This window comes from Cibotium barometz, chromosome 53 (assembly GCF_041138505.1).
Source record: "Cibotium barometz isolate CiBa-2024 chromosome 53, ASM4113850v1, whole genome shotgun sequence".
In the NCBI taxonomy this organism is placed as follows: Eukaryota; Viridiplantae; Streptophyta; class Polypodiopsida; order Cyatheales; family Cibotiaceae; genus Cibotium; species Cibotium barometz.
This window is the reverse complement of record NC_141098.1, coordinates 8,740,318-8,812,406: the sequence shown is the minus strand read 5'-3', so window position 1 is coordinate 8,812,406 and position 72,089 is coordinate 8,740,318. Positions and strand designations below refer to the sequence as shown.

Genomic DNA, 72,089 nt, shown 5'->3' with positions numbered 1-72,089 from the left:
ATGTCTCACCATGGGGTGCACCCATTCTCTTTCAAAAGAAGAAAGATGGAATGTTAAGACTCTGTATTGACTACACAGGATTGAATCAATTAACAATAAAAAAATAAGTATCCTATCCCTAGGATCAATGAACTTCTAGATCGGTTAAGTGGGACCCAAATGTTCACAAAGATAGATCTCAAATCTGGGTACTACCATATCAGAATCAAGAATCAGGACATCCCGAAGAAGACAGCATTCAATACTCGCTATGGGCATTACGAGTTCACAGAGTAATGCCCCGATGACATTTAATCGTGTTATGCAGGATATTCTCAGAGAATACTTGGATGATTTTGTTCTTGTCTTCTTTGACGATATATTGGTATACTCAAAGAATATTGCAGATCATGAAGATCATGTGCGCAAGGTCCTGGAAATCCTAAGGAAACACCAACTCTTTGCAAAAAAGAGCAAGTGTTCTTTCTCTGTTGACCAAGTGGAATACTTGGGATTCATAGTGTCAAAGGATGGGATTTCTCCTGACCCCGCAAAGATCCAAGCAGTCGTAGAATGGCCGGAACCCAAGACAATAAAGGAAGTCAGAGGATTCCTAGGATTGACCGGATGGTATAGGATCTTTATACCTAGGTATGCTCAGATAGCATTTCCTTTAACTAACCTTCTCAAAAAGAGTACACTTTTTCAGTGGACTACAATGTGTCAGAGTGCCTTTGACAAGCTGAAGACAACCTTAGTAACCAACCTTGTCCTTAAATTGCCAGATTTTACCAAAACCTTTGAGGTAGTTAACTGATGCCAGTGGGTTTGCCTTAGGCGGTGCTCTTATGCAAGAAGGTCATACAGTGGCCTATGAATCCAGAAAACTCAGAACACATGAGAGAAATTATGCCATCCATGACTTGGAGTTACTCTTAGTAGTGTGTGCTCTAAAGTTGTGGAGACATTAACTTTTGGGACAAAAGTTCACCTTGATGAGGACAGATCATCAAAATCTGAAGTGGATCTTCACCCAAAGGGATCTCAACATGCGTCAAAGGAGATGGATGCAGACCCTGTAGGAATTTGATTTTGAAATTAAGTATCGACCAGGGAAAGAAAATGTGGTGGCAGATGCGCTCAGCAGAAAAGCCTCCTTGCTTGCAATTACAGTGGTGTCAAATCCATTGATCAGTGAAGCAAAGGAGAAAATCATGCAGGACAAATTCTTTGCCCCTATTGCAGGAAAGCAAGACTACTCAGGAAATGAGTCGAGTTCTTGGGTACAAATTGGATGAAGGATGCATGTATTATAATAATCGGTTATGTATCCCCAATGATGAGGGAATAAAGGGAAGAATTCTGAGAGAAGCCCATGATAGCCTGATAGCTAGACATCTAGGGTTTATAAAAACTATATGTCTGTGAAGAAAAGCTTCTTCTCGTCCAGGATTCAAAAAGGATGTACTTGATTATATGTGGAAATGCTTAATGTGTAAGAGAGTCAAGGCAAAGAGAGTCAAGATGCCATGGAAGCTGCAGTCTCTAGACATTCCACAGATGAAGTGGGAATCTATCAGTGTGGACTTTGTCACTGGATTACCTTTAGTGCAATCAGGTTACAACTCCATTTTTCGTGGTAGTTGACTGCCCATCTCATTCTAGTGAAAGAAACATACACTGCAGTGGATGTTGCCAGAGTTTTCCTTAAAGAGATCTTCATATTGCATGGCTTACCCAAGAGGATAGTAAGTGACACAGATCCCAAATTCACATCGAAATGTTGGACTGCATTCTTCGAAGCAGTAGGAACTTTCTTGGATCTCAGCACAACCTATCACCCCGAAACAAATGGCCAGACTGAAAGAGTGAACCAGGTAATAAAAGATATCCTTCAATCATGCTGCGGTAGGGAACCCAAGAAGTGGTTAAGCCATTTGCATCTAGTTGAATTTGCTTGCAATGCTTCATTGAAGCATTGGGATGAGTCCTTTCAAAGCTTTGTATGGACAAGATTGCCTTACACCGTTGACTTGATCCGACCCATTGATCAAAGTCGAGATGTCCAGACAAATGCTTGATGACATGGACCAGCAAATGCAATCAATCCGTAAAGATATAAAGGCAGTGCAAGATAGGTAAAAGCAGTATGCAAGATAGGTAAAAGCAATATGCAGATAAAAAGAGATCAGAGAGAGTTTGAAGAATCAGATATATGGTCTTCATTCCAGTACGACCAAAAAGAAGTTCTTTATTCTTAGGGAAGTACAAGAAGCTCTCTCCCAGATACTGTGGGCCTTATGCTGTTATAAAGAAAGTGGGCAATCTAGCTTACAAACTTCTTTTGCCTCCCCATCTCAAGGTACATAATGTATTCCACGTTAATTTACTTAAGAAATATGTACCCAGCCCGAGTCACATGGTTGATGAACAATTGATCTCTCCGAATCAAGGCCAGATGGTACTCCAACCTGAAGAAATCCTTGATATTCGGGAGAAGAATCTCAGGAGCAAAGTCCTCAGAGAATTTTTAGTAAAGTAGAAGCTCTTCCCTCTAGAAGACGCCACCTCAGAGAAAGAAGAAGAGTTGGCGAAAGATTACCCCTACTTTGCGAGATAAGGACATCTCGCGTTTTTCAAGTGGGAGAGGATGTAAGATTCATCCTCAGCAGCCTGAATAATGAATAAGCCTTTACTTCAATCCCATGTAATCATTCCCTGTTTCTGAATACAAGAAAATATTATTTTCCTTGTTTTTGTCTAGAGAGTGGTAATTTAATATTAAGATATTTTTGGATATATAAATTCTACAAATATCAAAAATATATTTCCCTGAAACAAAAAATCAAAATTATTATCCTGTGAGGTGGTGTGGAAAGTTAATTGAGTCTTGGTGAGGTTAATTAAATTAAGAGGGCTTTGCCTAGCTACCCAACTTAAGTGGGCCCAAATCCTATCTCTGCCCATATACAAGGTTTATGGATGTGGTAGGCTTCAATATAATAGTTTCCCATGGCCTAAACATAATGTGAATACAACTAAGGCTAGAGGCAAGGATTTCAAGTGTATAGAAAGAGTTAACCATCCACCCCCTTGCCTAGATCTACTACCATCCTCAAAAGTTGAGAAAGCAAGTGCATCGAATGTGAGGATCTCTACTTCATTTTCACGAACGATCGCATTTGGTGAAAGTGTTGTGCTAATTTTAGTCGTGAAGAGATTTACCATTTTTGTGGGTGAACACAAAGTTGTAGCCTAAAAGTATGAATTTGGAAGAAAATATCTCCTCAAAAACTCACATTCAAAGTGACCTCTAGCGAAAAGCCCATAGATTTGGCGTAGTGTAGGCCCAAGATTAAGGTCGAAGGCAAGGCCCTACACATGAGACTCGTCGTGTTTGTGCCACTGCATGACTCCTTTCTCTTTCTTGAAATCTTGCAAGAAAATCTTGATTGTATCAAGGAACTTTATTTGAAGGTTGGATGGCCACATCCAAGCCAAGGCATCCTAATAAAAGGAGCTATGAATTTGATGATCAACCCACACATACATTCCTATGTTGGAAGCATTCCAAAAGGCAATGACTCAAACAACCTATGTGCTACAATAGGTTCGTACATAAATGAAACAACCTAAGAGTTGCAAGAGAATACAGGGAATACGTTTGTATGCAAACTGTAAATGAAACAACCTAAGAGCTGCTAGAGAGTATGGGGAATAGGTTTGTATGCAAACTGCAAATGAAACAACCTATGTGCTACAACGCTATGGGTATCATGAAATTGAAAAGGTTCCCATTTACATTGACCATAATGGGATGCTCTTGTTAGAGAAATGGTCACAAATCTTGGACATCAACCACAAATCTTAGATAATCCAAAAATTATTGTTGCTTTGTGTGATGGACGTGAGTTTTATGTAGATTCTAAGGGAAATATGTATATCCCCATGTGAGAATCCTCTAACATCCAATTTTTTGTGCGAACAAGGGCACAAGGACCTCATAGACTCTTGAAGAATTCAAGAGCTCGCACCACAGAACCAATAACCACTCAACCTCCAAATATGATTGATAGATTCTTTCTAAGGAGGGTTAGAGTCAATTAAGGTGACACAAGCCTATATGAGGATGCCCAAGGCAACCTTTTTACAGTGTCATGAACACACAAAGGAATACAAAGGGAAACCATAGTTTTCCTTGACACCCATCTTGATGGAATCAAATGACATATGTGGACGAGGATAGTAACACATATGGACGAGGATAGTAACACATAAATCCCAGAGTGGCCGAGGAAGTAAGTAGGATACAAAGGTTTGGGTACGGGGGAGTATTCCCATCCAACATAGACCTAGAATATAGAACATCGAGGTCGACGAGTGAAATAAGGACCTCTCCTGAAGAGATCACTTCATGTAAGGTTCCTCCCTTTAAAAATGGGAGAAACACTTAAGATAGTCCGCTAAGTCTTATCTTGGAAAAAATTTCCTATTCATCGACACCTTGACCCTGTAGAGATTCAAGGATACGATTCATAGGTATGACCTAGCTCTATCCCGCAGGGGGAGCGTGATTTTCTAAACATCAAATCACCCATAGGGCAATTGATCAAAAATTGGGCAACTACTAGACTTGATTTCTAGAGACAAAGCTTTTTTCCTCATCTTATGCAAGGCACAGCCGCCGCTGGCCTAGTCTTCTAGAATAGAGTTGCCCAAGAACCTAACTATCTAACGTAGGGCTTTCACTTAATCTGTTGGAAAGCTATCCGACTAATCGGGTCCACCCGCCGTCCGTAGGATGGTGCCGTCAGGGCATTCCATCCTCCCACTTTCCACCCTACTCACGCATCAATTTGTTTTCTAATTAATACTACCACACTGTTTGACATAAATAAACATATTCCTTAATTAGGGCCCTTCTTCACAAGGTTCGTTAAAACAGCCTTCTTACACAATACAATCATACCAAAGACAAGATGTAATTATATAAAAAGTTTATACATGATTCCATTTCCATACAAGCCAAACCGGCTCTCTTATTCTTATTCTACCGATGATCTAGAATTCGGCCTTGCAGCCTCTACATGCTGGGCAAAACCCTACGGGACCATACACCTCATCGTCGGCTGCTGGCGAGGACTCAAGCCGGCCTGTCGCCCTCTCAAGCTCCATCGCTCGATCCTCCCACCCCTCAGAGGGATGTCTGCACACTAGGGTAGGCTTATTTACCGCACTAGCCTGGGCCCTCAGAACTAGGCAGCCTCATAATCTCTCGCCTCAATCGGCGATCCTTATTCTCCCAAAGGTATGAGGGATACCTTGGGCCATTCCTGGGCTTTGCTAACGACGTCGCCCGGCTACACAAGCACGGAACGGAGTTAGCATTGAAGCCAAAAAAAATCTTGAATTCTAAAGATAACAACTTCAATGCAATTATCTAAATATAGCATTCACAATTCATGAAGATAACACTTTCAACGCAATTTATCGAATACAACATCACATACGTCGTAACTTCATATAATTTTTATGTCGTCATTTTAAAAAGAAAAGACACCATTCATCAATACTAATTTAAGAAAAAATCTCTTCTTTTGAAAATTAACCAAGCTAACCTGGCCACCGTTTCCTTGAGGGGCTTGAAAAGGGAGGACTGGAGCCGCATTGGGCGCATCTCCCCCCATCTCGTTGTTACGTGCTCCTCTTGAGGCAATATTTTGCTGTCTCCGAGATGAGGCCATCTTAGGCGTCGCCTTGTAGAGCTCGCTGCTGCGATCGAAACGCTTCAGTCGGATCTGAATTCCGAGCTCGTTTGATCACCGTATGAGCAAAAGAATACGGCGCACGAACCCTCGCTTGAGTCAAAAAACCCTTACTAAAGTCTACGCAAATGGGGGGGGGGATTGTGAGATGTCCTTAAGGGCAAAGGCAAAAACGTGGAGAGGACTGGGAGGGGTGGCTGCAAGCCTCTCTGTAAGTCTATTCACACGGGGGGGAGGGGAGAAGAGTTAAGGACACTGGCCTCTAGTAAGAGGGGGATGGAGGAAAATTGGCTTATTTGAAAAGAGCCAAATGAGGAGGGGGGGGTGTGAGAGGGGTGGCTGCAAGGGCGGCTGTACTTGCAGCAAGTACGCTACACGGGGACGGACGGCGGTACGGACGACGGCACAACATGGCATACGCTACACAGAAATGCGTGCCGTCTGTGGAGCACCCCGGGGGTTTATATAACTGAGGGGTGAGGGTACGGGCGCTGCGCAAAGCAAGGACGAAAGGACGGTGTACCTTCAAAGGCTATGGATCAGTGGCCTGCATGGTCTAAGGAAAAGGTACGGTGTCGGTTGTCCGGGAAAGGAGTGGTACGCATGTACCTTATCTGGTCTGGGGCAGCATGGGTGTCCACGACGTAAGGGTACGCGTGGACCATACAGTGGGCGGCCGTCCTTTGGTTCTTGGGTGGCCATTGTATGGGCACCCTAGTAAGTGCGTACGGACCAAATTTTGGGGCGGGGTATCCAAATTTGGGGTGGCCGCCTCGATTTGCGTGCCGGACCGGCCCGAGGGGCGAAATTTTTTTTTTTGTCCGGGAGGTTCTCCTGGTCGTAGGGGTTCGTCAATCGGACGTGAGGTCGTGCATTTATTAAGGTTTAAAGGTCGCCGTTTTTTAACTAAAATGATTGAAATTAGCGTATAGGCTTGATCCGGTGTCCGTTTTGGATGCTGTAAAATCCTATGTTAGGGTAAAATCGCGCGCAGATTCCAAATTTGGGCTCAGAATTTGAAGATTCCAAGTAGAAATGACTCAAATAATAAAATCATTGATATTTATACCATAAAAACGCATAATTACATGGACATTTCTTTATTAGTGAAGATGGGTACGTTACACTTCAAGACCAGGAAGCGTAGACGAGAGGAAAATTTTTGTTTTACTCCAAAAGGGATACAAACTGTAGACCTAAAGCCAAGGTGAGGCTTCCCTCTACATTAGACCAATATGAGAGGAGCATTCAACTTCTTCCCACCACAGTTGAGGAGAACTATGAGGAGAGAGCCTTTTGAAAGAACCAGGCTAATAATGCTAACTGAACCAATAGCACCAATACACTTGGGACAGGGAATCATGATAGTTGAGAGCCGAGAAAATTGGGCCTTAAGCATAGAACTGGGTCCGGAAGCACTTGTACATGGATAACTTCTAGCACAATTAGGCTTTGTACCCCCTAAAATAACCAAGAGCAGCATCGTTTAGGGTGCTAGCCTATGGATGCATGGGACCATCCTATGCGCATAGATCTCCTAGAATGGAACCAAGATAGACCACCATGATGGCTCCTGAACTTGCTATGGAAGCAAGGGAAACTAAGTTCAAAACTTGTGTAATGCCAAAAATAAGATGAAACATTGATGCCATTCTGGCATTGATGATACCGACCAGGGGACTAAGAGAGGAAATGGAATATAGTCATCCCAAGATAGGACCTATGTCCATAGATAAATATATAAGCTGAGAGCACGAATAAGGTCTTATGGTGGGAAGTGCTCTTAAAAATAGTTAAAGAGCATCCATGACAAACTGGGAACAAAAGATTCCATCAACATTATGGGCATATCAAACCACCTACAAAATGTTGACATGGACTACACCTTATAACTTAGTCTTCGAACTAGTCTCTATGCAATTTTCCTTGTAGAATTCATGATCCCCAATGTGAGAGTGGAAAAATAGATGGAACGACTGGCCCCCATGAGTTGCTTGAATGACTCACAGAACTTGAAAAACTAGATGAGGCTAGTTTGCACTCATTAGTATACATTTATGCCACAAAGAAAGGACAAAAAAGATGGTTCAACTTGAGCATAATTACCATAAGAGGTTCAAGGTGGGAGATTTGGTCCTACTCTATAACCTCAAGAAAAAAAAAACTCAAGATTAGAGGGATGGGTTCTTTGAGGATCTATGAGTTGACTTCAAGAGGAGTGGTCAACCTAGAAATGTTAGATGGAGTCCAAATGAAAGGGTTCTTGAATGAGAGTTAACTTAGGAAGTTCTACAAACCTCTCTTCTATGAATAGCTTGAAGCTATCCACCTAGCTAAGGAGATAAAAAAGAACAAAATAGAAAGAAAGAAACATGCTCGATGAGAAGCCAAAGCTCATGAGGAGAAAGCTAAATTAAGGAGAGGCATTCTACTTGTCTACATGGCTAAGGTAAGCACCAATAATGCAGAAGAAGATGTGAAACCCTTAGGGCTTTGTTTGGACTTTCCCACCACTATAAAGAGTATAGCCAAGCTCACTCTATTATATATTAGAGTTTGGATTTTCCCACCACTATAAAGAGTATAGCCAAGCTCACTCTATTATATACTGGAGTGGGAAGAAACCTCATGTCCTATGAGATGTGGATCTCATCAAGTAAACTAGTCCTTGATCCCACAAAAGCCCTTAGTGCTCTCTCAGGCTGTACAATGAGTGTGAAGGTGTTATAAAACTTCAATTGTACATGAACTCTTATCCCATGGAAGGTAGTTTCTTTGTCATGATTATAGGAACTATGCAAAAATAAATCATCCTTGGAAGAGGGTGGATCACTAAACATGACTGCAACATTAATTCGAGGACAAGGACTACAACTATCAAGTTTGAAGGAGAACCAAGAAAAATATCTTTGGAGATCTAGACGTTTCCCTTATTATTACAAGTAGGTCCAATCGAGCTGTTAATCTAGAAACTCGAAGCCTTACTGAAACAACCCCAACCATTCCCAACTCTACCACAAACAGGGGCCACCAAGCCAAGAGACAAACCTAAGGCATAGAAGCCCAATCCTACCACACGAGGAACTAAAAAATGGACAAAGGACCACTAATCCTTTGCTACCTCCACTTCACCACCACCAGTGCTCAATGATAAGCTTTGACAGGTATGGGTACCCAAAGTCCCAATAACCTTAGTTGTTGTACCCCATGCCTTTTAAAAAAGATAGAGTAAACCAACCAAAATAATTATGAATCCTAAAAACTAGCATACCTAACTTGTAAAGAATAGCATACGAGAAGCTAGTACGGATCCCAAAGCAAGAGGGAGAAACACAGGGTGAAGAATTGATCTAACCACCCAAGGATGGATAGCCGCAAAATGCTCCCTTGAGACACAAGGCTATTAGCAAGATAAGGGTTGATCTAGTTTACCAAAGGATTAAGTCCACAAAGGGAGGCCACCAACAGAGCACACAAGAGCCAAATAATGTTAAAAATCATCATCGTGCTCAAAGACAACCCACAAGTTGAGCTAAAGCAGGTAGTATGAGTACCCAAAAGGACCAATTAAGTAGGCATGAGTACCCAAAAGGACCAATAAGGGCAAGGCTAACATAGAGGAACAATCGACCATGGAGTGGGAAAAACTTCAAAGACAAATTTAGGACCTCCCCTTAACCTCAAACATGAAGAAAGTTCCTCTAAGTAAAAAACAATTGTCAGAAATAAGAAAACCTCACCACACGAAAAGGCCCAAAGACCATAAAGTCTTGACAGCAACATTGTTTATAAAGAGGATGTTGTCACTCTCATGATGAATCACAAATTTAGCTAAGTTATTGCTTAGTCAATAGAAACATCAACCAAAACAAAGTAAAAAGAAAAGACCCAGGGGCTACTCATAAAATTATGAAGTCACGGGCGGAGGCCAAAATGTGCCAAGAATATAAGCATCAAGAGTTGGGTTACTAAAGGCCAAAATGTGCCCAATGTAAATCCTACAGCTGTGAGTTCTTTTTAATTTTTTCCACTCTTTGGAATCCAGTTAGATCACCACATTAAGATTGCCGATCGATGAAATACTCCAATTCGTTGGGCTGTAAGATTGTGCTGATACAGATCATTTCCTGTTCATATCATCCTCCTAATTTCCATATCATCTAGATTGAATGATCATGGGCACGAGAATCATCATGATTAGAAATGTGTATAATCAGAATGGGCTCGATCTTAATCTAGCATGATCTTAGAGTCTAACAATCAGAGTATTTCACCGATCCTAAAGTTGGGTCGGCCATCTTAAACTGGTGATTTGGATCAAACGATTAGACATGGGAATCATCACGATTATAGACAATTTAAACACAACCGATTTGGATCTTTACTCACCTTTATTCCCCCTCTTATAAGAGAATATATATCAAGTGCTTTGCCATCCCCTATAACTTATGCACAAGCATGTGGCAATGAAGGCTGTTCACCATAGACTACCTTAAACTAATTATTTTCAAGCTATGATCAGCCATCTGGATGCTTATGTGATGATTTGGATCTTGGTCAACGATCTCGAAATTCCAAAGAATAGAATATAGATTTTTGTTTTTTAAGGGTTTTGTTAGTGTTTTTGGGATTTTTTGACATGATAGGGTTGCTTAGCAACACTCTAACATCATGATTATCAACTCAATTTAATAAAAAAATAATATGTATTAAGATTAATACTTTGATTAAGCTAATCCAAGCAAAACATGTAAAAAATGCTAATGTACACTAATGTCCTAGTTAATCTAAGGCTAATGCTCATAGTTATGATAAAATCCACCATGTGGAGAGATATCTTACCTCAATCACACCCAGGAAAGCTTGCTCTTCATTCCACCACTCCCATGAGAATTGAACAAAATAAGCACCAATAAAACACCAAAGAGGCTAAAGTTGGAAGTTAAAAACTATTCTAATCACATATCTATTAAAATCACATAGATCTACTTCCCAATCACTCCCCAGTCCCACAAACAATCACACAATGCAATTCCAATCCTACACTAGACACATTTCCTTAAGATTCAACCAAGAGAAATATAGAGTGGGAAAAATTAGAAGATTATTAAATAGAAAAATAGCTCTACTCCCTTACCTCATCCCAATACTAGTGCTACTCCCTTACCTCATCCTCAATCCTCACATGGCAACAACACCATTTGTTCATGTCACAAACCTTCTTGCTCTCTAGCAAGGAATTATAGTACTAGTGGTTAAATCACTTGTCTTGGGGATCATGGAAGTCCCCTTGGAGAGGATAAAGCATCTAAGAAGTGTGCCAATCCCTCTTGTTTAAGCCTTCTCTCTACTCACACTAATCAATTAAACAATCCTTCCTAAAGGAAATCATTAAGCTACAAAGCTTGAACCACCCTCTTCTATAATCATACTCAATCACTCTCTCACTCAAGAAAGAAAGCATGCACACTCCATACATACCATCAACACATATAAGCATGCACACTATAATTAAACAAGCAAGACGGCAAGAGCGCAAGAGAAGAAGAAAGCTTTGCACTTATGAAATGATAAAACTGCCCTATTCACATTATCAAAAGTTGTATAAATATAAGAGGGCTTTGCCAGGTTGCCCAATTTAAGTGGGTGCCTAATTCCTTTCTCTACCCATATATACAAGGTTTGTGCCTAGGCCAGGCTTTAATACAATAGTGGCCCACGACTTAAACATAATGTGAATCTAATTGAGGCTAGAGATGAGGATTTTAGGTGTATAGAAAAGAGTTAAAAGATTCTATGCTTGATTTGTGTGTGTGCATGTGAATTGTCATTTTTATCATGTAGTAATTTTATGTATATTATATTCGATGCAATATGCAATGTGCTAGATTTGAAGTTATCAATGTGAAATCACTTGTAATGTTTGATGCCATGCGGGATCTTTTCCTTGGCCAATATTTTAATTTTCAATCAAGAACAAACGTAATCCAAGCACAATATTTTAAGTTTTCGATGGAACAATAAAACCACAATGCAAGCTTATAGATAAATAGCATAGTGAACATTATAGATTGGGAGCTAAGCAAATACCTTGTGGATTTAGAACTCCCCGACTTAACTAAAGATGAGGTTAAGAGGTTATCAAGAGGCGAGTGGGTGGCAAGAGAGCAGCAGGAGAGGGAGAGAGTACCAGAGGATGCATGACATTGAGTTTGACATGAAAAACCTCGTCTTAGTACAAGTGAGCTCAATTTTCCTATCTCTAATCTTAGTGTGTGGTCTCACATTTTATATTTACTAAAATAAGAAGATGGGCCTTACAGTTTTGAGAAAACAATAAAGTAAACTTTCAACACTACTCGTCTCGAGAGGCAGTGATGTGATGACCGATCCAACACAAGTAGCTAATCTAGTGGGGGATAGGTGTGGCACAAGTTTATGCACAAGCCATCACGAAAAGAAAGCAACAATGAGTGAATATGCGATTAAAGTGATTTGCAAGAAAAAAAAAACAACTGTATTAACCAACCTAAATAATGATGATGATCTATCCAACACAAGTAGCTAATCCAGTGGGGATAGGTGTGTGGCACAAGTTTATGCACAAGCCATCAAGGAAAGAAAGCAACAATGAGTTAATATGTTATTAAATTGATCTACATTGCACAAGAAAAAAAAGAAATTATATTAACCAACTTAAATAAGATAATCCATGTCCTTGACTAGGTTCGAACCACCCAATTGGCAAGAGGTCTACTCTTAAGCTGTTGTTTGGGGGAGGTCCCAACCACCCCGATTAGCAGGGACCAGAGGGCTACTCTTAAGGTGTTGTGTGTTATATTTGATTAGTTTAAATCACTTGTACTAGATTTAAAATTATCAATGGAAATCACTTATAGTGTTTGATTTTATGTGTGATCTTTACTTTAAAGCAGTATGTCATCATATATACAAGCAAATAGTATGCCATGCTGGAAGCACAATCTTTTGAGTGCATGAAATGTGATCCAAGTAGTCTTTTATATTTTTGATCAAACATGAAACATGACACAAGCTCGATCTTTTAATTTTTTAATCACGAACCAAGCATAATCTTTTAAATTTTCGATCGAACACGAAACATGAAGCAAGCTTGAGTATTTTTATTTTAGATTGAGCATGAAATGTAGCACAAACATGATTTTTAGTGTTCGGAAGATGAAGTTAGGAAGATTTTAGTGCCAACGAATTAGGGTGACACGCCTACTTTGTGGTCATCCCAAACTTTAAAAGTTTTAAAAGAAGCTTCTAAAGCATACGTGTGGTGGGACACGCTCGACGACGCGAATAGTGTATGCAGTCATCCATATGCAAGGGGGGTACCCATGACCATGAAGGACCTGATGCTTATTTGCCGTATCATATGTGCAGATGTAGAGATCACAAATAGCCATAACATCTTTGGAAGTTTGATTATTCTACTTGAACATTGTTTTTGTACTTATACATGTTTATGCCGCATGTATATAAGTAGCCAAATTATAAAGCTTTGAATATAAGAAAAATATTTTTTTTTACTTATATGCATTTTTTATAATTGATTTGAAAACTCATAATTAATTTTAATTTTAATTCTTGTAACACTACAACAGATCTACCCAGTACCGATGTTTTTAAGGAGATATTATTGTATAGTCTTATGCATAAGAGTATTTTGCATAATTTTAATTCTTGTACCACTATATGAGATCTGGCTAGTACTGATGTTTTTAAGGAGATAGTTATTGCATAGTCTTATGCATAAGAGTATTTTGCATAGTATTATGCATAGAGTCTATTGCACATTATTATGCAATAGACTCTATGCATAGTATAAGACTCTATATATAGAGTCTATTGCATAGTTAGTCGTGTGCATAGACTCTTGTGCATAGAGTCTATTGCATAGTCTTATGCATGGACTCTATTGTGTAGTCTTATACGTGGATTCTATATATAGAGTCTATTGCATAGTTAGTCATGTGCATAGACTCTTGTGCATAGAGTTGCATAGTCTTATGCATGGACTCTATTGTGTAGTCTTATACATGGATTCTACGTTAACTCCACAATTAAGTCTATGCATGGAGGCCTATGACTCGTCTCCTAGACCACGAACTAGTTATCCATAGGATTACACAAAGGATGAGATTTGGAACTTCTTCGGTTTGCTCTCCCCTAAGAAGTGGAAGGAGCAAGCAGGCTAGAGCTTGCACACCTAGCCCATCATCCCGCACCATAGATAGCCAAGCCATCAACAAAGGGAGTTTACACCATAGGTCTCACCATAGTGGTAGCAACCACAATAAAACTTTAGTAGTAGTAGGGCAAAGGTGGTGGTGATGGTTGTCATGGTGGTGGGAGGACCAATGCTCATACTCCACCAAGTCTTCATAAGATAGCTAGCACTACTTCGATTAAGCCCCACTTTGGGTCCTACTCCAAGCATCTGTACTCCTATTACTCCTCCTTGCTCTCTCCATATGCCCACACTTCTCGCTCTAGATCACCTTCCAGCACCTACTCTAGATCACCTTCCAGCACCTACTCTTATTGATGCTACAATGATGGATCCATTTTTGAGGATGATGCAAGTGTGTTATTATCTTGATGCGTATGCGACAACTCTTATTGATACAATTTAGCCACGATATCCTCTCACGAAGTGGAAGGACCAACCCAGCAAGAGAAGAAGAATTACATACTTAACCAACTCTATTGAGAGTTCTTAGCCGTCCAAACAAAGATACGAAGTTTAGTAGAAAGAGGATGATCAAGAGGATTCACAATAAGCCATCCTCGGAGGGTGCACTACTAAGAAACCCTATGTATCACGTGCATTCAAGGGGTATTAAAAAACCCCTTATCTGTGAATTTTTTATGAATAAAATGACACCTTTTTCCTGCCTTTTTCTTTATGGACTTATGGGTTTTTTTCCAAAATCGATAAAAAAAACCCCTTCTGTAAATTTACCTTAAAATTTTGAATTAAAAAACCCCTTCATTTGAACTCACGTGGTATACTTACATATTTTTAAGTGAAACCCTCAAGAAGCTATCGAAGGTCAAAAGTATGAGGTGTGACTAACAAGGGAAAAAATAAGCCCCCATATGTCAATGCAGATGGATTCGATAAAGGCCAAGGCCAAGATACTTGACATCCCTCTGGTAGCTAGAGCATGTCTCGAAGGTTCGAGGGCTTCTTATCTCGACAGCAGCAGTAGCATGCAAAGAAACCCGGCCATCCATATGCTTTTGTGCATACTTTGTAAGTGAATCTCTTGTGTTTACTCCATGTCTTTATGCATAGCCTTATACCATATCAATTATATTTCATCACGAATGTGTATAGAAGGATGCAACCGGATGTGCCAATACACAAGATGAGTACGACTATGCATGGACACGAAACAACTAGATTACTCGAGAAGCTGGAGAGCAAGAAGGGCATCAAATTAATTAGGCTCATGTTGTCAACTACGTAAGTATAATGGTTTGCTAATTAAGTTTGCAAGCATGTAACTTATGTTTTGGTAACATGTAATTAAAGCCTATATTTATGCAAGGAATTCTAGAAGAGGCTCACGGGGGGAAGGGGTTGATAGGAATGATGACAAGTAGATAGGCCATCGTACAATATGTAAGTTGGTTTTTGCTCATGATTGTTGTAAGATCTTGGCTCGGATTCTTTATAATACGGCGATGTATAGACTATGCAGCACTAATTTATATCAATGTAAATGATGTTTATACGAATGTTAATATTAATCTAATCATATTTATGTATACCGATATTATGTCTTGCAACTATGCTTTTGAACATGTTTCTTTTCCAAAATCTCTCAAATATGATTGCCTGTTGTGGTACCAATGCTAAAATGCAATAGAGTGGGACTGACATAGTTGCCAGCCCTAGTCTATCCCATTCTACCCAAAAAACAAAATTACAAATAACCAGAGTCGGTATAGGAATCGGTATGGGTAGCATCAGTATATCTAATTAATAGAGTCGATTATATGCATTGGTATAGGTATTGATATATCCACATATCGATGCTTGTGCTGATGCTTTGCACATCCAGATGCTTATACCAATGGTCCCATACCAACACTACTACCTATAACAATATCAATGTTGGGACAAGAAAAAGGTAAAAAAAATCCTAAGTCTAAGATATCTGTATGGGGTTCTTCCCTTGTAGTGTATTTAATTTTAGTTTTTATCTTGTACTTAAATTTAATTTCAATTTTGTTGAATTCAATTTCAATTTGTTGAATATATATGTGGACGAAAAATTTCAATTTACCATACTAAAAAATGACTTGGATTACAAAATAAATTAGATCAAGTTCCATAAAATTACATGGGTGCATCAAGACCCAAAAGCAAACCAAAGCAAACACCAACACCTAGATAGGGAACCTAAACCCTAGGCTCTTGCTACTTAGCTCAGTTGAGTCCAAGGGATAGAATAATAACAAGTTTTTCTTCAAGCTCAAGTTGGATCATGTATGGACCATCAATCCAGTGAAGAGGCTAAGGGCCACCCGTGAATGAGAGTCCTCCCACCCCGACTGGAGGAGAAGACATAAACCAACTTAGAGCATCACACAAACACAACCTTCTCTCTAAAATTGATGTGAGATGGGGGTGGCTTTGAAGGTAGCTCCCTTTGTCAGTTCCTTGATGTTAAGGAAGGAATTAGAGCCTCCCAGAGAACATGCATTCTGGAAGACAATTATGTCCTTAACATCTTGCCTATACACTCCTTCAATGCAAAGTCATGCATTCTTCCATGGTCTCCTGATTTTCTACCCCCATCCCTAAATGCAAACTCATCAACATATATGATGTCTTAGAAAAAACAAAATTAGACTTGCGTGTATAGCATGCTGAGTGGAAAAAAATTACGATAAAATTAATGTAGAGGGTTCCTAGCCCCTATAGAAGCCCCATGTGGAGTGGGGGGGCCAAAGGCTGGCGAGGATGGACCTACTTCTTTCAAAAAGCAAAACCATCCTCATCAGCCTTCAGATGGAAAAAAAGCAAGATCATCCTTAACACTAGAAATTATTCAAAACATATAAACCACTACATCAAAACATGTACAAATACGAATAGTATAACAAACTAGACCAAAAGGACCATGAAAACTTTAAGTGAAAATAAGCCCCATTCCAGGTAATATCTTGCAGGACCCCTTTTTGATTGACACATTTGATGTGAACATACAATGTTAGCCCTTGTTTGACAATTGACACATTTGATATAAAAATCTTGGACCGAGCCAATCCCACCAAGTCCCTACTATGTCTTGCATAAGCCAAGACCAATAAAGAAAATCCATGGATTTTAATAACCCTAATTTCAAGGTATGACTTTTTTAATATTTTAGAGCCTCGGCCTTAAAATGCAACGATGCCTTGCAACATTTTTGTTTTTACTTGTAAATTTTAATTCATCGATTCTCGAAGATCTACAAAATTTGAGGCATTTTAGTTATATTTTAGCTTAGAAATCTACAAAGTCTCTACAAAAACCTTGGGTCCAAGGGTCCAAGTTTTGGATTTGTTGATAAAATATTGTTTTTCTGTGAGCACTGGCCCCTAGTATTCATGCAATGAAAAGCGATATTCAAGCAACCACATCAGTAGCTCAGTTAGTAGAAGAGGATGAGTGTTATCCCAGAGGTCCTGCGTTCAATCCTCGCTGACTACGATGGTTTGATCCTCGCCTGACTCCGATGGATGTGCTGACTACGGTGGTTCGATCCTCGTGGATGTGCACCCTTATACAAATTGTCGGCGTGGCGCGCGTGAGAGTTGTATATACGAGCCGGGTGTGAACATCCATTTCTTGTTAATTTAAAGCCTTCCTTTAAAAAAACGATATTAGAAAAGCGATAGATTATTTTGATTGGTTGGGATAAAAAATGAGCAGTAAATGAGGGGAATCACATCACATGGAGCCTACAGGTATGCACTATGCACTTGCCGGGTGTACGGCTGTAGGACACTGGTTTAAATGCATCTGAGAACCCACGTTAATGGGTGCCGCTGGAGCCAGCTAGACCGTACGGCGTAGATGCACTGTGCAGCAGAATTTGACAGGTGGAGGCTGGACCCACCGTTTGGCCGCCAGCTCACCACCGAGACGGCCGTTTAACCATAGTTAACGCGACAGCTGCTGCCAGATTACGCCGTCGACGAATCACGATGCTCCACGAACGCAGCGCTTACGTGTATGCTCATTTGCCACCGTTAAAGGCCAATAAAGTTTTCTTTTCCAACCAATTAAAATAAAGCAGCGCTTACGTGTACGCACACCGTTAGGCCAAAAAAGGTTTTTTAGTGCTAAAAATTAGCTCTAGATTAAAATATAAATTTTGTCCCTTGGAAATAAAGTTAATTCTAGATCCAGCAGGAAAATTTACACCACAAAGCAAGGTTTGCCTTATCCCTCAACTTTTGAAAAATCCACTAAATCTCTTGAAAAATCCACTAAATCTCTAGAAGAGGAGAAGGAAAAAGGCCACCTCCAATTTAAAATAGTAGTAACGATGAAATTATGAAGAAAATGCTTGTTCAAAATTGCCTTTTCCTTAGGTCAGTTCCATTAAAAAATATTTCTCAAACCTTGCTACAAACTGGGGTTTTCGAGCACTGCTATAGACTATTTTGAGCTAGTTTAAGGGGAAAAAATCATCCCTTAGTTTGTTTTTTGGCTCGCCTTCATATTAGTAACTAAGATTTTTTAAAATCCCTTTAAATCTGCATCATTTTGAAGGAAAAACCAGAGAAGGAAGATACCTCTCCTTATTTTCATTTGTTGGTGGAAATGCTTTTTCCTAACTCTCCTCCTGGTCCTGGTCTTGGTCCAAGTCCTCGTTATTTCATTTGAAAGAAGGTAGAGTTTTAACCTTTTTTTTCTATCTACGTAGAAAGAAGAGCATATTAAGGGTGTTTACATGTAAGGCTCCCATTCAAAATTGGACATCAGATGGTAGTCGATTCGTGGGCAGGCATGCCCAACTTTTGAAAAGGTCACATTTTTATTGATTTAAAAGTGCATTTAAAGCTTTGAAGCTATAAAAAGTAACAGTGTGTATGGATCAGACGCCTTTTGGGCAGATCTTGGTTTTGGATAGTAGTCCCACACCTCCATCTTCACTAACATCTAGAGTTTGCCTAAACATAAAAATAGGGAAAATGGGCATGAGTTGGAGGCTGACTAGGATGCCTTGTAGTTTGGACAACATGGCAACATTGAGTTTGTCAACAAATTTGGATCGAGGGAGCAATCCAAGGTCCCTCCTTAATTTGAGAATGGACAAACATTTTAGTGTGTACCCTAAAGGACTTTTCAAACTTAAGGTTTTCTTTTCCAAGGTAATATTTCAGTGTATACCCAAAAGGACATTTCAAAGTTAAGGTTTTCTTTTCCAGGGTAATATTTTAGTGTGTACCCAAAAGGACATTTCAAACTTAAGGTTTTCTTTTCCAGGGTAATATTGTAGTGTGTACCCTAAAGGACTTTTTAAACTTTAGGTTTTCTTTTCCAGGGTAATATTGTAGTGTGTACCCTAAAGGACTTTTTAAACTTAAGGTTTTCTTTTCCAAGGTAATATTTTTTATCCCCTTATGTAAACGGTAAAATGCCTCAAGAATAGCAATGAAGGCGTCCAATTTTCAAACTTACGGTTTTCTTTTCCAGGGTAATATTTTTCATCCCCTTATGTAAGGGTAAAATGCCTCAAGAATAGAAATGAAGGCTTCAAATTTGGACATCATTAGAGTATGATATCAACACTACTAGATGTGATTAAGGTATGAGACAAGAATAATCAAAACATCACGAATTGCATTAGTGAGAATGGCATATAATGCTCCATTTTCATCCACATGGGGTCTTACATACATATCTCAAGAGATAAGGACACTTTTGGTCCACATGCTACATGCCAACATCCACATAAATGCTATACATGAACTTTGCCCCACATTCATTGACCCATATTCATTATTCTCACATACATATGACCATACATAATATCCCAAATTCTAAGGTTGCTACCCACATAAATCATAGATGATATAAACCTACATGACTTGACAAAACACATACATTTGTGCACCACATTTTCAACACCCCCCCTTGGTGCTCAAAATGGTCTCATCCCAAGAGAGTAATGTGACATACATGACATGACATTCTTTGTCCCCCATTGATGGTGACACATATACATTCACTTAGCGTACGCCATCAGTGGTGGCTAGAGGTGATTACATCAACATGACATAACATCATGGACATGAACATATATGTCATCACATCCACACACATATGGGCACATCTTGAAAAAGGGTTGCCCAATCCCAAGATTGACATAGGCATCATCATAGACATCAACATAAACATAGACATCATACATGGGGACATTAGCCACTATGCCTCATAATGGGATGGTCATACACATAACATGACATACATGGGAACATAATATACATGTCATCACATAACATGGCTGAACATAACATGACATACATGGGAACATAACATACATGTCATCACATAACATTTCTAAACATAGCCGTCATTAGCTTCATGATATCCATCTTTGTCTTCATCTTCATGTTGAGCTCAATCTTTGTCTTCATCTTCATGTTGAGCTCAATCTTTGTCTTCATCTTGAGCTCCATTTCCATGGTCTTCATACATGTTGCTTTATCATCATAATCTTCATTGTGGTCTTCATGCAGCTCCATCATCATGACACCATTCCTCAACTTGACCCATGAGCCTTCATGAATCTTATACATGGGATAATGCATATCATTGTAACATACATAGCATAGCATAATGGAAGCATCTTAACATGACATCTCATCAAACATGGCTTTTCTATCTTTATTTATCCTTGCTTTAACCTCAGCCTCAATCCCTTACAATGATTTGGATAAGATTTAGCTCAGAGTTGGATGCTAATCAAGATTAAGATCACTAATCACTCACTAATCCCAATAAAAAATGTAGGTAACTTTGAGTAGTCAATGAGGTTAGTCGTACTCACACTTGAGCCAAACACTATATCTTTTAAAGAAGGTGTATCTTTTAAAGAAGGCGACTCTTTTAAATAAGGCGACTACATACTTTTGAGGATTGAAAAGAGACACAAAAAATTCAATTGTGAAATTGCAACCGAGGTTTTATAATAATTAAAAAGATTAATAACCTCGCTTATCGACTAGATTTGCCATCACATTGGAATATCCATGACTCTTTTCACATTAGTCTTCTTAGACCTTTCAATGGACCGTTACCTTCCCATCTAGTTTATGAAGAGCCTCCTTTAATTGTTGATGAACAAGAAGAACTTATTCTAGATTCAATTATTTACCACCATTAAAGCAGACTACCACAAGAACAGGTAATGTATATCTTATGGCTTTTAAGAATCATCTAATTGAAGATGCTAGGTGGATACCTGAATGGTTTTTCCATTAATAGCTATTAATGGTTTTTCCATTAATAGCTATATCTTATTTGCTCATATTAGCATACATGGAATTGAGGTCCAATCTAAGCAAGAGGTAATGTTACATGTGACTCTCTCTCTATGGTGCACTGGGGATGCCAAGTGTGTTATTGTATTTAGCTCAATATCATGGGTGATTCTACTTAATACTTGATGCTAAATATATTCTTGCATGGATTTAGGTGGTTATGTTTATATTTGTACCATCATACATGTGAGAGTTGGTTTGTTGAGAGAATCTAAACAATTCTGTACTCACATCATGATAGTAATTGGTTATGAGAGAATCCAATTGACTGCTACCACATGTTACTAATATTTTATTGAGTGATTCCAATTAACATAACATTCTGGATTGTATGAGTATAGGCTATGAGTATAAGCATGATGATGATGGGAATTGGACGCGACACCTACCCAAGTGTCTGGAGTATTTTTGTTTAAGTGCATGTGCGTACCATTTTGATTTATTATGGTTAGGCCCATTGTGCATAATTGTTGGGAAAAGGTTATGTTATTTTGATACCTAAGAAATGGGACAAAGGTTACTCTTATAAAAGAAAAGCCCAGTTTTTGAAAAGAACTCTATTAATGGCTCCAAGTGCTATTTTTGATATATGATTAAAATACCACGTGTGGGAGAAGGAGCCACACACATCCAAGGGGAGATTGCATCCAATCTTATGTTATTGATCATTATCTTATGTGTTTATTTTATACTTAGTGCATGGTTTGATGTTCCATTCGTAGTGCTTGAATTCCACTATTTATTTAGGTAATATGGGCAAGGCAAATCTCCATGTACAAGATCCTTTTGGCAATTGCATGTGCTAATATTTATTTAGTTAATATGGGTGAGACAAATCTCCATGTACAAGATCCTTTGGCGATTGCATGTGCTAAGATTTACCAAGACTCTCTGAATTTGTGGGACAAATAGTTGAGCAAGTTCTTGAAATGGGGCTCCACCAGCAAGGATGCATGGTAGAAGAACCCACACATGAGATATAAGGGGTGAAAGGATGTTCAAACTAGATGCTAGCATGCCAGAAATCAATGAAGTGATGTATGTCCAATGAGAAGAGTAGATTTTAGATTTGGAAATTTGGCATGAGATCATGGCTAGTCATGCAAGCATTCTAGAGGATGGGTATATGTGGTCACATGGATAATGAAGAGATATAATTTGGACTTAGTATGTGTGTGGCATGCCATTGAGTGGGCTAAACAAAATGTTTGGTCCCTCAATTTAACAAATTTTCACACTAGATTTATTGCATAAGTGAGCATATATGAAAATACTCTACATCACCCAATTATAAAAGTGTGTGGATCAAATAACAAAAAAGAAGAGCATTTTCTTCTCCATCTCTATGTGAAGTCTCTACCTATGATTAATTTATGAAAACCCTAATCTCGTGCAATTAATAATAAAGTCTCAACATGGCCAGCTCCATGTCACCCTTACTAGTCTTCCAAGCCTTCTGCTCCACCTCCGCTGCTACAGGGGCGGCTTCCTTACACTAGGGTGCCATTGGTACTCCGCACACCTACACGCAACCCCTGCACAACATCTCTTTCCGGCACCCCAAATCTTTGAGTCGAGAGCAAGGCGGCAAAAGGTAATAGCACCCAGCACTGCACTCCACTTCAACATCACCATAGCTTCAAATTACAAATGTATGTGACAGCATCTGGAACCACAGCATGCGTTCAAAACAGTCCAAGCCTTTTACATTGAGCCCTACTTTGCTCTTGCTTTGGGAGGCATTCTTCCATAGCCAGTATGTGCATGTCTCGCTGCTAGTTGAGCTGGCTTTGCTGCATAGATTGTCCGAGAGCCATCATGTCCGGTACTCAGGATGCGGCACCTACCAAGAGAAGACTAACTCGAGCAGTCTAGATGAGCTAAACTAGAAGCCAAGGTGGACAACCCAATTCTACTGGATCCGAATACAAGATTGATGCCAAGTTTCTGGATGAGTTGTTGGATGATGCTGATTTGTTCAGAGTCCAATCCGACATCCGCCTGACATTCTATGAATTCAGCATGTGCTGCAATCAATATAATAAAGCCGAGTAGACTTGGCTGATGGGTCGAAGGGCATGCAAGCATTATCGCAACATGAAGCATCGGTCTACCGACTGTGTGACCTGCAGGTAGTGTGGCTAACATGGCCATCGAACCAATGACTGCTTATACCATGTATGTGGCCAATGCGGATTCTAGGGTCACAGCTCCTAGGTGTGCCCACATGCATTGTTAGAGCAGTTTGAGAATGTCCAGCACCGATGTCTCAGCGGAAGAATGCCCGCGAAGTTGATCGCCTTCTGAAAAGTAAAAAGGAGCTCAAGTGGTTTCTCAAAGATACCGCCTTAGCAGTGGAATGGCATTCCCAACACCCTCGAAAAGGAGATTCCTTGTTGTAGGATATGGCATGGATGATAATTGCAACTAGAAACTTCTTGTCTGATGTCAAGCATGCAATTGCAAACCTTGAGGATGAGGACACTAGTTCGGACAGCAATCCGAAGAGTGACTCTGAAGCTTCTGATGCTAATCTGGATTCTCATTATGGTTGCCCTCATAATGGAGCGGATATGGCTACAATTGACCATCCAAACGAGGAGCGGATATGCCTACAATTGACCATCCAAATGAGGAGCTTTTGAATGCTTGAAATGTCTTTGAAGAGCATGGTGGTGATCAGTAGAGAGCAGCACATTGATTATATCCCCAATGTTAGTGATGTACCTGGCATAAGCTGAATGAGCAGCGCATCCCTCTTCTCGATGAGGATGATGCCGTATCAGTTCCGGAAGAAGCCCATACCAATGATGAAGCAGATGTATGGCACATGTTCTTGCCAAGCGGGGCAATAGAGGTCATGAACACTTGGGCTGAAATGTTTCTAGATTTCGGTTTTGTCCCTCCTACATACCGATATCCGCATGATCGATCCAGATTGGGTTTTGGCCTAGCCTTGGAGCAGGTGTTGCTGGGTGGACATTGTTCCAATATGTGACAGGGAGGACAATCATGTCTATGAGGATGCCCATCCTATGCCCAACAATCCGGAGAAGCAGGCTTTTGATGAGTCTCCATCACATGTATAGTTGATGGCGGGATTCCTGGATGATCCGGAAGACAAGGCACATGGTGTATGTGGGGCAGGCTTGACCTGAGATATTTTCAGTTTGGTTGATGATAACCGAAGGCACTGGTAGACCACACGGATATACCCCGATTGCAAGCAGAAGTGATAAATGCCCATGATATGGTTCATGGTGGTGGTTCCACTGACCTGATGGTTCACCCGAAAGATATGGTGCTCAGACACAATGAAGTGGAATTAGTAGAGGTTATCCACAAGAGCCGAACAAAATCTGAATATGCAGTAAAAGTTTCTCATAATCCTGGTGGATATGGTAGGGATCTTTCCTATATCCTTCCCAAGCAAAAAGCTCTATGTGATATGCATTCCATAGAGTCATGGTCAGATACCTAGAAGGGGGAGAAGGACGGAGATGTCTAGGCCACTTCCTTGAATGTGCATTGCCTTGAACCCCCATATTCTCATGTTCAGGCTACTGTGGATTGGGATGATGTAGATCCAAGTGATGAGAAGGTTCTCATCAAATGTGGGTTTCTTGCAGAACCACAAGACGTGTTTGATATACTATTAGTCCGGGAAGTAGTCTTCTGGAATGCCCTGATCTCTGCGTATGCTGATAAAGGGCTCAGTAAGCAAGCATTGGATTGCTTGCAACAAGTTCAATGTGCCATGATGGTGGAGGGAAGAGCAATGGAAAAATATAAACAACAAGGAGATTTCCCAGATGCTATCGCTGCCTTGGAGCAGCTTGATAGGGATGAATTGCCTGTATGCAATCTTGAACCTGTTGAGGAGCAACAAGCTCTTTTTGAGATCGAAGGTGATGCTGATATAGACGAGGAAAGGTGGTTGGACAGCCCCATGACACCAAAGATGAAGCTCGAGGAGCAACATGGTTACCAGATACATGCTCAAATGAAGGAACATGATACATACATGATGTGGATGCTTGCATAAATGAGCAGTATGTTTGCCTTAAGGATGCTCGGATAGATGAGCAGGACAAGTTGCAGCATGCACCCATGGATGAGGAAAAGGGTGAGGAAATGGATGAGTTGTGCGGCCGAGAGAGCCCAGAGAAGCCCTCACATGAGATCCCTTGGATGAATAAGCAGGTGAATACCCAGAATGCAGCTTACGCTCGGATGTTAAGCAAGGAAGATTTGGATGATCCAGATGGTATTCCTCACCATGATGATAGGATTCTTATGCTGAAGGTTGAGAGATAATGGAAGGAGCATGAAGGCCGGAAGAGCCAAGTAATGCCCTTGGATGTCTCTAACTTTGCATCAGGTTTCCCACATGGTGCAGATAGTCCGAAAAATACGATTTCCAGTTTCGGTCAAGATGATGACATAGACTGGTTTGACATGTTGCTTCCAATGATGTGTGCCTATCCATTGGTGATAGACTTGTAGAGGTTGATGTATCTTGGTTTGACACCTTGCTGTGTAAGAGGAATTGGATCATACTAATTTATGCTTGTATGCCAAATGTAATAGAGCATGGACTGAGTGTTCTTGATGAGCCTACACAGCATGATGTAAATGTGGATCAAGTGCTTCAATTTCTACTTATGCAAACACTCGTGCTATTTAGTAGATTTCTTCGGAGATGATGTGCCATGTTCATCAAGTCGAGCTTGAGGTGTTGTGCCATTTGGGGTACATTAGCATGTAGCAGACGCTAGAGCTTCATCGACCTATCTTTTTGATGTGGGTAGTGTTATGCCTACACCGTTTCTACTCCGTGGTGCCAGTGGAGTATGGACATTCTTGTGACAACCTGGTTTTATGTTTTCATTTTGTATGATCATGGCTGGATGGCCTTGTATCTTATGGGTTCCCAGCCTCGGCATGTTGCCATCAAATGGTTGCACTTTACTTGCACTAGCTACATTATTTGTGCAGCACGACACCGACATGACCCTATGATTGTGGGTTTGGGTCGTCGGATTGGGAATTCGACCCATTGGGTGTGCCAAGTGTTAGCCCGCGTGCTTGCACTGCATGAGAACCACCCTTAGCCACCATAAATCTTCACCTACCCTTAACGGCAACCCTTCACCTACTTTTGGGTTAGCACCTACCTTATGGTGGTGTGTGTAGTCACGAATAATCCCCACCATACAACAATTGGATTATTGGGAGAGCAATAATGGACACTTCTTTGGTTTCCTCTCTGTTTTCTTTTTGTTTTCTCTGTTAGGGCAAGAATGCCACTAACAAAAATTATGAACACTCTAGTAGTTACATTGTTTCAAACATTATGAAAACTCTTCTATTTACATTGTTTTGAACATTATGATTACTCTAATAGTTATAAAGACTCTAGTTACGGTGTTTTGAACATTATAGTAGATTTCATTTTTCAACAGAGATTTGCATGTTCTATTGTTCAAGCTTCAAAATGATAGTTTTAATGGTTTTCCTCATTGCTCTTTATAACGAGTTCATAGTCAAATGTTGCTTTCTTCTTCTCGAGTTATTATCCTTCAATGGTTTGCTTAAGCTTTGGAAGTCCTCTCAATCTACCTCTCTAGTGAAGGTCTTTCTAATCTTTAGAGAGACTTTACACTCGATCTCTCTTTGTTCTCAACAAAACATCTATATCCTTCCTCAAACTATCAATGACATCTTATTGTTAAACCTCAACCTATCCTTGAAAGCCTTGCTCCTAGCAATGATGTGTATCATTCATCATTGACCTTAATTTTTTAATTCATGAAATCAAAGACTCCTCTTATATTTTTTTCTTTTACTCTTTCCCTAGTAGAGAGCAAGAGAGAGAAATTAAAAGTGCATGCTCACACATGCGCGCGCATAAGAGAATACAAAGATGAGTGTGTGAGTGTGTGTGTGTGTGTACATTTGTATGCGTGTAATATACATACATATATATATATATGTATGTATGTATGTATGTATGTACACATATATATACGTATATGTACATATACATATATGTACACACACACACACACATACATATATATGTATGTATGTATGTATGTATATATATGTGCGTGTGTGTATGTATATATATGTGTATGTGTGTATGTATATACATGTATATACATACATACATACATAAATACATACATACATACATACATACATACATACATATATATATATATATATATATATGTATATATATATATGTGTGTGTGTGTGTGTGTGTGTGTGTGTGTGTGTGTAAATGTATATATATATATATATATAGAGAGAGAGAGAGAGAGAGAGCGAGAGAGAGAGAGAGGGATAGAGAAATGTGTATATGTATACATATATATACATATACATATATGTACATACATTTATGTGTATATGTAAATGTATATATATATATATATGTATATGTATATATATATATATATATATATATATAGAGAGAGAGAGAGAGAGAGAGGGATGGAGAAATGTGTATATGTATACATATATATACATATACATATACATATATGTACATACATTTATGTGTGTGTGTGTGTGTGTGTGTGTGTATATGTATGTATGTATGTATATATATATATATATATATATATATATATATATATATATATGTATGTATGTATGTATGTATGTATGTATGTATGTGTGTGTATGTGTACACATATATATACACACATATATACATATTGGCATCATGGAGGCTCATAGATGATGAGAGACCTCATGATTTAGACATAATGAAGCACTAATGTAATTGATTAAGAAATCTAAGTGGATTATATTAATGACATCATAATTAGAGCTAATGAGGAAAGAAATGTGATGATTAGCTTCCATTAGCATGTGCCTCTTCACATTTAGAGATAATGAGAGAAAAACGTGATGATTAGCTTCCACATGTATCTCTTATATAGGCAAGATACAAAGTGATTAGGTCTAGCTAATCAAGCTTAAGTGCTAATAAAGTTTCATGATTCTCTCCCTGAAAGCCAACAATGGTAGTTCCATTGAATGCTCCTCGCTCCTAGAACACCTCATGGATTCTTTAACTATTTTACTAGCTCTTACTGCAAGGTGATTACATGGCTTTATAACCTTAGAACCTAATTCCCTTAGACCCATGATATTTTGGTGTTTATTTCAACACCCTCCCTCAACAAAATATCCACGACTATAGATGATGACAATGATAGTTCTAGTTACAACTTACAATGCTAATTATGATGGCCATGCTAGTGCTCATACATCTTACCTCAGTTAGTAGGCTTACAATGTCAGTTTATGATAGTTGATGCTAGAGATTTATTTATGTTTACATCAAGTTTAGGATAGAGGGTAGACTTCCAGGTGGGCTGGTTCTCTTATGGTTAGAAAGCCCAGATATTGTCGATGTAGTTGGCCAAGGCGAAGGTGAGAACTCTTTTTTCTCCTCAGATTCTTCATCATAATTCTGCTTCACCTTTAAGGTAGGCCTTTTGGGCCTTAGTTCTGTGAAAGAAATATCTTTGTTCGTGGTTCAAGGGTTTCCCACATAGAAGTTATGTTGAAATATGCTAATCATGAAATCAAAAATTATAGATTACGGACAGGGAAGCCCCGCCCACGTCCTCTTGAAGTAAAAGATTTAGATTTGCTTCTAGAACTAAAGCTAGAGGAGGGGGAGAGAAAAGAGGTAAAGGTACTAGGAGTACCAAGGGATGTGATGGGTTTCTTTCTCGGTGGGGAGGAAGAGGATTCAAAAATCAAATTGTGTGCTCTTGCCGTACGTGTCGGAGCTAGGGACTTGCCAAGCACCGTGTGCGAGCCACGAATGGCTGCAAGCACACAACTAGGAAACCAGCAAGCTCAAAACAAGGAGCAATGGTGTGTCACTCACCGCTCAGACCGCCGTCGTGAAGGATTCTCGCGCCGCGATGAAGAAGGAGCCGCCGTCACCGCTCTACCGCCTCACCGTCGTGCCGCCATGCAATGCTCGATCGCTACACACACTCTCTCTCTCTCTCTCTCTCACACACACACACACACACGCTGGAGAAGGAGATGGAGAAGATGAAGCAAGAGCACTCCTTGTACTCAACACTTAGAGAATGAGAGGTTTTAGGTTACATTTGACTTTTATATGTGACTTGGCCATTCACACATGGGTGCCCATACATGGTTGGCCGATCCTAACCCTTATTCTGATGAAGTTCTAGGTGCGCCTCTCATCGCGGCGATCACCCAATCCCCTTACCCTTTACATGTGGTGCCAACGAGCCCGGCCCATGACTCAGAATACGTAAAATAATTATATGACGTAAAAAGTAATACGTCTCAATGTCTGCCATAGGTTAACATGCCCCCCTTCCTGATGTAGATTCCGTCCTCGGAAGCTATGGTATGGTAAGCTCGACAGGGTTTGTTGTGGTAGCCTGTATCTGCAAAACAGGGAAGTAGAGTGAAAGCATGCTTGGTCTTCAAAAGATATAGAGTGTATCAAAAATAAAATCAAGCATGTTAGACCACAATAATGAAAGTATGCCATGAGAACCTAGTTTAAGAGGTCACATTAAGGAGCTAGCGTAGCAAATTAACAGGAGTTTAAAACTATTAAAAGTAATTCAAGAGTTAGCAAGGTGTCGAAGGTTAATCAAGGTCTACAACTGGCCTAAGTCAAGGAAAATTACCAAGCTTAATAAATAAATAGATGACCACAATGTGTCTATTCTAAGAACAAGCTAATCCCAAGAGCCTAAGGACACAAGAAACATCAGAGTCATAGGAATCTTCTGCCTTTATTTCTTTTATGCACGTGATAATTTTTACAAACAATGGCGACCTCCCTAATGCAAAACTAGCATCGACCCTGGTGCCATGTTTACCACAAGGCCTTCTCCAAGAATCTACTAGCTCACCTTAGGCAAGGCTACCCCCTACCAACCCAGGGCATCGGTCTAGAGTGGAATACTCCTTGCCTACCAAGTGTCAATAGGGCGATAGGCCGACATGAAAGCACATAACATACATACATTGCCATTTTTTGTAGGCCTTTCTTTTTATTTTTTATTTATCTCTTTGGATTTTTGCTCCCAAATTATCATGCGTTCTTACATCCTTTCGACAAAGGGGTAGAAGCTGTCTTAGAGATCAACACACATGGCCAGGTTGTTCAAGCATTAAGATGGTTTTAACCCTAGACCTAAGACAACGATATTCCAAGGTTAACTAAAGACACCATGCATTCCCAAGAATATCTAAAATAAGGTTAAACTCAATTAATGATTTACACTAACACCTTATGCAACTTCAAAAACTAAGTAGTGCTTGACAAATTTCATGTGGTCATGCATTATAGTTCATGCAATTAATTGAATAGTAAAAATGAAAGAGAGTGGGCATGGAAGAATTACACCTGTATTTTGGAGATCTCCTTGATTCGATGAGAAATGCCTGTAATTTGATGTAGATATCCATGTATGAACATTGCGGCAGTCCTAGGACTATGAAAGCGAACCCACCTCAAACTTTTCAACCTGTAGTACAATTAACTAACAAGCACTATACTTCGAGAGGCACATCAGTGGGAAAAAATAAGGACTCGTTTAAGGACACAAAACTAGAAACAACTTGAAAACACTAACCTACCTACCAGTCACCACACTAATACCAAGGATCAAGGTAACCTACCTACCAGTCACCACACTAATACCGAGGATCAAGGTAAGAGGATGTTCTAGAGTTCTGGTTGTAGCCCTAAGGCTAAGCCTCTATCTGCATCATCCAAATAAATAAAATCAGCCTCGGTAGTGCCATGAGTCTCATCCGTCCATTCATTGTCAGATATATCTTCTTCGTCCTCCCATCCACATAGACTCGTTAAGAATGTAACTATGCGAGGATAGTCATCCTGTTCTTTAGCTGCCTTCTTCTGATGGATTGCATGTAATTTCTCTTGGCTTAGAGGGTCATAGTATCTTTTGAATTTACTCCCATTGAGGAATCCAACGGTTTTAACAACGTCGAGAGTCTCCACTTGGATGGTACCTTGCGGGGTAATACTGTGTACGGTCCCTTATTACCAATATATTTTAGCTTCTTCTTTTCGTTACGCACTCCATACATCAGGACTTTATCCCCAACTTTGATGTCCTTATTTTTCAGGTGGCGATCAAACCATTTCTTCCTTCTATCCTTCTCTACAAGGGCATTGTACACCACCAATTGTCTTTCTTCGTCAAACCGCTCAAGGATATACAAACGCTCTACTAAGGGATTACCATCCCAGCCCTCTTGAGTAGCAACACAAAGACTAGGAATGACAAATTCCCACGGCATGACTTCTTCTTGGCCATATACCATCTTGTGATGTGCAATTAGCCGCTTTGTACACAGTACGATAGGCCCATAAAGCTGACATAAGCTTTAGATCCCAATCCATGCAATGAGCCTCAACTGTCTTTGTTAGAATGGAGATTAAGGTCTTGTTGGTACTCTCGGCTTGGCCATTTGCTTGCGGATAATAAGGAGTAGATTTATAATGGGATATCATGAAATTTATTGTGAGCTCCTTAATCACTTCATTTATAAAATGCGTACCATTGTCGCTCACAAGTTCAAAAGGACAACCGAAGCGTGTGATTATATTTTCAAAGAGGAACTTGGCTGTTGTCCTCACATCTGCCTTACGTGTCGCTTTCGCTTCAGCCCATTTGGTCACATAGTCAGTGGCCACAATAATATAGCGAGATTGTGTGTTACGGGCCGTTGGGCTAATTGGACCTACAAAGTCTAAACCCCACTTTTCAAACGGTTGGTTTACTTTAATTGGATGTAGGGGCATCTGATCTTTCCACTGGGGTTTCTTGTAGTGTTGGCATTCATCACAACCCTTCACAAAAAGTGATGCATCTTGGAACATATTGGGCCACCAATACCCTGATTGCAATATCTTTCGCGCAGTTAAGTCTCCTGAAAAGTGACCACCGGCTACACCCATATGTGCCTCTTGCAAAATATATAGATACTCATCCTCTCGGGCACAACGCCTAAGAACGTCATCCTTTCCTCTTTTATAAAGAGTCCCAGCCATTAGGCAATAGGGTTCACATTCCTTGATCAGCTTTCGAGCTAGATCTTTACGAAGCTCTTTGGTGGGTGGAAAACCATTAACCAAGAAGTTAACAATCTTCTCACTCCATTCAGGCATTGTCTCCACCATGAACAAGGAAGTGTCAGGTAAGTCATCATCAACTCCCGTAGGAGCTTCACCATTAGGTATGCGAGACAAATGATCAGCCATGACATGTTTTTTGCCAGGTCTCACAACAACAGTGAAATCAAACTCAAGAAGAATCAACAACCATCGTGTGATTCTTCCTGTGGAGCATGGTTTGTTCACCAGATACAATAATGCTTGATGATCCACATAGAAAACAAATTTGGTGACAAGAAGGTAATAACAAAATTTCTTTACTGCATATATCATTGCCAACCCTTCTCACTCCGTAGTGGTGTAGTTCATTTTAGCATTGTTCAACTGGCGTTCAACTACAACTGGCGTTCAACTGGCAAAGCTAATGGGGTAGCATCGTTCAACTGGCGACTGGCAAAGCTAATGGGGTAGTCTAGTTTATGTTCTCCAGGTTGAGTTAGTACACACCCAATAGGAAAGTTTGATGCATCAATATGCACATGGAAGATTAAATCCCAGTTAGGCATTCACAAGATTGGAGCACTCGCCAGGGCCTTCTTTAATAACTCATATGCACGGTCACAATCTTCGGTCCAAATAAACTCGATGAGAAGCTTGTACAATGGTCGAGCTATCTCAGCGCGAAGAATAAAATAAACCTTCGATAAAATAACCAACATGGCCCATAAAGCACTGGACTCCCTTATAGTAGTTGGTGGGTGGGGGCATTCCAAAATGACCTTGATTTTACTTTCGTCGGTGGAAATCCCATTTTTGGACACTATATGCCCTAGAATAACTCCATGTTTAACCCAGAATTGGCATTTGAAAGGATTCAATGAGATGCGATATAATCTACACCTTTCAAATACTTTTCGTATAAACACATCAAGTGCTCGTCCCCCAAGAGGAATGAACACAAAGATCATCTAAGAAGGCTTCATAAAAGTCCTTTAGATATTTCTTAAAGGTTGTGTTTATCAATCGTTGGAATGTTGCAGGTGCATTGGTTAAGCCAAAGGCCATGACGCGAAAGGCAAACACTCCAAACTCCGTTATAAAAGCTATTTTAGCTTGGTCCTCTACTGCAATTGTGATCTGATTATAACCAGAGTTCCCATCTAAAAAGCTATAAGCCTCTTAAGAAGCATCTTAAGTGTAGCTTCTTCCGTCTTGGTGAGATCTTGAGCAATAAAAACTGGTTTAGACTCCTCACCTGGATCTGCTAGCTCTATCTCCTTAACTACCGCCGGGCCATCGTAGACACCGCTACTCCCATTGGTAGGCATTCGTTGGGCTTTTGTGTAGACGACTTTACGTTCCCTCGTGGTAAAAGATTTCAAATGCTCGGGTGCGGGGTGTAAGTCTATCGGTTCTTGTTGTGCTACGCTTTTTTCTTTAAATTCCGCTTCCTTTTGTTGTTGAGCTAACTCTCGATTTTGACGCCTTCTCGCAGTAGTACGACTTAGTTTCGGCTTCTCTTAATTGGGCGATGTCATGAGGTTACAGACTACACCACATGACACTTTGGAGGTATTCTCCCCAATTATCCACTAACTTCCGATGAGCGTCATATGCTCCTACATAACTAAGCCATTCTGCAGTGGATCTCTCTTTGTTTATTCTAGCTTGTACATTAGCTCGATAGCCTTGTCGCTTATGTCTCGTCGTCTTCTTACCTAGTTTCTGATTTTTGTTTATATCAGATTCAGACTCACTTGATCGATCTTCACTTGTGTCCCCCTCACTCTCGGATGAACTGCAAGAGGTTACTGTCCTAGGCCTTAAGCACATGGCTTCCACACTCAAGATCAACTTGAATGACAGAGTCCTGGAATTGTAAGTAGACATGGTTTCATTTGTGCTTCCCTCATGAAAGGACGTCCTAAGATCATTTGATATGACATAGGATGCTCAGAGAAATCCATTACAATGAAGGTATGCCTTACCTTGTATCCCAAAACCTTGATCTTAAGGTCCCTTAGCATTCCAATAGGTTTAGCTATATTTCCGTTTGGCATCTTAACCACTATGTTTGTGACTTTTAGGTGAGGTCTTCCCATAGATTCCCAATAGTTTTTAGTCACAATGCTCACTCCAACACCACCATCAAGGATTCCCTTTAGAGTTAATCCCTTGGTAGTAATGGGGAGGGTTGCATTAGATTCATCACCTTCAAAGTACTGTCCCAACTTGTTAACATGTATTTCAACGACCGAGTCTTCATCTAGGTTGGGCTGTAGATCCAAATGTTCCTCCACATCTTGAAGCATGTCGGGTCTATCCATATTTGCAAATTGTGGTAACCCCACCTTCAGTTCTCCACGAAGAGCTAAGAATAACTCAGGATCTCTGTATAACTTGGATATGATCGTGGTTCTGATTTCAGAGGACATAAAATCCATTAGTTTGGACACATTCAATGGTACTTTTTGAGATATCTGTGCTTGACTAGGGCCGGGACTGGTGAAGATGGAATCACTTCCTCTTTGATGGGGTCACGCATTCCCTCACTAAACATTATTTCAAGCAAGAAGAGTGTCTGCCCACTTCCTGATGTCCTATCCTCACTTTCTTCTCGAATGATACTAGGTATAGCTAACAGTTTATGGCTCCTATGAGGCTGAACTTGTGTAGGAAACACTGTGTCTGGGATCTTGATTTTTCTAGGTTCTAACTGCAGTTCTCTTTGTGTTTCTTCCACCAAACCCCTTAAGTGTTGCACTCGTTCAATCTCCTCTACTAGGTTTGGGTAAGTCCCAATCTTTTTCTTGAGGGTTTTTGGCCCACGTGGCTTGTCTTTGACAGTCTCAGTCAGTCTGGGTAGCCGCGAGAGGGCATTAGCTGACTTGGTTGTGGGGCAGGAGGAGTTTCCTTTTGTTTTCCCCTATGTCTTTGCTTGATTCTCCTTCGTTGCACTCCCGAGTGGGTTCCTCTCTTAAAGTAGTGGCTTTGGTCTCCATGGTTTCTATTGAATCAGAATCATCTTCAGGAGGATGATCATTCATATACACAGGGTCATCTCTTGTCCCTATATTAGTCTTTGAACTAGGTTTGGAGCTTGTGGCATTAAGCGATCTCTTCCATCACGTTTTCTTTTTCTTTGCTCGAGCAATTGATGCAGTATCCCTCTCTTCAAGAATGTAGTTTTGATTTTGAAGCATTGACCGTGTGACTACATTTGCGGGTACAACAGGTGTGGTTCCTAGTGCCTCATTGTTGGTGACCTCAACCAAATTCAATGGTGTAATCTTGGGTGCACTTGGATTATGTGGACATTGAGAAATCAAATAATCTATGCCACAACGATTACATGTAAGTACTGGCATTCCCGATGTGCTCCCTTGATTTGGTTGCATTTGAGTAGCGATCTTCTATAGCCTATTAGGGCACTCTGCTACACGATGCGGCCCACCACAATCATAGCATTAAAGAGGTGGTCTCCTGGCAAAGGTATTAAGGTTTTGCCCTCTTGTGGCGAGAGCTGCCGCTTGATATACAGGCTTGACTTATCATCAAGTTGTCTTCTAACTGGATTGCATTGGCAGTGTTAGATACCTCTTTGTTTTCTTGATAGTAGTATAATTTTAGATAAACACACTAACGCCACAAGTAAAGATATATTAAAAGGATTGTGAAACAACACTCTCTTCTTTTCGATGGGGCTTTGGCTATGAAGTAAGGCTAGATAGATATGTACCTTTACTTTACCATCACCCTCAAGGGTGGGAGATCATTGTATAATCATATCGATGAAAACTAATGCGATGACAAATCACTAAATGAATGATAACTTTATAGTCATCGATGAAAACTAATGTGATTACATATTCCTAAATGAATGATCTTATAGCTATTTTTGTTTGGCTAGTTACACATCCCCCCATCCTCAATCTTGGTATGTGTCACGATTGAGTAGGAAAAAGCTTTTACCATCACAAGCACATATTACACATGCATGTTGGGCATTGGGTGGATGAAATAATAAATTGCAATTACATCGCTTATAATTTTGATAACATTTTTATCATGTAGAGTTCCATCTAGTTCAAATGTTTCGATTGGCTACACATGGTTGTGGATGGGCTTGGATGGCCGACTATGAGTTGTTTAAGCTTGGGCATAAGCTTGATGCCAACTAGATTACCTTCTCATCATGTGTGTAGCACATGCGCCCTATTAGTCCAATGGCTATTGTTATATCTCACTTTAGAAAGATTACATGTTGGGCTTGCAAATAAAGACTGACATGATATATATATATATATATATATATATAAGAATGGGGTGGTGATAGGGATGACAGGAAGTATCTAGCCTGGTTGGCTTGGGAGAAGGTTAGCTTGCCTAAAACTTATGAGGACTTGGAATTCTGCACTTGCCCACTCATGCCAAAGCCAGGGTGGCTACAACTTACCTAAATGCTTATGCAAGAGGAAATTTGGTCCAAAATGGTAAGAGAGGTGATTGAGGATTCCGATGTGTAGTGCAAGGGGATGTGGATGTGGATTTGATTGGAAAGCTAAGCTATTCTCTCATGCTCCACTAAGAATTCAGAGCTCCCCCTTTTGTAGGTTCCTTTATCTTAACTAGAAGGGAGTGACGGGACTGATGAAGTGGGAGGGATGCACAATGGTCATAGGAAATTCTCTATTTAGTTTAGGATTATGGTGGTCTTATAAATTTACCCCCCATTAGCTCAGTTGGATGTAAGACTAACCAAAAGATTGAATAATAAGGGGCTAAGATGGATTGGAGACTACTGGGACAGATCTAAAGTTGGGTGGAAAGAGCTAGGACAGATAAGGGATGAGTTTGGGTTATAGCCAAGGGACTTACAGGTGGTAGGATAGGCCCTGGAGGAGATTACGAAGGGTGGGGTTTTTACTACCTTTAATGAGTCTTGTTGGATGAAGGAATGGACCTGGATTAATGGGGCCAAGCTGGTGAAGATGACCACCAACTACCTATATGAGGAGATGAGCAAGAGTTAGATGAATGTGATTTATTGTAACAAAATCTAGAGAGTAAGGTGGAGTTCAAATACGTGGAAGAAGAGGTGGAGATTGTTGTGGGGTATGGATATTCCTTTAAATGCACAAATCTTTTTGTGGAGAGTGTGTATGTGGACTATTCCCCTTGGATACAAATTAGTATAGAGGAACTTTACTTCTGGGGGGGTGTCCCATAGATGTGGAACTACAGTTGAGGATGGTAGACATGCTTTCTGGGGATGCCCTGCTATGAGCGGGATGTGGAGTAGAATTGAGAAATGGGTATCCTCGAGCATAGGGGTAAAGGGGACTATTGATGGGGGGAGACTAATAGAAGTAGAAGGGGCAATTAATCTAGTTTTCAACCTTGTTAGATATAGCTGTTTATGGGATATTTGGAACTCTAGAAACTAGTTGGTATTTCAGAAGGGTTCAAGACATGGGTTGGATGATGCAATAGATTTAATGTATAGATGTATGCACCAGTGTTAGTTTGTTTATTATGTAAATAAGATGAATGAAAATTCATTTGTAGAGGTAGTGCAATTCCTACAGTCTGGGATAGGATGAGCCACTTTCTTGTTGATGAGATGATTGCACATACTAGGGTAACCTAACCATTTATTAACATGTGGCAGGGCTATACAAGGAAAGATGTGAAGGAAAGATTGCCAAAGTTTGGACCTAAGACTCAAAGCTGATATTTGAAGGAGAAGCAACTGGTTCACACCTTTATAGCCTTGATTGTTTGAGAATCCTCTTAGCACGAGACTTGATGTGAAGATCTGGTCCAAGAAAGAGTTGATAAGGAAGGGACAAATTATTAGGCATCTGGGGATTCCTTTTGGAGTAGGGGTGACCAGCAAAGATATAGCTAATTGGGCAATTAAGAGGTTTTTAAATAAGATGAAGAAATGGGAAGAGATTAGGGTGTCTTTTCATGACAGAGTGGCCATTGTTAATTTAGTTTTGAATGCATATATCATAGTTTTATGTCTAATGGTTGACTTCAAAAAATGTCACTAGAAGAGGATCATCGCTCTACTTTAGTATGTTTATTTGGAAAAATAGTAGGGATGACATGAAGTATCTAGCGTGGTTGGCTTGGGAGAAGGTTAGCTTTTATAAAAACTTAGAAGGACTTGGAATTCTGCACTTGCCCACTCATGCCAAAGCCGGGGTGGCTGAACTTACCTAAATGCTTATGCATGAGGAAATTTAGTCCAAAATGGTAAGAGAGGTGATTGGAGGATTCTGATGCGTAGTGCAAGGGGATGTGGATTGGAAAGCTAAGCTATTCTCTCATGCTCCACTGAGAATTCAGAGCTCACCCTTTTGTAGGTTCATTTGTCTTAACTAGAAGGAAGTGATGGGACACTGATGAAGTGGGAGGGATGCACAAGGGTCATAGGAAATTCTCTATTAGTTTAGGATTATGGTGGTCTCATAAATTTACCCCCCATTACTTCAATTGGATGTAAGACTAACCAAAAGATAATTTGAGTAATAATGGGCTCAGATGGATTGGAGACTACTGGGACAGATCTCAAGTTGGGTGGAAAGAGCTGGGACTAATAAGGGATGAGTTTGGGTTATAGCCGAGGGACTTACAGGTGGTAGGACAGGCCCCGGAAGAGATTGGGAAGGGCTGGGTTTCTACTACCTTTAATGAGGCTTGTTGATGAAGTATTGGACTTGGATTAATGGGGCCAAGCTGGTGGAAGATGACCATCAAGTGTCTGTATATGAGGAGACGAGCAAGAGTTAGATGAATGTGATTTATTGTAACAAAATCTAGAGAGCAAGGTGGAGTTCAAATATGTGGAAGAAGAGGTGGAGATTGTTGTGGGGTATGGATATCTCTTTAAAGGCACAAATCTTTTTGTGGCGAGTTTGTGGATACAAATTAGTACAGAGGAGAAGCAACTGGTTCACACCTTTATAGCCTTGATTGGGAATCCTCTTGGCACGAGACCTGATGTGAAGATCTTGTCCAAGAAACAGTTCATGGAGGAACAGACTCCTAAAGCATTGATGTGCTACAGAGTCTCGACTTGTGGCTGGCTGTGCTGGGGTATCACATTTATTGGGAACATGCATCTTTTGTTTGGGAGGAGGAGAGGTGGGATCAGATTTGCACCTTACTTAATAGTGATATGTGAGATAGGAGTTGAGTGGCCGCTGTAAAAAGTAGACCAATGTATATGTTTTTTCTCAACCTATAAATATAATTATAATTATGTTCCCCAAAAAAAAGGGAAGGGTCATTAGTTTTTGAGCTGAAAGCTACACCACGAGAATGCGACCCGATGAACCTCTCATTTGAATATGCTCAATTAACTATGGCAAGGGAAAAGCCTGCTAGAAGCATGTTGGGCTCCCTATTTCACAAGGACGAAGGGAGATAGGTGTGTTTATGAAGGAGGATAAAAAATACATACTGCGTGTGCCATGTGCATAGAGAGAGAGAGAGAGAGAGAGAGAGAGAGAGAGAGGGGAGTCATCCACCAAAGGACTGGAAGAAAGATAAGGCGAGAACCATCGGTGATTCGGTGGTATTAAAGTTGGAGTGAAAGGCCTGTGGAGCGACCACTGTGGGTGCGTGCATGGAGGTAATGCGAGGGACCCAGGGAAGGTAGACAGCCTACAATTTAAAGAGAGGGAGATGCCATCCTGTGTAGAGCGCGCAGATTCAAGAGTGCCTCCTCCATCGCTGCTGTAGTGTGAGAGAGTTCTCCTGTTGCCTTGAAGATGGCTCGACTTGCTGTCATGGTGGCGCTGTTGGCGTTGTTGCTAGCTTGCACTGCCCCTTCCGCCCTTGCTCGTAAGTCCTCACGGAGGCTGAATAGTGAATACCCTAAATCTGGGTCCTCTCCATCTAGCTCCGCTCCTTACTCCTCCTCCCCGTCCTCTGGTAGCTCGCCCAGCTCCACCACCCCTTCGAGCACCCCTTCCATCACTGTTCCTCCTGTTACCTCCACCCCCTCCACTTCCTCCCCTGTGACTATCCCTCCTGTTACCGCCTCTCCCTCCGGTGGTTATGGCGGCTACGGCTCCCGCACCGGCACCGGAACGCCGAAGTGAGCGCATTTTACTTCATGTGTGCGGAGTTTCTTTTGCTGTTTTGTTATCTGCTGGCTAGCAGATTTCGAGACTGAATGGTGTGGTGTTCGCCATGATTTTATGCAGGTTCTGGGGTGGCAATCCCGGGCGCGTGCCCAAGATTCTGTCGCTCCTGTCCTCCCTGGCCAAGATTTTTGGCCCCCGTGTGCTGAAGATCTTCGGAGGCAAGACGATGCTGGGAGCCATCAAGGACTCCAGCCCGGACGCCATGTCCGCCTTGGCAAGGGAAGGCTCCGCTTCTCTGATCAACGCCTACGCTTACAATGACTTCCCGCTGTCCACCGGCGATGTTGTTACCCAGTTCAACGACGCTCTCAACTCCCCGGACCTCGCTGGCCAGCAAGCCCTCAAGTTCCAGCAGCTCAACGAGGCTGTTTAAGCGCCCTCTCTCGCTCTGTTGTTTTGTTTCGTTTCGCTCGTATGGTTGTGTAAAGCTTTGATTCTTTTGATTTGAATACATCTAGTAGATTTGTGTTTTTAACTGCTGAGCTCTGTCGGCAATGAGGTTGTGCAGAACCTCGACGCTTCTGTGCGTGTCGTTGGGAAGCGATCAATGGTGTCTCGCGCTGCTTCTGTGCAGTTTTGTTGTATTGTCAGTGGGTTAATAATGGGTTCTGTCAGTGTTGCTGCATGGCGTTATTACTGGTTGAAAATGGTTGCATGTTGTTGTTGACAGTGCTAGTGTTCCAATTTCATGAGCGGCACCTGCAACCCTCATTACTAGTTGTCAAACAGACGTTCACTGCTGTTGCCTCTTGTTGGGCTGGCTTGTGTTACTCAGGTTTATGTGGTTGGTATGTTGTTTGTGTAGTTGGGTGAAATCATTATGTGATTAGGAGTGGAATAAGACCTCATTTATTATAAAAAAATTTATACTATGGAGTTGATGGGGTAAAGTACTTCGTATCCGTATCCGGGTGTGTGTATTTAGTATGTTGTGTAGCTAGGTGATCTTCCTGTGTGACTAGGAATGGAGTAAGACCTCATCTAAATAAATTAAAAAAATCCATACTAAGTAGCACTAAGTCTTCCTTTGATTAGAGGAGCCAGTGGATTGGAGAAAACATGATCAAGTGCAAGAGGGCAACTTTTGTGATCAAGAGCATGTTAAGTGCAAGAGGGTACCTTTTGAGATGTTCCCTCTACTATTAGGTTGGCCATGCGAAGACTTAGTGCCATTCTTAGTGTGACCAAGAAGGGCAAGTTCAAATTAAGAGTCCCTGTAGATGAGTGTAGCCATGGTTGAATGCAGTAGCCATGGTTGAATGCCTAGGATAGAGATTACGAAAAGCACCCCCAACCCTATTGCTGCCTGTTGTAAGAGAAGTATAAAGTAACAGAATAAAAATGCCTGAATAGAATAGAGTAGGGGAATAGAAACATGAACGGCATTGTTAGTTCAAGATCACAAGAAAATATTAATGGGTGAACAAATTAAAGTAAGGGAATAGAACCATGAAGTGTACTCTTAGTTCAACATTGTTATACTTGTCCCACTTATCTTAAGTTACTTTGCCATTTTACCTTCTTGATTGGGCATCTAAATCTTTTTTAAGCTGGCACTGTAATAAAATAGAGTAGCATGAACTTATGCTTAATGTCCAAAAGAAGGTTTGAGGACTTTAAATATATACTTGCAGTTGTATATAGATGTGTACCTTTCCTTATTGTCATAAGGAAAGTGTAAGGATTCCCCGTACATACTTGCAATGGATCAGTAATAGAGGTTGAATTCTCTTTAAGTTTAGTCGACTTGTAAAATAAGTCAATATTGTGTAATTATAGCAAGCTTGCCTTGCTTTGCCATTTTACCTTCTTGAATGGGCATCTAAATCTTTTTTAAGTTGCTTTTAGAATATATACAGAGTACCATGAACTTATGCTTAATGTTATAAAGAAGGTTTTAGGACTTTGCATACATACTTGCAGTTGTATAAAGATGTGCACCTTTTTTTGTTGTCAGAAGGAAAGTGTAAGGACTCCTTGACATACTTGCAATCAGTTAGTAATAGAAGTTGAACCATCTTTAAATTTAGTAGACTTGTAATATAAGTTAATATTGTGTGATTATAGCAGGCTTGTCCTATCTTAGGTCGAGAGGTGTTTGTCATTAAAAATATGCCAGCCTAGTTCATATAAGAAAGACATGAGCTTGATGATGTGAGCCTAGACACGGGAGCAACTTGTAGATCTGGAGATAGAGACGTGAGCCTATAGAAAGAACTATTTTTTCAAAGTTGCTTGAGTAGAATAGAAGGCTAAAATTAGCATCAAAGCATTATAATACTTTGATGCAAATTTGTGGGACTATTTGTTAGAAATGACAATACTAGTCTACTATAGTACTTTAAACCTCTTGTGTGTGTGTGTGTGTGTGTGTGTGTGTATATATATATATATATATATATATATATATATATTTATATATGCATGCTATCCAAACACAAAATATTAGGTTCACACATTATTATTTTACAAGTGCCAATGGCACTCACTCTTAGGTGTCATCTACTTCAAGCTCCTTTGGTTCTCAATGCTAATTAGTATGTCATCACTACTTGAGAAGTTGTTTCTATTGTTGATCACATTAGACATTGTTGATCATCGGTTAGGATAAAGCATTGATTTCTTCAAATTAAGCCAGTAATAGTTTTCCTTCTATCTGGTTTAATCAGGTGAAGCATAGTTTAGTCTCTTGATCCGTTCGAAAATTTGTTAAGAAAATAAAAAAGCTGGATTTGTCCCCGTTTTCGGGCAAGGGATTTTTCCCAATCTTGGTTTCGAAATGACCACCAGATTAGTCTCGTGCCCAGATATTCAAGGGCAAGGCCCTGAGTGGGAAACCCTGCCTTGCACAAGAGGAAGCTACTTTTGTTGCTAGAGCAATCGAGAATCCGATGTACGGAGGGGGAAGAGGGGTCTCACAGTGTGTGTGTGTGTGTGTGTGTGTGTGTGAGAGAGAGAGAGAGAGAGTAGGGAAGAAGAGGTACCTATGCGTTACAATTTCAACCGCTTCGCTAGATTCGCAACACTGCTTGCCCGTAATTGCTCGCCAAAAAAAACACCCATGCTCCTCATGGTCTTCCACCAACTTGGAGTAGACTAGAATGATGTCAAAAAAGACAAGAACAAATTCATCCCAAGTAGGGATGGAATAAACTATGCATTAGACAATTGAAAGTTATAGAAGCATTGGTCAACTCGAATGACATCACAGTAAACTCATAAAGGCCATAATGGGTATTGAAAGTTGTCTTGGATATATCTGCTTCCTTGAATCTGATCTGATAGTAGCCAGACCTTAAATTTATCTTAGAGCAAACCTTGTCCCCATGAAGCCTATCAAGAAGCTTGTCGATGTGAGGAATAGGGTACTTGTTCTTGATAGTGACTTAATTTAGTCCTCGATAATCTATGTAGACACAAAGAGTGCCGTCCTTCTTTTGAAAAAGAATTGGTTCTCCCCAAGGAGAGCTGCTAGGGCATACAAATCCTTTCCCAATGAGTGGGCTAAGTTGCTCCTTGAGCTCAATGGCTTTAAGGAGAGACATCTTATAGGGTCTTTTGGAGATAGGTTGAGCACTAGAAATTAGCTCGATCTCATGGTCGACTTCTCGAGGGGGTGGTAGTCCTGTAAAGTTATCAGGAAAGATGTCAGAGAATTCTTGGAGCCAAGAGGGTTCTGATTCTTTACTAGGTTTAGCAGCTTTGTTGAGCTTGTAAGGAAAACTTGTTATCCCTTACGTCCTCCCATGAGAAGATGTTTTACTTTGACTAACCTAGACTTGGGTTTACTTGTCTTCCCCTGAACTAGTACTGCTTGGTTGTTCTCATTTTTGAAAGTGATACTCCCGTGGTTACAGTGAATGCTAGCATTATTTGCAACTAACCAATCCATCCCAAGGATCCCCCATCATAAATGCCTAATGGTAGGACTCTCTAAAATAGCCATGAGTTTATTCATTACCCAATTTAAAATCAAGGTTTCCTACAGAGTGGTGAGTTACTACTTCCTTTCCATTAGCTAGCTCTACAACCATTTTCCTAGTTGGTTTTTGATCCTCCAGGTTTAGTTTTTGTAAACACCTTGGAGAAATAAATGAATGGGTATTGTCGTAATCAATCAAAATCTAGAATGGCTTACCATGATGAGCAGTTGGGATTTAAATAACACCAAATTTTCGTTACGACCTTGATGCTCTACCGCCACATAGATGGTGGCACGCTCTTCTTTGACCATTTCCAAAGTTAGTTCTTCATTTATAGCACAGGTGTGGGCAACTGCCCTACGACCTCAGCCACGTCCATCACCTCCTGTAGCTTGGAGGATGGGGGTTCCATGGCCCTGATTTGCTCGACCACTTTGAGGAAAGGATGTCACAAGCTTGGGGAAATTGGCTTTAAAGTGTCGAGGCTCATTGCAATGGAAACACACAAGGGCCTCTCTAGTGGAAGTAGTATATGTGCAGGGAACAAAGAGGTTGGTTGGCCGACCTCGGTTGTAGTTAGGAGTATTTTGTTGATTCTTGTAAGACTGATCCTTATGGTTTAATTCAGGGTGAGATCTCTTTTGGGTCCTAGCTTTTCCAAACTTCAGCTCCTTCACAAGAGTTTTGGCTCGTATGAGAACATCTTGCAATGTACTCAGCCTCATTGCTTCGAGGTGGGAATCCAAAGGTTCATTCAAGCCTTGGCAGAAGCGGACTACCTGTTGGGAGGTAGTCATGGGTGGGGCATATTTTCGGAGAGTGATGAACTTAGAGTAGTAGTCCTCTAGAGCTAAGCTAGAGCTGCTTGAGGCTAAAAAACTAATTCATCTTTCTAGACTCATGAGATGGTGGGAGTTACCTCTCCTTCATAGCTTGTTTGATGTCATCCCAGGTTTGGGAGTGTTTGGTAACTTCCTTATCACGCTTCAATCAGAGCTTAGTGTCCCCAATGAGGCAAAACCATGCAAGCATGGATTGGTTTAGAGCTCCAGTACACTGGGGTTGAGAAGTAATCGTCCATTGCTTCAATCCATTCCTTGGCATCCTTCTCAATTTTTCAACCTTCCCCTTTAAAGGAGGGAGATTGCATCTATTTGAGTAGGAGCTTCTTCTCCTGGAAACTGATCATCCTAGCCGTTATTGCAAGATTAAATATAGGACCACGAGACTTATACTTTACACTACGCTCATGATATAAAAGTAAAACCTTGAAATCATTTTATTTCTCAATTCAAATATTTACAAGGATTTGAGACTAATGTATTTAGTCTTATTCATTTAAAAAAAGACTTCTAGGCTTAACTAGGGCATAAGACTCAAACGGTTCACGTAGATGAAATATGGGGGTTCCACTGTGGTTTCTAGGATATGTAGAATTGATGGTAGGGGAGGTAGACTATGGATTGTATTATGTTCCATAATAGCTACTCGGTCAATGGGTAAGACTTGCATTACTTGGTCATACACCCAACGGTTCTGTGGTATATGGTTCCCTTCTATGGTCATGTAGATGTCTAGTCTAGGGGTACCCATAAACCAGAATAAGCGGACAATCTTCAGCTTCTAGGTCCAACAAATCTACTTCAAACTGATAGTGAGATTCCCAATTTGATCTGCTCAGATAATGAAGTACCTCGGCCCACGATTCCAAAAGTGGTCTCTATCCCACCCTCTTTGGATATGAGAGGGATGAGGGAGGAATAATTTCTCAAGTATTTGCATCATTGTATCATGGAATTTGAAATTCGAGGAATGACAAGCTATCTCGAAGATGCATTGGAAGACTAGGAATCTGGAGTAAGCATCTTCCTCATCCTACAAAATCATTCATTCAAATCAAATTATACTAGTAAGGTATTTTATCAAGCAACATCTAATTGAGGTAAAACATATCTTTCAAAGCAACCCTAAATAACAAATTCTAGGAACTAAAACTATGCTCTGATACCAATTGTAAGGACCCCAACCTAAAAAGGGGAATCCTTAAGATAGTCTACTAAGCCTTTAAAAGAATTTCCTAGTCATCGCTCGACACCTCGACCGTATATAGATACGAGGATATGACTACTAGGTAAAACCTAACTCTATCTTGCAGGGGGAGCGTGGTCTCCTAAATAGTTCTAAAAATCGAATCACCCATAGAGTGATCGACCTATCTTGGGAAACCTCTATCCTTGATTCCTAGAAGCAATGCCTTTTTCCCTATCTATGTGAGGCATGACCACTGACCTAGTCCTCCAAAATAGAATTGCCTAGGGACTTATTTACCTAGCATAGTGCGATTGATTAGATTTGTTGGAAAGCTAACCAACTAATCTGGTCCACCCGCATAGGATGGTGCCATCAGGGTGATCCAGCCTCCCACTTTCCACCCAACTCACCTGTCATTTTTATTTTCTAATTAATCCTACCATACTCTATGGCATATATAGACAAGTTCATTAATTTGGGAACTTACACGATGTTCATTAAAACAACCACTTAACTTAAAACAATGATACAACAATACTAGAAAATAAAGGACTTATTTTTTTTATAAAGGTTCAAATCAAACTCAATAGCCAGATCTAGCCAAATCCAGGCTCTCTTATTCCATGTTTTATTATGCTGATAATCTATAATTTGTCCTTCCAGGCTTCATAGACTAGGCAATCCCTCTACGGGACCATACACCTCGTCATTGGTAGCCGGCGAGAACTCAAGACGGCCTATCTCCCTCTCAAGCTCTGTCGCTTGATCCTCCTGCTCCTTGTATGCGCTAGGGTGGGGTTTTTTATCACACTAGCCTGGGTCTGTAAAACTAGGTAGCATTCATAACTCTCGCTAAATCGACGAGTTCCAATTCCCTAATGGTATGAGGGATACCTTGGGCCGACTCCGGGCCTCGCTAACGTCTCACCGCACGGCTACACAAGCACAGGAACGAGGTTAGCATCAAGGCAAGGAGAAGAGGTACCTGTACTTTACTTTAAGCAAGATAGCAATATAATAGTTTAACTTAATCTCATAAGATACGCGAAATCACATAAACTTTTCGAGAAAGCAACAGTTCTAAAAGAATTTTGATATTTTCAAAACAAGAAAAAAATATAGTGTCCTTTATCTTTCGTAATGCTAACATCAAAGATTAATCCAAAAACCTCTTTTTAAATGATTTTTAAGCTAACTTGGCCATTTCCTTCATGAGGGACTCCTAAGGGAAGAGTTGGGGCTGCATTCGGAGCATTCCCTCTTGTGTCGTCGTGTACGCTTCTCGAGGTAGCATTTTGGTATCTTCAAGGAGGATCCATACCAGCCACTCTCTCGTATCTTGCACAACCGTGAACTTAACGCTCTAGACGGATTGCAATTTGGATTCCATTTTCTCAGTTTATGAGAAAAAGACTCACCCGTGAAACCACCTCTTAGAGCAAAAGTGTGCTTGCTTAAGCCTCTTTATATTGGGGGGGCAAAAAGTAGAGTGTCCTCAAGTTGAGAGCAAGGCTAGCTCAAAACTGAATGAGGGGGCTGGGGGAGGAGAAGGGTTCTCCCCTTAGGTCTATTCACACGGGGGAGGGGAGAGAGAGAGAGAGAGAGAGAGAGAGCAGTGTAGGACACCCCCTCCACAAGACAAGGGGGTGGGCTATGAGAGCTTGGTTGGAGAGGGACGATGGAGAGATCTTGGTTGGAGAGGGTTGTTGGGGAAAGCCTTCACGCACAGAGGCGGCTGATGGGCATAGAGGGGGGTGATGGGGCTCGGGGGTTTATATAGGGTCAGGTATGGTTAAGGAGAGAGGAAAGAGGGGTGGAAAGGACATTCTTCAGTGAAAGTGCACCAATATGTGGTTACATGGGCTTGCAGAACGAGTGGTGCCTATAAGCGGGCCAAAGGTGGGATACGCATGTACCTTCCAGGGAAGTGGTTGCATGGGTGTCCACATGCTAGTGGAGATCATACGCATGTACCTTCCAGGGTAGTGGTTGCATGGGTGTCCACGTGCCAGTCGAGACCATGGTGGTCGGTTTTTGGTCCATGTGTGGGCGCCTTGGTATGTGCAGTCCAGGGCAAGGTTCTTTAATCACGTTCCCCAAAGGAGACATTTTTTGGGACAAGGACCTTTTTTTTGGGGTGCTGGCCTTGATATGCATGCTGACACGTCCGACAGCTAATGTCGAAATTTTTATCGGTGAAATTTTTCGCCAGGGTGTTTTCCTGGTCGCGGGGGTGCAGTCCGTTTGTTAATATGACACCCGGACAAGCATTTAATAAGGTCAAAAGTTTACCATAATTTAACTTAAAGTTTACGTAGAGGCTTATTCCAGTGTCTGTTTTGAGTGCTGTAAAATCCTATATGAGGGCAAAATCGCGCATAGATTTCAAATTTGGACTTGAAAATTTAAGATTCCAAGTATAAATAGCTCAATTATTAAAATGTTGATTTTTACACTATAAAAAGGACGTAAATTCATCCATTAAATGGACATATATTATTATTGAAGATGGCATGTTACAATGGAATTCTTGAAAGCAACATATGTATTTATATACCATCCCTTATTCTTGGCTGATTGTGCAGGCTTAATTCTACATGAATTTTAAAGAACAACATAAAACAGTAGTGATGGGCTTTGGTGTGTTTCAATATCTCAAGCCCTACTTCATCATAAAATTAAAGGAAAGGAATACCTAATGTTGTATGTACCATGCCCAAATGGATTTGTTTTGTCTAGCTATGAACTCCATGAGACTATCCTTACATGGAGATATATGTGATTGTGTTTGTATGTTGTGTAGACCTGATGGGCAAGAAAACTGTGTTGCCTATGCTAGCATTTACCCATCTCTGTAGTAGTAGTAATAACAGATCTTTGGACTTTAGCAGTGTGTCCAAAGCTAACCAATGCTGAATGGCATAACCTGGATTGCTTGCTGGTGGGCAAATGTCCTCAATGTCCAAGGCCATTTTTTTGTCCAAAATAATTTGAATAATGTAAATGGTGCATCAATCAAGTGGCAATCATATGAGTATGTCAATGAGGAAACCAAAAGGGGTGTCATAAAGAAGAGGATAAAACTCTTATACAATGAGACAACTCCATCTATCATCATTCCACAATTCTTAGAGCAACTCAAGACTTTCATAGCCCACAATTTTTGCACTTTCTGTTAGCACTCTCAATTCAAAGAGTGCATCAATAACTTTCCTGATGATGTGGTGGTATCTAATGTGGACTTTGTTGAGAATTATACATTTAAATTACATAATGAAATCCAACCAATGCATTGGCATAATGACCAATGCAACATCTTGGTTCATATATGCTACTAGAAGAAAGCAGATGGGAGAAAGAAAGAAGGAAGCCATATTTTACATCTTTGAAATGGACAAGACACATGACAGCTTGTTCGTGCAACACTATTTTTTGGTCCACCACCAATGGTTGGAGTCTCAAGGCTTGAAGTTCAAATGCCATTGGGTTTAATCTGATGGAGTAGCATCTCAGTTCAAGGTAATACACCAGTTTTACTTTGTTGCAAGGTATGGCTTTTTATTGATTTAAATTGTTCTCAAATTGTTGTATTTTATCCATTCATGCACCTGTATTTTAGTAATACTATTTTTGGGCAATGCTAGGTACTACTCCCTTACTGGCCTTCGGATAATGCGAAACTTCTTGGGTTTTGACCATGGAAAAGGAGAACATGATGATAGTGCGGGCGCGATCATAAAGCGTGCTTTGACTGCTAAGCAAGTGGATGTAAATGGTGCAAAGCAAGTGGATGTAAATGGTGCAAGTGGATGTAAATGGATGTGAAACTTCTTGGGTTTTGACCATGGAAAAGGAGAACATGATAGTGCGGGCACGGTCATAAAGCGTGCTTTGACTGCTAAGCAAGTGGATGTAAATGGTGCAAAGCAAAAAATGTTCATGATGTCATGGAGTGGCTGAGCCATCTTTCACCTCCTTCGATAGGATTGTTCTTGCTTTCTTGTGGAGTACCACATAATATTCTTCATTATCTGCATTTGTCGAAAATGGTCCCCCATCTCAACCACGTCAGCGAGTTACTCCTTATCCTCCCGATACATTACATCATCTTGCTCAATGGTTGTGCCATCTTGGCCACTGATGGGTTCTATCTTGGTCAAGGATCATGAACCCGAATGAGAGAGACAGCTACACTTGTCCCATGCTTCATCCAGGAAGAATGAATAGAAACGTGTCAAGCTTCTCAACAATACCTATGTAGGATCTTTCTTACTCTGAAACCTAAGACAAAGTGTAAGGAATGAGTACCCATGATAGTTTGACAGTTCCAGGCCTTTGAACAGTCAACATCTCCCACCTTTACCTCCACAAAGTGCCTCGACTTCACTAAATCGAGTAATGTGTTCAGCATCGGTAATGAATTGCTATATGGTGTCTATTATGAAAAACTCCTTTTAGGCACAAGCAATTATGTCCTTTTTTAAAGGATGCACCAACTGCTATAGTGCATGCTGATGCAGTTATGGTGATAAAATTTCCAATGCTTCATGTAAAACACAAGGTGAAGGGCTACAAAATTGTGTACTATGTCTTTCCCGAGGTGCACAACTAGATTTTGCAAAGCATTTCCTTGTATGTTTTGTGGTTGAGGTTCTTGGAGGGCATTTCATTTCCCCATTCAATCCCATGCTCAAGAGCACGATTGCTTATGTAGAGTTGAAGAAAGAAGAGAGAGTAAGGTTTTGAATATTGCTACTAATATGATCAAGAAAGACATAGCTTTATGCTAATTTTGACTTACTAGACGTAAATCTTTCACTTTTATTAATATAACTTCTCTTCTTCACATTTAAAAAACTTTAGAGCAATGTTCCTTTTCCAGTAACTTCGCACAACGTTCCTTCTGAATGATAGATTACATAGTACCAAACGCCTTTAATTGACTTTATGGTGCAATGTAAAAAAGTGCCAAATATATATTTATCACATAGGATACATATTTTTTGATGATGTCCCTTAGTACAATGTGCCAATACCAACAATTTCAGATCTCCACATTTACAAAAGATGCAGAGTTATAATGGTAACACTCATAAACATGGTATAGATTTAAACATAATAGCAAACGCCTTTAATTGACTAACTAACATTTCAAGCAAAGGTCTTCGTTACAAACCACACCTTCTTTTTCTTTGATTCAATTTTTATTGTGCCAAAAAGCAAGAACGAGTCTTAGTACAACCCTACAACACTATTTACATGTGCTTTAAATATGAATGGAAAAATGAAATCATCTATCATCTTCATCAGGTACAATGTACGATGGAGCACCCACAATTCTTGGAGACCTGCACGGAGTTGAAAGCTTCATTGCCTTGTCTTTACTTTTTGCATGGGGGCAGTTCATTCTTCATTGTGATTTTTTGTTGCTTTTTTACAGCCTCTGCATCAAAGTCTCCTCATCATACACACTCTCATCTTCATCCAAATCCCCAATGCACTTCTCCTTTGCTTTTGCATCATTTAACCCATCTTGTTCATCTTCAAACAACTTCTTGCTTGGGTTTCCACATGATGTTTGTGCCAAGGCATGTAATTGTTTCTTAAATTCTGGCACGCCAGTTGAACAAGATGGAGTCATAAATCGTCTCACTATTGCATGAAGCATGTTTTCCCAAAATAGTTTGTAGCTACTTCTCTTTACATAGTGAACCAGAAGGTGCCTCTGCAACTTGTACCACATCAAATAATTTCAAGATTCAGAATTAGATGGCTCATAGGAATGTCTATAGTGTAATCATAATTAGATGCTCATAGAAGTACATAGTCTAATCAGAAAGTACATAGTCTCATAGAAGTACATAGTCTAATTAGAAAGTACCATTTACTACTCAAATAGTACTATTTAAAACACATATAGCACTATTTAGTACTAGTTAGCTTAATATCCTAAAGTTTTATTCAATAGTACTAAAATAGACTTATAATAGTCATCTAGTTGGACATAATACTCATGTATTACAATTTAGTACAATATTGTCTTATACTTAAGGTGCACTACAAAAGTGTAGCTAAATAGTACTAAATCAGTACTCATATATTTTTAAATAGTACTAATCACCTCAATAATACTAATCACCTTATATTGAGTATATAACTATAATGTATTGCATAGTATATAACTACAAGGTATTGCATAGTATCATGTGTGTGTGCTAAATAGTACTCGTACAGTGCCTACACTAAATAGTACTCATATTGGGTACATACCAATAGTACTAATTATTACTCTTATTGAGCAGTATATGGCTATATAGTACTAATTAAAACTATCTAGTACTCATATTATTATATAACTACAAGACACTACATAGTACCATGTAGTCATAGTACAGAATAGTACTCATACAATACTAATTGGTATGTACAATACCCTATAGTCATATTATACTATGTAATAGTACTCATATAGTCCTATTTAATGCTATGGGAATATGATTGCAAGATAGTACATACTATTAAATAGTACTAGTTACTATATATAGTACCTTGTAATCATATACTATTTAATAGTACTCAGAGAGACCTATTTAATGCTATGAGTATATATGACTACAATGTAGTACATACTATTAAATAGTACTATTTAGTAAAAATATTTGGTACTATATGACTACAAGGTACTACATATAGTAGTAGTACCCTTTGTAGTCATGTAGTCCTTGATATAGTACTAATTACTACATATGGTACCTTGTAGTCATATACTATATAGTAGTACTCATAGAGTCCTATTTAATACTATGAGTATATGACTACAAAGTAGTACTTAATAGAACTATTTAGTAGTCATATTCAGTACTATATGACTACAAAGTACTAGATATTAGTACCCTCTGTAGTAGTCATATGGTGCTTGGTAGTACTCATGCAGTACTAATTATTACATATAGTACCCTCATAGTACTATAAGTACTAATACATAGTACATGACTACACAGTACTATCTAGTGACATGTAATCTTATGAGTACTAAATAGTACCCATGGAACACTATTCAATAGATTGCAGTCATGTAGTAGTAGATAATACTCATAATGTGCTATGTAGTAGTACCTTTGTACTTCTCTCAATTAGTTATTGCATAGTATTACTAAAATATGACAAATAATATTACTTCTAAGTGCTAATTAAATGAGTGCTCACCTTCCACTTGACTAAATCCCATGCTAGCCACTCATTCTTGCATTTTCTTCTTCACAGAATGGTGCATGACATTGAAGAATACTAGAGAAATGAACTGCTGCACACACAACATATGGTAGGTGTGGAGACATGGAGTAATAACTACATCCAATGTCTCCCTACTAAACCCAAGTCCACAAAACATACACCTGTCATACATCAAAATGGTCAAGTTATTTTCATTCTACTGTTGAAATCGTATATTACAAAGTACCTATGTAATATATATGTCATTGGTAAGATTTCTTACCTATCTATCTTCACAACTACATCTCTGACATGAGCAAGATGCTCCATTGTTGGCAGAGGAATGAATGCTCATACACCTCGTTGTGTGACGGATTCAATAACTTGGCTTAAATTCAACGTGAACCTAGTTGTCTTAACCAACCCCTCTTTAACACAGATCCGGTCTAGAGTAGCCTCTTGTATCACATCATTGAAAGTTGATAATTTAGCTTCGAAACTAGATAAGCCTTTCGTTTAATTCCTCTGGCAATGTTGCACTAGTTGAGCTTTGATTCTATTGAGCATTGTGGATGTTTGTTTTAACCCATGATGATGTAAATTCTATTACTGCCACATTCTTCCTTGCATCTACCTCTCGGGTTTGTGCTCACTCCAGCTCGTTCCATTAATGACTCATTTCTAGCTACAAGTGCTTGTTTCCAACTTAGTCTAGATATTACCATGTTGAGTTCCTCAGATGTAAATGCACATGTTAAACTATCGTTCCCCTTTATTATGCCCAAAAATTCATGTTCTTCTTTTATATGTTTGCTATCTTGACTAGCAACTTTGACATTGACATCTCTATGATGGGCAAAATTATTCCAGTCAACATCAATGCTATGCTTCATGGTAGCAAAGGCATGAGCAAGCACTGTACCAGCTTCATTGTTCATGATTGATGGTGAATGGTAGATGCTGGCATCCAGATGTATAAATTCCTCTTTCCAACATGGCTTCAAAGCATTGATATGATATCCGCGATGGCTGACCTTATCGATGCTACCCCATGTTACAGCTGGGGGTACAATTCTGGTCTCACACATAGGAAGTTCCAATTTCTTTCCTTTTGGGATTGTGAGGGTATAAGCCTGCAGTCTTAGGTGCACCCTTCCCCTTGCCCTTTGATTTGCTGGAACTAGCCATACTTCACACCTATATGCAAGAATTTATTTTAAGAAAATCAAATTCAAACCCTCTGAATAAATCATGCATACTAGTTTCTATTACTGCATGTCCTTGGTAAGTATGTGCATATAAGAGGGTGAGAAAGAGAGCTGAGAGAGAGAGACCCGAAGAAAGAGAGAGAAACTACATCGCTGAAAATTTTAAAATTTTGTCTGTGTGAGAGGACGGGTGAGAGAGAAACAATTCTCTGAGCAATATATATATATATATACTTTGGAGCCTATAACCTTGGAACCTTCAAGCTTATCGACTTGCAAATGCTGCGTATGACCTACGGCTGGGCAGAGGGAGCAGAAAACAAAGCATTGATGGTCTCTCACATTAAAGTATCACTCCGCATGTACAGATGAATGCTGTATGAGTACAAAGCTTCTGGGTTTTAAAAATTTAGATTCACATATGATTCTAGCCAAAAAAAAATATACACATTCTTTTAAAAAAAAACTATACAAATATTCTCGCTATTTTAAAAAAAAACTACACCCTGGCTATAGTATGTACACCCTTTCCTACTTTCACCCAGTCTTGGGTGCTTTGATTGAAGACCTTAGCTAAAATATAATTTAATAATCATTCAAAGGTTTTGGAAGACCTTAAAGTACCTTAATAATTATTGAACAAAAGATTTCTTGTACCCTAAAAATCATCGGACATGCCTCACCCATTCCCACTGTTTGTATACACTTATTAAACCACTCCGTCAGTTTATATAGTTTCACCCATTCCCGTTGATATACACTTTAGTAAAACCACTCTGTTAGTTTACATAGTTTCATCCACCCATCATGTCTCGACCCATCACGGTAAAGTGCATGTACTTGCAAGATGGCTCTCGAATCAATGAAGGCAACCTTACCATGAGCTACAATTTAGCAAAGCCACAACCTTCTTGTGCATAATCCTCTCTAGAGCTTGGTATTTTTCCCGTCTTCCTCTCATCCTTAAAGTACATCATATCCATGACCAACAACTAATTGCACATGAGACATATAATTGTGCATACAAACGTGGAATACAAATGCATAACAATCTTGAAATATTGATTGAGACAAAGGAATTCAACTCAACACTACAAGAGAGAGAGAGAGAGAGAGAGAGAGAGAGAGAGAGAGAGAGAGAGATTAACGTGATAGAATGCAACACGAGAGCATATACGACCAACGGTTGGACTTGAACTCGGGTGGATAGATTGAGACTAGAGAGAGAGAGAATTGGACATTGTTCACGTTACTTTTTCGTTCCAAATTAATCATACTAGACAATATTAATAAGATCAATGAGACACAAATGATTGGTGGTGGTGGTGGTGGACAGGGCTAGGAGGCGCCTGGGACGAAGTTGGTGGCATAGGCCCAGGCGTTGTTGACGGTGGTGTTGGCCAGGTGGTCGGACAAGTTCTCGATGGGGCCTTTGCCGGTCACGATGGCCTGCACGAAGAAGCAGAACATGGAGAACATGGCCAGCCGCCCGTTCTTCAGCTCCTTCACCTTCAGCTCCGCGAAGGCCTCGGGGTCGTCGGCGAGGCCCAGGGGGTCGAATTGGCCGCCAGGGTAGATGGGGTCGCTCACATCACCCAACGGTCCGTATCCCTCCACGGCGCCCATCAGCACCACCTGGCACGCCCAGATGGCCAGTATGCTCTGTGCGTGCACCAAGCTCGGATTGCCCAGATAATCCAACCCGCCGTCCGCGAAGATTTGGGAGCCCGCCTTGAACCACACCGCCTCGCCGAACTTGACGCCATTCTTGGCCAGCAGCTCCGGAGTGACGCAGCCCAGCGCGCCCAGCATAGCCCACCTCCAGCTCCCGATTCTTGGCGAACGTCTCCGGGTCCGCCGACAGCCCCGCGGTGTCCCACCCATAGTCTCCCGGGAACTCCCCCGTGAGGTAGGACGGTGGCGAACCGGAGAAAGGGCCCAAGTACAGAGGGCGGTCCGCCCCGTACCTGCGACACATACCACGCACAATCGATCTAGAACAATGTAACATATCTAGCAGCTAATGCGCGCGTTCAGCAAGCTCACCATATGCTGCCGCTGGAGCCCTTCGAGGTCTTCATCTGCAGGCGGGACTCGGAGTAGCCAACCTTGCGGGCCAGCTCGTTGACGCCCTGCAGCTTCAGCAACGGCTGGGCGGAGAGGGAGGAGGAGAGGCTGGACGTGGAGGCCATATCGACTAGAGTCACTAGACTGATGGAGTGCAGCGAGCTTGCTGGAGGGGCTAAGCTATGGCGTTATGAAGCTCTGCGTAAGGCAGTATTTTAATGGGCGATGGGAACCAGATTGGGACTCTCGGAGGAGGGCCATGCAAGATCGCGGCAGCCAATGGACGACAGCGGCTGCTCCGCTTGCGTGCCATCCTCTGCGGCGGCGCGCGCTCCTCCCACACCATAGCGTAAGCTTGCAGGAAATCCTTTTCACCAACTGCTTGAGAAGGAAATTATCATATTTGGGAAGGTATTATATATATATATATATATATATATAATAACTAAAATTTGAGAAATTTGAAAGGGTTTTTTCTCCTTCTCACAAAAATTTGAGAAGGCTTTTCCCCAAGTTGAACAAGTAAAGCTAACCACTCTTTTCCCAAACCCTAAGCCACATCTTGTTTCCACACTAGATAGAACAAGGCTTTGAAAGTGCATATGAAGATTGTTTGGCACATTATACCTACGATGCAATAAGAATTTGAAACCACTATGCCAAGACCAAAACACATCAACACTTCTAGAATTAGATGGTATAGGGAGAAAGGTTTATTGATTCTTTTTCAAGAAGCTCATCTAAAAGAATGGTGTGCAAAGCATGAAAATCACATGATGGTGATGAGCTATATGGATGCAAAAAGGGCTCATTTGAACACAATTATGCATAAAGTAATATTTAATGGGTGCATACACTCAATTTAAAAAAAGGGAAAAATGATTCAGTAGAAATGTAGAAGATGATTTTGAAATCGAGAATTGATGATGCATTAGTAGTAGGGTTGATCACAAAATGTTATCTTGAATTTTTGCACACTAATGGATCAAGCATGCAATATCTTGTTCTTCACATTCTGATAGAACATGCTTTGAAAGTTGTATAAGATTATTTGGCATTTTTCATACCTCTGATGCATTTGGAGTAGTATGGCATGACCAAAGCACGACACTTGTGAAGTTAGAAAGCATAACTAGAAGGTTTGCTAATTCATCATGTAAAAGGGCGTAAGCAAAACATGAAATGGCATGATGATACATGTATCACTGCAAAAAGGGATTATGATCTCGAATGGACATATGCATAAAGTATTATTTAATGGGTGCATATATTCAATTGGACACTAGAGCGAATGTATAAGATGATGTAATCAACGACCAATAAAAAGTCACCAAAAAAGAATAAGAAGATATTCAACTGTCTACTTTACATGTAAGGAAGCAAATTACTCAAAGTAAGGGCTATCCATTGAGATCATCGATTTGATGCAATTTTAATAAGTGTCTACATTGGTGGTGATGGAAGATGCAAATGCCATATGATCACATTTTGGAGATGAAACGACACTACACAACAACATAAAGCGAGCATAGACGTGCAAGTTACGGGGGCGTCTATAATCGCGTCTATATTCGTGTCCAGTTCCTTTGAAACTAGATGCTCTTATAGACGCGCAAGGTATGTGGGTGTCTATAATTGCGTCTAGTTCTTTTGAAACTAGATGCGAATATAGATGCAAGCTTTGACGCGCTTATAGACGTGGTTGGAATTGTGGACCTTGCAAAGAAAAATAGAATCTTCAATCTCCAAAAATATCATTTGTTGAACTATGTGCACAAGATTTTGATAATATGCATGATTTTTTGGTGCATTTATATACAAAATGAATCTCCAGAAAGCATATTTGCAAGGAAAGAGAGAAAAAATAGGTAAATCAAGTAATGTGGTGAAAGGGATGGATACATGCAAAGGCTTAGATATATCAAGTAATGCCATGAAAAACAATCCAAAGGACATTGATTAAATCCCCACATCTTTTCATCTTGAACCTTCACGGTTGGATACATGTAAAGGTTCGAGCATATCAAGTAATTCCATGAAAAGCAGTCCAAAGGTGAATGATTAAGTAATGTCACGAAAAGCAACATATCACAATAAATCTATACATGTAATCTCAAAAAGGCATGAATCTTTGCATGTAATCTCAAAAACATAATAGCAACATATCACAATAAATCTATATCGGGCTATCTATGTCTCATTTGTATAATTATAGTTTCGATAATAAACATATTGGAATGCCATGGACTGATTTGTATAATTGTAGTTTCGATAATAAACATATTGGAATGCCATGGACTGATGTGAAGGACACATAAATAAGGTGATTTTCGAGACTCCCGTGCATTGTGAGTCTTGTCGATTCAAAGTGCACAAATCCATCTCATATTATCCATGTCTCATTTCTCTAATTACAGTTATGAATTACTAATAAAATAATCAATCAACCACCAATAACAAACAACCAAAAGGAAGACCATAGCCATAATAAAAGTACAATGAAAGAACTAGAGTTCAACCTCATCTTCAATGAGGTCAACCCTTGCTAAAGTATCTATCTCAATGTCCATGCCTATATCCAAATCTACAAAGAGATCAATATTCCCACTACTAGAATCATCACTATGAGAGGCAATATCATCATCATCTCCAATAGCACGATCATCATCTCCAATGGCACGATCATCATCAATCTTTTCCAAGCTATCTTCCTCCATAGTTGAGTTGACATGCTCCTCCATATGCTCAATGTGGGTGAATGTACTATAAATGGATCTTGAACGTGGTGAGATTCGGATTATATGCTACCATCTCTTGATACACAACCTATTCAAGCACAAAGATACATCATACAAAAAAATTACATCTCTACTATCTGTAAATGCAGATATTATAATTACCAATAATTATATGTACCTGCTCACAATGTTGTGGTAACACTAGAGTCCCATCCTTTCCTTGCCAAAACTTTGTAGAGTCAATGGTCACAAAGACACTTGCATGACGCTTGATTATTGCATTAGGACCTCTTTCCACCACATCCTTAAACCACTTGACATCCAAAATATATATAAAGAAGCTTCGAAAGTCAAGCTTAATGATATTTTGGATCAATCCACAATAATCATCCATGGCTCCATTGGCTCCCTCAAATCTTGCAATTACCCCATAATCTTGGGTGCTCCTCTTCTCATCAATCCTTTGTGTGCGAAAATGTTTACCCTCCTACCACAAAGCATTAAACATTGTGCACTATACCAAGACAAAAGAATTTATAAATACCTCAAAATAAATTTTTGCAAGTTTAACATACTAAATATGATTGAGAACACAAGTTTGTTTACCTTTTTGAAGCATCCTCGGGCATACTCCCACTCCTCCAATGTGATATGCATGTTTCCATCTTGCGCCACTCTCTCCATCTCCTCATATAGCCAATCTACATCAAGATCCTTGGGAAGTGATCGTAGGTACTCACGGTATGGCACACTATGTCCATGGCACTTTTACGAAATGCCGACCTTTCACTTTGTCTTCTTGCCACACCCATCTTCTCATCACATCACTATTAAGCACACAAAAGGTATTAAGCTTACTATGCATCTCTATATCCATGACTTTGGTCTTTCCCTTTCCTTGAGGAACATGAGAGGTCATCCTCAAGTCTTCTTCATTGCTCCATAGGTGAGGGAGAGAGGGATTCACTTCGGCAAGGTATTCTGAGATATAAACAAGTGATTCTTGTACCAACCAACCCTCAGCCATACTACCTTCTGGCTTTGCATTTTGCCTTATAAAATCCTTCAAGGTCTTCATGAAACGTTCAAGAAAGAACATCCATCGAGCATGCACATTGCCACATATGGCAATCTAATCAATTAAATGAACCATAAGATGTAGTTGGCTTATGAGAATTGACCGTGGGAATGTCTCCTCCACCAAACAAACCACCTCCACCGCCATGACCCTTGCATAGTCAAGTGTACATGGATCGATTTCCTTTGAGCTCACATATCTACAATGCGAAATAATAAACAAATCATATCTAAATGGATGCGATGAGATGGGAATGGATGTGAATGTGATGTGATGATATCTGAATGGATGTGATGTGCTGTGAATATGATATGATGAGATGTAAATGGATGTGAATATGATGTGATGAGATGTGAATGGATGAGATGTGATGTGAATGGATGTGATGTGATGAGATGTGGATCTAAATGAATATAACTGAATGTGATGTAATGCGAATGGATGGATGAGATGTAAGGTGGATGAATGTGATGTGATGTGGATCTAGGTAGATGTGAATGGATGAGATATGATGTGGATGGATGTGATGTGGATCAGGGTAGATGTGAATGGATGAGATGTGATGTGAATGGATGTGATGTGGATATGGGTAGATGTGAATGTGGATATGGGTAGATGTGAATGGATGAGATGTGATGTGAATGGATGTGATGTGGATATGGGTAGATGTGAATGGATGAGATGTGATGAGGATAGATGTGATGAGATGTAATATGATGTGATTGGATGAGAATGGATGAAGAAGATGTAATATGATGTGATTGGATGAGAATGGATGAAGAAGATGAGAATACATGACTGGATGTGATGAGATGTAATATGATGTGATGATGAGAATGGATGAAGAAGATGTAATATGATGTGATTGGATGAGAATGGATGAAGAAGATGGGAATACATGACTGGATGTGGAATAAGCAATGTGAATTGATGTAAAAGAATGTGGAATAATGAGAAATGATGTGGAACAATGTGGAAAGATGAGAGTTCATTAGCAACTGTATTTATGACCTGTTTTTAAATGATTGTTTTATGTCCAGAATGCTGGGGAAGCATTTTGACCATCTTGTGAATGAGGTCGTGGAGATCTAAGTGATAAAGTTGCAACAGCTAACGGCGGAGAGTCAACAAAGGACGTCTCGCGTAGCACGATCGGCCGAGGTCTTGACCAGCCTTGGTTTGATTTAAATGGTGAGCTTCCGATACGGTGGATGAGGGACCAAGGAAATAGCCTACGAGTGAAGCGCTAGGTGACTTGCGAAGGAGCCTAGAGGGTGCTGACCATACGGTGCTCAGGCTCTGGGTCACCGAAGATACCCATGCGTGCATTGAGGAAGAAAATGGAACAAGGAGTTAGAGTTGTTTTCTGAACTCGGGCATGGATCTGGTTGATTGTCCTTGCTGGTCCTCAACGGATGAGTCCATGGCTCTTTTATATGGATCTGTTGGTTGATCTTGCTGATCTTCAACGGAGAGTCCATGGCTCTTTTATATGGTCCTCAACGGAAGAAAATGGAACAAGGAGTTAGAGTTGTTTTCTGAACTCGGGCATGGATCTGGTTGATTGTCCTTGCTGGTCCTCAACGGATGAGTCCATGGCTCTTTTATATGGATCTGTTGGTTGATCTTGCTGATCTTCAACGGAGAGTCCATCTGGATTTTCTTAAGTGAATATATTTCCGGGTACTATGAGCTAGGAACTATTGAAAAGGCCCCTAAGTGAACAGGTGGTGAGCGTTCTGGTTGCCAATGATGCCATAGGTACACCGAAGAAGGAATGATTGGAAATTAGAATTCAAGCTGGATATTTTGGAGGATTATGATCATTGATACTATGGTTTCATTAAAAGATTGTTTTAAAGACAGCTGAATCTGTGAAACATGCAATTTCATATTGGGTGTATAAGTGGTGTGACTATCTTGAAGTTTGCTTGAAGCGCGAGCTAGGGGGCCTGGGTACTCTTTTCCCTGTACCCGAGGGGAAAAAACATAACCAAATTTCTAAATGGATCCTATCACTATAGTGGTTGGGTAGTTGGCTAACCCATGGGATTGGATGGGATTAGGCTGGACTGATGGATCCCTAAAATGAGACTCAATTATGTTAAGTTATGATAGTTGAAGTAAATCTCGGATAACCCTTGTTCTATGGAAAAGAATCAACGGCTGTGCCTCTTGATGAGGAAAAAAGCATTGGACTCTATGATCCAAGTGCAAGTCTTTTCCTTGATCTGACCATGAGACTTACGGGCTCAGTCGGATCAGTTTGGTTAGTGATGACCTTGACTACGTTAGAATAAAATTATCCTGGAGGAATCGCCTGCTAGGCGAGGGAAGTTTTTTCGGGTTCAGTTTTGGAAGAACTGAGAGATTAGTCTCTTGTCCGAATATCCGTGGGCAAGGCCCCAAGTGAGAGACTCTTCCCTGCGCAAGAAGTGCTACTTTTGCTGCTAACACCCTTGAATTCGTTGCGCGTCCACCATCTCATGAGGAAAGGGTGGTGGGCTTGTATCTCCATCATTCCAATCCTCCACCACTTCTATGTTTTGTGAAGCCTCTGCATGACGCTTGGCCTCTTGACGCCGCCTATGAGTTAACATAGAAGGGTGTAGTGCATTATCCTACACACGCATATTTCAATGTGAGTCTCCATTGAATAGTAACATTTTAAACCACGTTGTCAAAATGCGTTTATAAACGCGCCTACGGTCTCTTTTCCTTGTCGTGCTACCCAAACTCAAGACTAACTAGTTAATAACAAAAAAATATTTGTTCATATGCTCAAAGTTTGCTATGACGTACCCTTTTGAGGCACCACCAAAACAACCACTTCAAAACGTGGGTTTGGTAACTGGGTGCACACATTGATGTTAAGATAATCGAAGTCTGCTTACACATTCTAACATTGCATCAATACAAGTTCTAGTTGATCACTTTTTATATGCTACCAATGGAGGTTTTCATGTGCATGTAGAGTCATTGAGATATTCTCTTCATTCAAGTGCGTACATACTCTGAGCAAGTTCTTTTGAGGGGTTGATATGAGAGGCTTTTGAGGGGTTGATATGAGAGGCTTTTCAAAACATTAAACAAAATACAAACTCTTTTCTTTAATTGAGTAAAAATATAGAATTATTAATTATTTCACATTGGAGCCTAAAATATTTTCATATTTTTTGTAATGATTCAATCAAGTTCAAGCAATAATAAAACCTAGATCCTCCGATCGTTTTATATAACCATATTTTTAGCTATCAAGAATTTGTCTTATTGGTACTAGCATAGTGACTAGTATAGAGCTCGTAAACAGAGGGCTCATTATGGATCTGTATATAATGGAAACTATTGTAGACTAGTATAGAGCTAGTAAAGAGAGGATTCATTGTGGATATCTCCAATAAATATAAAAAAGTTTCCAAAAAATATTTATTATTGATGTCTCCATTGTTTTTTGTTGTAGAAGGATGAACCCACTTACACCTAATTTCATTTAGTATTTCAACACAAAAAGTAGAAATGGTGAGCCCATAGCAAGAAGAGGCAACTCAATGTGTCAACAATCAACCATTGTTGACATGACTCAACTAATCTTACCACATGACTTGGGTAATATTAGACAACAACTAAGTCCTAATGAAATTAGGACGGACTCTTCTAGGTGCCCATTGGGAATATCTTTCTTTGACCCTTAGTCCAGCCAGTTATGTCCATTATTTTACTAGATTTCCTAAGAGATGTATGCTTCCTCAACATTTGTTTCCATGGTGTTCCCATAGCTTGATCTACATGAATCAATCTATTGATATGTTTGCATGGGAGATCTTTGTTGGCATGAGCCACACACTTGATCTTCAAGCTATGGTGTTCCCATAGCTTGATCTACATGAATCTATCTATTAATATGTTCACATGGGAGATCCTCATTGGCATAAGCCATACAACTAATCTTCATGGACTCATATTTTCTTCTTCATTGGCATTTATGCATGGTGTAAAATGGTGTATATCTATGTGCACATGGTAGAGGCCTAGGGCCATAAATATCTATTTGTACACTTAATCCATTTCTATGGCCATTGGATATTTTCATATTTGTGTTATTTGTATTAGTTAGTCTAGAGGGAATTATGCCATTTAATACAATCTATGGGGAAAAAAGAATGTAGCCTAATGGGATATGGGATAGCCTTGCACACCTATAAATATGGAATGTATAGGTGTAAAAGGTTTTTCAACTCATTACACACCGCGTGAGTGGCGGAATGAGTGCCAAGGCCACCATAGAAGGATCGGCATGGCTAGATGGAGGTTCAAGGATAGCTTGACACGACATGGTATTATGCCCAGAGATGGAGCTTTACTTAATGAAGACGTTGGTTTGGCTAAGGTGAGGTTTTGTTGGTGGTGAACTGGAGTCAAAGCCGAGGATATAGGCATGAAAGCTAGAGGGAGGTAATCTGCAAGGTCAAGGGTTCTCTGGCACGATGGGTTATACCATGTGCTGAGATATCGTGCTAAACTAGTGTTGTGGACATTAATGACCCACCTGGGTGATAGCTTCCACACTATGCCGGTGAGATTATGGTTGATATGCTACCATAGTAGGTGTGTGATAGCCATGGTTGTAGCACCGGCTCTCATATATTCGGGTTCACACTCTGGACCGACCTTATATGTTTTAGTAGGAGAGTACTTTATCTTATAGTATGTACTCTTATCTTTGTGATACACTAGATTGAGAGAAGAAGAAGACAAAAGAAAGTTTAGCCATCCATCTCTCTCTTTTCTATGTGTGTTTGCTTTTGCAAGGAACTCAAGATCTCCCTCTCCCTTGCATTTTCTTTATGGTATCAGAGCTTCAATTCATATGTGAGCTAAGGAGACAAGAACAAGGCAAGCAAGGAAGTGGTACATGGGTAAGGGTATTTCCATCTCTTTCCCTCTTTGATTTTGGAGTAACACCTTTGGTAGCTATGAGAGAAACACCTGTGAGGTGAAAATTTATGCTTTTTGATGCACTTCGAGTGCGTTTCATGTCTGTTTTGGCTCTACAAGTTTTTTGCGAACACTCTATGAAAGTGTAGATTTTGATTATGAATGCCAATTTCTAGTTCTATAAAAAGTTACAGCAAAAATTTGGTTGCAGAGAGTATATGCAGAAATTTGTTTGCAAGATAGTATATGCAGAGAGCCAAAGTGTTATAGTTATTGGTGGATATATGTTTATGTGATTGGTTCACATATACCGATATTATAATAGGTTTATAGCATAACTATCAAAGGTTGTAGGTTAGTGTATGTGAAGAAGTTAAAATTGCTTATTTGTTGTTACTGTAAGTAATCCATTTGTATGGCCATTGGATATTTTCATATTTGTGTTATTTGAATTATTTAGGCCAGAGGGAATTATGCCATTTAATACAATCTATGGGGAAAAAAGAATGTAGCCTAATGGGATATGGGATAGCCTTGCACACCTATAAATATGCAATGTATAGGTGTTAAAGGTTTTTCAACTCATTACACACCGCGTGAGTGGTGGAATGAGTGCCAAGACCACCATGGAAGGATCAGCATGGCTAGATGGAGGTTTGACATGACATGGTATTATGCCCAGAGATGGAGCTTTACTTAATGAAGACAATTGTTTGGCCAAGGTGAGGCTTTGTTGGTGGTGAATTGGAGTCAAAGCCAAGGATATAGGCATGGAAGTGGGAGGGAGGTAATCTGCAAGGTCAAGGGTTCTCTGGCATGATGGGTTATACCATGTGCTGAGATATCGAGCTAAACTAGTGTTGTGGACATAATGACCCACCTGGGTGATAGCTTCCACACTATTCCAATGGCACGGTTGGTGAGATTATGGTTGACATGCTATCATAGTAGGTGTGTGATAGGCATGGTTATAGCACTGGCTCTCATATATTCGGGTTCACACTCTGACCGACCTTATATGTTTTAGTAGGAGAGTACTTTATCTTATAGTATGTACTCTTATCTTTGTGATATACTAGATTGAGAGAAGAAGAAGACAAAAGAAAGTTTAGCCATACATCTCTCTCTTCTGTATGTGTGTTTGCTTGCAAGGAACTCAAGATCTCCCTATCCCTTGCATTTTCTTTATGGTATCAGAGCTTCAATTCATATGTGAGAGCTAAGGAGGCAAGAACAAGATCTCCCTATCCCTTGCATTTTCTTTATGGCATTTTCTTTATGGTATCAGAGCTTCAATTCATATGTGAGAGCTAAGGAGGCAAGAACAAGGCAAGCAAGGAAGTGGTACATGGGTAAGGGTATTTCCATCTCTTTCCCTCTTTGATTTTAGAGTAACACCTTTGGAAGCTATAAGAGCAACACCTGTGAGGTGAAAATTTACGTTTTTTGATACACTTCGAGTGCGTTTCATGTCTGTTTTGGCTCTACAAGTTTTTTGCAAACACTCTATGAAAGTGTAGATTTTGATTATGTATGCCAATTTCTAGTTCTGTAAAAAGTTACAGCAGAAATTTGGTTACAAGATAGTATATGTAGAGAGCCAAAGTGTTATAGGTATTGGTGGATATATGTTTATGTGATTGGTTCACATATACCGATATTATAATAGGTTTATAGTATAACTATCAGAGGTTGCAGGTTAGTGTATGTGAAGAAGTTAAAAGTGCTTATTTGTTGTTACTGTAAGTAAAGATGTATAGCTTGTCAAAGATTGTGAGCGAGAAGGTAGACAAGAGTAATTTCTAGTAGCCATAGAAATTCAAGATGAACAATTTCTTTATGGTGGGTAAAGGATATTTGGAGTTTATCATAAGAAGCCTGAGATTACTAAAGAAACTCCCACCCCACTACAAGTGCAGGCATATAAAGCATGGCATGAAAGAGCTTGAACGGTGTTGTATTGGTTGTCTATCAATGTGACAAATTCTATGATTGTGCATATATAGGAGGATGCACAAATGTCTGAGAAGGCTTGGGACACCTTGGTGAAGATGTACAACACAAACACCCAAACTTGAAAGTTGTAGCTAAAGCAAGAGCTACATAATATGAATAGAGAAAAGCTGAGTATAAATGATTACTCAGTGAAGATTAAAGGACTTGAAGATGCCCTTGCTTCTACATGATGATGATATGGTGTTCGTGATCTTAAACAATCTTGGCAAAGAATATAAGCTCCATTAGAGTTCAAGAGAAATTTTCTAATTTTCACAAATTGATTGCTCTCCTCATCCATGTGAGGAGATGAATATTGGGGAGGTTCAAGGTTAATCATCATCCAGAGGTGGATATATAGGCCACTTTGGAAATAGAAATCATGGGTAGCAATAGCAATAGAAATTTAATATACAAATAGATTGCATAAGTTGTCTATCAATGTGACAAATTCTATGATTGTGCATATATAGGAGGATGCACAAATGTCTGAAAAGGCTTGGGACACCTTGGTGAAGATGTACAACACAAACACCCAAACTTGAAATTTGTAGCTAAAGCAAGAGCTACATAATATGAATAGAGAAAACCTGAGTATAAATGATTACTCAGTCACAAGATTAAAGGACTTGAAGATGCCCTTGCTTCTACATGATGATGATATGGTGTTCGTGATCTTAAACGATCTTGGCAAAGAATATAAGCTCCATTAGAGTTCAAGAGAAATTTTCTAATTTTCACAAATTGATTTCTCTCCTCATCCGTTGGAGGAGATGAATATTGGGGGAGGTTCAAGGTAGATCATCATCTAGAGGTGGATATATAGGCCACTTTGGAAATAGAAATCATGGGTAGCAATAGCAGTAGGAATTTAATATACAAATAGATAGACTATAGAGGTAGGGGGAGCCAGAGAGGCCGAGGTGGTTGGCAAAGAAATCAAATGGAAATAGCATAAAGTGCTATTATTGTGTCAAACCAGGTCAAATGGAAGAGAACTACTATAAAAAGTAGAATATATCAGAAGTAGAAAGTTATAGCAAGGCAATTATGCATCATCAAGTAAACAGGGTGTTGACAGAAGTGAGAAGATGTTTGTGATGCAACACATGCTCATCTCCACGACATGAGACATATCAAGATTGAGATCGGAAGATACTTGATATGTTAATTTTGGTGCCACTATTTCATAAGTCACTTATATACATGAGTTCTCTTTTTACAATGGCCGTGGTGGCTGTCCATTTAACAATTGGGGGTCCAAAATTTGTTCTCTAGCTCTATGTACACTTGGGCTTTGTTGCTCATGGCTGGCATTACATATGTCATAAGCTAAATCATCTCATATCTTTTTACATAAAGCACTTAGCGTAATTTGCATAAAAATGAATTACATGAAGCATTACCATGCTTTGAGTAATGTTAACCATTGTGGTTAACATACCCCCCTCCCTAATTCAAGTCCGTCCTTGAAACTGACATGAAAGCTCAGTGCCAGTAGTAGAGGGAGTAGGTGCAGACAAAATCGTGCTCTATAGCTTGTCTAGAAGGCGGTCTCCATCATATCTTCAAATGTCTAAAGGCACCAAGCAGGCATCCACTCTATACGTTTGTAGTAGCCGAAGAGCTGCTTGAGTGTAGGGACTTTGTTGATGTCAAAGGCAAGGCCTTGAGATCCTTCATGGTAGTGGTGCCAGATGGGGAATTCCACCAGGAGGGTGATAATGTGGCTAAAAATACAGATGGTGGCAATGGTAGGATCTGGCACCTCATCATACTTGGCCATGAAGGCATGCATTTGGGCAAGCATGCTTTCTTGAGTACATGGGCTTTGGGACGTAGGGGGACTGAACAAGGGAAAGTTGAATTGGATCTTTGGGTTCTGTTGTTGTTTGGTGTGGAAGAGATCCCAAGCCCATTGATGGTGGCAGATGGGGAGGTAGGTGGGGTTGATGCGGAGTTGGCATGGGGCTTTTCAATATTTGGCCCAGATGTGTGGTGTGAGGAGGAAGGGATGCTGCCAAACTGATTGCTCACCCATAAGATCAAGCGTGTGGGGTCGAGCGTCAGAGTGGGGCCAGATGTAGCCGCCCTCAATGTTGGTGCGTGTGTTGTCGTTTTCAAGCATCCTGCTTTTGCGGTGCAAATAATTCTCTTTTATTTTGAGTTTATATAATTTGTTGATTTATTTGTGTCTTCAAATGACTACAATTTTCATTTAAGTTACGTGTGTAATTTGAATTTATTTTCTTGAGTCGACTAATAAAATACATTACAAGATACGTATTAAACACAAAACTCCACAACCAAAATTTCCATTCATAGCATAAAAAATTACAGTCATCAAAGTTACATAGACATCATGGCTATATCCTAGGCTTCTTACTACTAAGCTCTCTAGACTCTGAAGCCGCCTTGATGGCTAGAATAAAAACATGGAACCCTTCAAGCTCTGCCCTAATGACGATGGGATCTTATACCCCCACAATACCAGGGGAGCCACCATAGAATGTAAGGGGCCCCACCTTTGAGTCGAGAACAAATAAAGCAACTTTGAGCGTCAAAGTAGAACAACTTTTTCCAAAATTTAATTAGTCAAAATAAGTTTGAATGAAGCACCCTTTGTAAGTGCTTTAAGCTTCAAAAAGTTCTCTGCATACCTTGGAGAGAAACTCTTGTGGAAGACTATCACATCATTGGTAAGTTTGCCAATGTACTCCTTTAGTGGACAGAGTCTTGAACCCTTCCTTGGCCCCCAAACTCTCCACTCTACTTGGATGCAAATTCATCAAGATACACAATTTCCTACTCTCACTGTGTGTGTACATGGCCTCAAAAAGGTTCTGTACAAGGCATTAACAAATAATACTCACTCAACACCATTCAGAGAACAGACTCTGATTTATCACGATAGCATAATGATTGCTCAAACATCAAGAAAGACATAATAGACACTGAGCAAAGACATAGCAGAACTTCTCCTTCATTCATTAGCGATCAGAATCATTAGCGATCAGAATCAACACATTCCCTAGATGCAACTGTCAGGGAAATAACTACTCGATTCAGATCCCAAAAGGTACATCCACACGTAACTAACCCCCAAGCCCTTTGACTAAGGTCTAAGAATTACATAAGAAAGCCCTAACACTTTGGCACAGCAGCCTGGTGGCTAAATTTTTCCCAAAAATTTGACCTGAACCCATCAATCCTTGATCAGCAAAATCTGATTTCTGCAGTAGACCTCTGATCATATAAAGAGAGTGTCTAGAACAAAATGAAATTTCCCTAAAAAGAAAATGCTTAGTGTTTGTCTGTTTTTGTTTTTTTTTTAATACTAGTGTGTTGAAAAACACTGTGGTAAACATTTCGAGCATCACTATGCCTGACCAAGTTGGTCAGTTTGAATCTCTAAGACTTGCTCCTGCTGAGCTTCCACGTCCATTTGAACCTCCTTTGCAATGTTGATCACCGCCTCAGGGTCCTCATCATCTGGTAAGGCTTTATCCATACCCATCAGCAAGCTCACGTGCTCATCAGAGCTCTTTTTTTGAATAGCTCCAGATGTTTGTCCTTCAGCAGCACCTGCTCCTTCTTCCTGTGTCTGAAAAAGGGCTCTAATCTTCTTCAGCTTCCCTGCAGACAATTTCAACTTAACAAGCTTAAAAGGATTAGAACTAGGACTTTCTATCCCCATCATATGGGACTCCTCTGGCCTGATTGTGCCTTTCGGAGCAAAACCACTCGGCGTCTTATATTCCAACATATCCTCTGTTTCATCTACCTTGCTCTGAAATCTGGACTTTTCAGCTACAAGCTGTACCACCTCAGCTTCCAATTAAGCAATGCGCTTCAAATTCACCTCTTGCTCCATTGTGTTCACAACTCCTTTGAGGTTCTGGTATGGCTTGAAAACAAACTGTCCAATTCTTTCTCTGATCTCTTTCCATATCACTGATCCTTGCTGAATCATTTTTTATTTGATTCTCCCCACATCTGCTTCAGAGACCAGAACACCTCCTACAGATAGTTCTTCATGCTCACTTAATATTTACTCCTTCATCTGTTCTAAGGGTTCCAATCTATTGAAAAGCATCCTATTCTCTGTTTTAAGCTCCACCTGTTTTTCAAGAAATCTTTACATCTCTGACTCTACACTATCCTTCAAAGATGTTGTCCATTCTTCAAACAACTTCAGAGACAATCTATTCTTAACCAATTGACTAGTCTATTCAGAGATC

The 72,089-nt window shown here is 40.1% G+C and overlaps 2 protein-coding genes across 2 annotated transcripts; one reads left to right on the top strand and one right to left on the bottom strand.

Annotated features, from left to right (window-relative positions):
- Positions 1 to 40,115: 40,115 nt before the first annotated feature.
- Positions 40,116 to 41,136, top strand: LOC147608253 (uncharacterized). Its single transcript, XM_086789409.1, has 2 exons — positions 40,116 to 40,612; positions 40,722 to 41,136. The coding sequence occupies exons 1-2, from the start codon at positions 40,284 to 40,286 to the stop codon at positions 41,032 to 41,034; spliced, it is 642 nt and encodes a 213-aa protein (XP_086645535.1). The 5' UTR covers positions 40,116 to 40,283; the 3' UTR covers positions 41,035 to 41,136.
- Positions 41,137 to 56,373: 15,237 nt separating this feature from the next.
- On the bottom strand, positions 56,374 to 57,227 carry LOC147608252 (chlorophyll a-b binding protein type 1 member F3, chloroplastic-like). The gene is made up of 2 exons (XM_086789056.1): positions 57,082 to 57,227; positions 56,374 to 57,002 (listed from the first exon to the last, which is right to left on the bottom strand). Exon 2 carries the CDS (start codon positions 56,917 to 56,919, stop codon positions 56,374 to 56,376), a length of 546 nt encoding a protein of 181 aa, XP_086645182.1. The 5' UTR covers positions 56,920 to 57,002; positions 57,082 to 57,227.
- Between the last annotated feature and the right edge of the window lie 14,862 nt (positions 57,228 to 72,089).

What these genes read in the sequence shown, in the direction of transcription:
- LOC147608253 (XM_086789409.1), top strand. Translation starts at nt 40,284, where the DNA reads ATGGCTCGACTTGCTGTCATGGTGGCGCTGTTGGCGTTGTTGCTAGCT. An exon ending in ACCGGCACCGGAACGCCGAA is followed by an intron (nt 40,613 to 40,721) that starts GTGAGCGCATTT and finishes GATTTTATGCAG; the next exon opens with GTTCTGGGGTGGCAATCCCG.
- LOC147608252 (XM_086789056.1), bottom strand. Translation starts at nt 56,919, where the DNA reads ATGGGTGGGACACCGCGGGGCTGTCGGCGGACCCGGAGACGTTCGCCA.